Below are 72,089 nucleotides of genomic sequence, written 5' to 3'. Positions count from 1 at the left end.
CATTCATAGCACAGCTGTGCTCTACCCATAAGTATAGGATCATTGCCATAAACTCCAAGGCTAACGATTGCTCCCAATCATCCAGGACACTGAATACCAGTCCTGGTCATTGATGTAATAACGCAGTGCATTCTGGGAGTTGTAGTTTTGCCTCATTGGTATCAATTGGGCAAATGCTCTGTAATACAGTGATTTGGAGAAGGGAAACCTCCGCTCAATTATGATGTCCCAGAGGAGAGGACATCGAGTTATCTTATATGGGATTTAGACATGTAGGGGCAAATAGGTGAATGTTTATCGATTTCGAGCACTAATAAGTACATAGTTCTTTTAGGAAACCTCTGGTATCAAATGATGTCATCCCCGCCACTTCAAATCTCATGGAGACCCATGTCCACGTCGAAATGGCCTAACACTCTTTTTAAAGTAAACCTCTCATTTAGAGGTGAGCGGTAATCGAACAGCTATGAAAGCGTGTGATCGCTTATGAACACTTGTGATCATGTGTGCTAAACAGAAGTGCAATAGGAGTCTTCCCATAAACATCTGCTTGTCAGCAAAATCAAAAACAGTCAGGTTATTTTGAGGGGAATGGTATTGTGAAGGTTGTGCAGAAGTGATTCTGGATTGGCTGTCAAATTTTGGAGGTAGAGTCCTCCCTCTGGTTATCTTGGCATCAGGTTCAGCGAACATGGGTCCATATTTATACTTTTTGACGCAAAACTGCGCAGATGCAGTTTTGCGTCAACATTTTTAACGCCGGCTAAGGCCATTTCTTAGCGCCGCTCGTGTCCCAGATTTATACTTTGACGCACGGCGGCGCAAACCACTGGTGTGAGTCATTTTGTTTTACTCAAACCAGTGCGTCACGTCGTAAAGAAAAATGACGTTAATGTGGCGAAAATGACTTTGATCCAGTTTATGACGTCGCAAACTGGATAGGCGCCATTTTTTGACGCAATTGCATCAAAAAGAGGCGCAAACACTGCAAAATGTGCAAAGGAGAGCCAAAATGGATCCCAGAAGCTTTGAGAGACCCCAGGAAGATGACAACCGACCTGGAACCAGCCAGGAGGACCCACACAAGACCCAGGAGAGGGAGAAGAAGAAAAGGAGGTGTTGGCTCAGTGCAGAGGAACAGTAAATACCGGTGAAAGAGGTGACGGAATACCAGCATCAACTTTTTGTTTGGGAGGAGAGAGGCAATTTGGCAACAAATTGTTGACAAGGTAAACAGTGTGGCAGAAGTACGGAGAACAGTCATTGAGTGCAAGAAACGCTGGCATGACTGCAAGCGCAGGACCATGGAAAAGGTTGCCAGGAACAGGAAGGCAGCACTGCAGACTGGAGGTGGGAGTCAAGCACCGCAGGAGGCCCTGGGCCACATGGAGGAGATGGTGGCAGCCGTCATCCCAGAGGAGATCGTCACAGGGATTCAAGGACAGGACAGCACAGACTACCAGGAGCCAACACAGATGCAGGGTAAGTGGCATGGGAAACTAAAATGGCTATTTGTAAACTGTAAGCAGGGGCGGGGGACCTACCTCCTACACAATGCATGGAAGTCATGGGATTCAGGGAGTGGAATGGGTAATGGGGCACGGCACGGGGGCATGGGCTGTTCAGAGGAAACCTGGGGCACAGTACTAGACTACACCAACAACATTTGCATTGGGGTATGCTGCCATGCCAAGGATGATGGAAAGGTAAAGCCAGTCCAGGAGGGTGGGGTACAATGTAAAACTGGCCTGCTGTCACATGACAGCTGGTATTCTCAGTAAATGAACTAGGGCTCAATTAACAGTCTAAGGCCATATGTGCCAGTGGAATTTAACTATGACAACAGTTGCCACTACCACCTCTGCTGTGTGTGCAGGTCAAGTAGCTAATGGCAGTTACGTGCCCATGGATCAAACACACCCAAATTAGAGGGTTCAGGATGACAATGTTATCAATCCCCTGTAATCAATAAAAATGTGCTAAACCAGTCAAATGTGAATGTCCATAGTCGCTACAAACATCAGCCATTGTCATAAACATTATGAGGTACACAGCACTAATGTCATACCCATGCTGCACATTTCAGGGTCCACCCTGTGCCTGGGTCACAATAGCTCCAAAGACACCATGCACCATCCCAAATGTCATACTGCTCAGACAACAGCATTAAGGGGGGTGACATATGTCCCCGGCTAGTGAAATTCACCCTCACAATCAGAAGAGGAAATGGAACACTGCTAGGACCATCAGTGCAATCAATGTAGCACACATTCCCCAACATCAACATTACACACTACCAAGGCTGACATCAGTAGTGTGCCATGCCAATGCTATACATAGTATATGCTAGGTCTCAGCAACATATAGCTGGATATGAAATATCAGAGACTGGGGCAGTTCCACATTGTTAAGTGTGGTGCAAGTGCCATCAGAACACCCACAGCCAGTGCAAGGCCACAACATGAGAATGGAAGTAGACAGAGGGTTGAGTAGGACAAGAAGGTGGCAACATACAATTTGGGCAGAACCTACACCTAGAGGATGTGATGCAGACAATTCCCCAAACTTCCCACACTACATGTGACATGCAGGTGGGGCATAGGCCTGGGAGAATGCTAATATTAAAGACAGGAACAATGAACAGGAACCAATATCACAATGTACAACTAATAGGAAGTCAGGCACGTCACATTACAAATTCCACAACACAGACACACTAATTGTACTATATCTCATTGCAGATAACGATGGCTCTCCTATGGATATGCCTGTCCTGGACTTCCCTCATGACGTGGATGACGAGCTGACAAACATCAGCCAGCAGACCCTCCAAGATGTCCTTGGAACCCTCCAGACCCCACCTTCAGTTGCAAGGAGGAGCACAGAACTAGCAGCCATCACAGAGTACCCACCCACCACTCCAATTGTACAACCTGCCAGCTCCAACCCAGCTGAGGACTCTGCCGACATTGGCACCATCTTTGAGAGGACTGTAGTTGGAGTACAGCGGGAGCTGGCCAAGGAGGTGCGGGTGGGGATGCAAAATATGGCAGCCAGCCTAGAGGGGATGCGTTCGTGCATGATGTCAACTGCAGAACAGGCAGCAGCCATGCAAGGGCGAACATAAATTTTGCAAGAACTTCAAAAAAGTGTAAAGGAAATCAGCACAGCAGTCAGAGAGTTGACACAACACCTCCAATACCAAACCATTCAACGTGTGCATGAATGCAATATTGACCCCCTCAGGGCCAACCTGGCTGCCTACCACAGTGATGTAGCTGCTATCTTTAAGAACCAGCAGCTCCTCCTTGCTGCAGTACTGCCCTTAATAGCCCCACAGTTGGCAGCTACCAGGATTTCTGACCCTACGTCTTCAAACACTGAAGTGTGTGTGGCCCCTTCAAACCCACCACCACCAAGGGCAGAGGAGACAACACACACATCAGAAGATGAAGACCTGGAACAGATCACCTTTACCCGTAAGAGTACCCGGTAGCACTAGTCCCTGACACATGGCCACTTATAACAAAGGTCCTGTGCTTTGTAACATGCCAGTCTTGCAACAGCTGCTCAGAAGCACTGTTCTCCAGCCCACTGTTTACAGTGTCACTATGCCCTGTGATTGTCTCTCACTACCTCATTGGCAATTCATGTCCCTCTGCACTGTATGACACTTTACCCCAGCATGTCCAATGACATGCCCTTTTGCACGAGTATAGGATCACAATGGAAGGTGTCACACTAATGAACTCACAATCCAGGACTATGTAAATATAGCACTACAGAACTTTAAAATAAATAGCACTTACACAACCACTTTGTCTTTGTGTAATGTGACACATCAAACGTGAGGGAGATTAGTGATGTTTGCCTAATGTCAATGCCCATAGAATGTCAATACAACTGCCCTGAAAGAATGTGGGCTGATAACTATGCACTGTGGTCTGGATTGTACCATCATCTGCCCTTCTTGGGGGTTAATTCTGAGGTAAATAGAAACTATACAGTATAATGCTGTGTTGGACAGAATGAGTCTTCTTCAAGGGATGTCTAAGCAGAAAATTATTGTCTTCAAATTTTTCTTCCAGACAATCTTTACGTATGTGACATGTGACTCAAATTTTTCCTCACACACACCATACAGCAGGAATGGATGTATATGAGTGTACGCACAAATAAGTAACCTGGCTGTACAATGTAACAAATGATAGGTGTGAGTTATGTATACTATACTTCATGAGATTATACCACCACTCACCTTATCAGGATTCACATGAACATGAGGCTGCAGGCAGACGTAACACAGTGTCCTCAATACCAAATCTGGTCTCAAAGTATGTCAAATTGAAAACATACATCCAAACTTAACAACACATTGGGAACCATAGTAACCTTGAGTGGTGGGTGCAATGGATGGCAGATGCATAGAGAAGTTTCTTTGGTGTAGCTGCCAATGTGACAGCTCAATTGGGATTTAAATGCAGGATGGAAATACAAATGGAAATACAAATGCAAATACTAAATTGACACTGTTCACCCATGCCAAGGCCCTGATCCCCAAGCATATGACACATACTGTAAAAGAGTACCCAAATATTTATTTAACAGTAAAAAAGGATAATAAAACTAGGGGAAACACTTTAACTAACCTAACCTATCCTAACTACACATTACCCACAACTGGCCCTAACTACCCTAAGCTAAACTTACTTATCACATTTAACTAAACACTCAAAACATCAACCCCCCACCCCCCTTATATGACGGGGCACATGGAGGACAACATATACTAACCTAAACACATACTATCTTATACTTAACAAATATATATATATATATATATATAAATATATATATATATATATATATGATTTTTTTGTGTGTATTTTTTTGTTTTTTCTCTTTAATACACAAAAACACCAACATCATCCCCCACCAACCCACCACATAAAAATAACCATGTAAAAATATCATACCCTCCACCCCCCAACCCACTACTACTAACTAAACTAACAGCCTCTTCTAACCTAACACTAAGCTCCCTAAACCCACTAATTAAAAGAACCAGGAAAAAGAGGGAGGGAATCATGGGTAAGGGTATCATATTCACAAGTTCGCACTCCGCAGATAGCACACACTCTCTTATTTATTTGTGACACCTCCTGCTGCAGCTTGTCCAGTCTGCGCGACATCCGTTGCATGTCACGTTGCATAGCACGAAAATCACTGGTGTCAATGACTGCAGCAGGGGTGGTCTGAGTGCCAGTTGTCGAGGGTTGTCCAGTTGGTGGTGCCATGCTTGGAGGGGGAAGTGTAGGTGCTACTGTCAGTGGTCCAGGAGCTGAGGAAGTTGATGGTCCTGTAATGGTGGCTGGCATCCTTGGTGCCACCTGGGTCGTAGTGGTGGTGCTGGTGGTGGCGTCTGTTGTGGACACAGAAGGGCCCCCTTGGGCAAATGCCCTCCACACCCCTGAGGCTCTTTCATGGCTATAACGCTGTGCCATGTGGTGGAACCCAGACTCCACATCCAGAATGTGGCGGTACCGCATCGCCCTCCGCTGAAATTCACGGATCTGGCTGGCATCCATATTGGCTGCTGTTAAAAAAGATAAAGCCAAACATTAGGTACATCATTGTGTGATACAGCTACTGATGAGAATCAGACAATACATCTAATGTAGCTGAAACAGGCCATATCACCGTACAGATCACAGATTCTCCCTGAGGAAGCCTACACATGTCCTATCTAACAGCACAGCAATGCTCTAAAAGATGTGTACCAACTTAAATGATCTAAGCATCATTGTTCAGCCATTAGTCATGTAACAAATGCTGCAAGTCCTCCACATGTGACAGGCCAACTAATGACTATCTTCTGGATGACAATCAAGAGCCACAAGATGTGTGATTTGTAAATGGAATTGACAGGATGGTATGCAGTTGCTAATCAAGAGTGGGTATCCTAGGTTGGGACAAATGATTTACAGATTTACATGTCTGTGTACTACACTTGGATCATCACACCTAGGTACACATATTTCATAACCCTAAGCCTGTGCCTCGGGGTGGGGGAATGGACAAGCAACACATACTTTCAAACATCAAGGACACCCAGGAAGCTTTGGACAGCTGTACATAGGTTTAGTCAGTCCACCACAGGTAAGGAGGGTGTCCAACTAGGATGGGCACAAACCTTGGACAATCCCATCCACATTTATGTTTGTAATTGCAGACAATTGTCAACATAATTTGATACCACCTATACCTGTCCTACAACAAGCAGATAGATGCAAGCACACATCTGGGCATGAGCTGCATGCACACCTGTGACATTGTACTCAAGTGCCACATACACATAGCACAACATGTGGAGCTAGATGCTGCAAGGAAAGGAAGTCAAACGTACAGTTGAACATGTGGGTAATACTTTGGCATCCCTATTCTGAGAGATTCAGGGTATGACTTGCTGACTAAATCATGAAAATGGCCCTCTGCTAAATTTTCTCTACAAGAAATGTAACAACAAATGTCACCCTATTCACATGGCCATGCCTACATGGCTGCACTACAATCCCAAAATATGACTATACGCTACTGATTGTCCAACTCAAATATGGAAAAAAAGTGAACCTCCATTCAAGTTACATATCAGATCATGTGCCAGCACATCATACCTTGCTATGTCTCCAACACACAGGAGTCAATCACACAACAGCTGCAAACACAATACAGAACAGAAATATCAACACTTACTGGATATGTCTGGGTCCGCAAATCGAGCCACTTCGCCAGTTGTGTAAGGGGCAGGTCCACCTGTAAAGCATGGAAGGGTGAAATGTGCTCAATGTCTGTGCACTGTACAACACTTTCAAGTAAAATTACTGTGTCCGACATTATATCTGAAAGTCCAGCCTCTCAGGCATGATGATACTCCAACATACATAGCACTGCAAACATGTATAGACCCTGTCACTCCAGTGAGTGATACACACACATCTGCACACATGCAGTGGCCCTAACTATCATGTGGTGACAAAAATGATCCATCAATTGGTTGCAGACTCATTTATGGAGTGTACTCCTTTCATCAATTGAAGTAATGAGAGACATGCAAAGCCACATTCATGGAGCACTGCAATACCAGTCACTCAGGTATTGTGGCTTGTGCAACAAGGGACAGTCAGTTACTGTGTGATGCCCATGTGGGTTGATTGAAGGTCATGATTTATTATGCTTTCTATGGTCCCTTACATGTAGGGCCTGTGTTGTGTGTAGGTTACATATGCTACATATACAGTGTACCCTGAGCCACATATGCCCCCTATGACACCATAATGGCAGGGATCTTGTGCGTTACTTGGTGACAATCTGAGGCAAAACACGGATTGGCCCTTTTTCAAATTTTAATACAACAAAGAAATATATGCTGACAGTGTATATTGTGGTCATCCATGACAGAATGCATGGGCACAGGTGTAGTCATTGCACCTGAAATGTGTCACTCATTGCCCTTTGTACCCATATTGTGTTTTGGAAATCACAGTTAGCCACATTCATCATCTTACATTTGCCAAGTTGGGAGATCAGCGGGTATACAGCAAACTGACACTGTCACATTATTGAAACATGGTTTAGCAAATATACTACTGTGTCAATCATGATGATGTATGTTTCAATTTGTATGTACCTTCGGAATGGCAGCAGTCACAGGAATGCTGGTCTTCTGATCTTAGCATACACCCATGTCTGTGATAGCCTCCATACTGGGAAGTTAGCTATTGTACATATGCTGCACTAGGTCAGCAGGGGTGTACCAAGGTGGTCCAGCAGGTCTTGCTCTCTGGCAACAAGTTCAGCCCAGCGGTTCTTCAGTTGGTGGCCGTTGACCACCGGAGCCTCCTCGCCTCTGTGTGATACCCCTGTATCACCCTGCCACCTACTTCTATAATCAAGGGGAGGAAGTGGCATACCAGCCAAATGAATGCCCCCAGCTCCTCCTCACCCATTCTCCCCAGACATGGCCTACCCAACATGACAGACATAATAAGAAAAATAAAGGGTACAGAGGAAAATAAAGGGAAAGCAGGGAGGAAAATGAAAGAAAAGTAACCCTCAAACAGCCCAACTATCCCCAAACTAACAGTACCCACAACAGACTCCAAACAGTACAAAGACAAAATTAGACACCATATATGACAAATAAACACTTACAATGAACAACTGAGACAATTACAAATAAAAAAGATGACAAATAGGATGGCACACAGGAGACAAAAGCACAATTGGGACAGACAAAACTCTAAGCACAGCCACACAGTCTAGAAAAATCACAGACTGCAAAGTGAAAGTGAAAGTACACCCACTGCACCAATTCTGTAAACAGGATAGCCTATTACATCACTTCCTGCCTCAAATGCGGTGCGTTTTTATTATGATGCGTCAACATTTTATGACGCTTACAGTCTGTGCGTCAATTTGTTTTTACGCAAATGCTTAAAAATTACCCCGCATCCATAGTTAAAAATATTTAGCATTGGTAACCAATTTCATGGGGTACAGTGTAGGAATTACCGCTCGGGCCAATGGATGTACCATGGCTGTGAGCGTCATTTGTCTACGCATATGTGGCGATTTTTGACGCATATGCATCTTTTTTGATGCGTTTGCGTCAAAATTTATGTCTTTTACTGGGTTTGTGTCATTTCTCACATTTGTATAGTAAATGACATCTGTAACTGTACAGAGATAGGCTGTTTGTACCTGCATTGTGCATTCCAGTGTTTGGGCACATGTGGCAGATCACACTACTGTGGACCATGATACTCCAGTTGTTGAACCGGATGAGCACTCTTCACTGACTCAATAGATACCCAAACTTTTGGAATACAAATTAGTATTACGCAGTTTGAGCAGGTTGTGCGTCAATAGAGGATAGCAAGGCTACGCAACTTAATACATTAACTCATTGCCTGTGTGTCAATGTCTGTGAATTGGCTATTTCAATTTTAGTTGGGCCTCTGTGTGAACATCACAAGACGTGCTTTCATTAATGTGCTTGTATGCATGTGTTGTAAATGTGGATAACTATCAGATGCTATTCAGTGTGGAAATGAGTCAGGATATGTGTTTGTCATACACGTAGCAACTAATGCTGTGTGAACTTCCCTGACTTTTGGGACAAAACATCCCCCATGACAAACTATGCACAGGATAGATAGAGGACGGGTGATAATGGCAATGTTACAAGAGTAACCTATCACATGTACTGGAATGTTGGATACCACTTCCTGGTCACTTGTTTGTATACCACCCATCAGTCAGGCATTTGCAAATGCCATGTGGGTACGGTGTTTGTGAAACAGAGTCCCAAAACCAATCCAAAAATGTAATGTCACTCCACAGTTGGAGTCATATAAATGACCTATGTTTCTCTTGTGGCAGTGGAGGACCAGCAGACCAAGCTGCATGTGTTCACATATTTCCAGTGGTTAATTGCACAAAGGTGTCCTTTTCAAGTGTGTGGCCATGTGTACCCTGTGTCATTATTGGCCTCCATCTTGTCACAGTTACATGCAGGTCTAGTCATGAGTCTGTGGAGCCATTCCCTGCAGTAACAGAGTATTCTTCAAAGCAGAATTGACCGAAAGCCAAAGAGGAATCGACAACACATGGGGATAGTCCAGCTATGGCACTGCAGAAGTTTTATGAGACTGACACCAGGGCAACCTTGGTGTGCTCACAAAGTTAATGGATCAGTAATTTAAAACCAGCAGGTTTCATCACAACATTTGTACACAGGGTGGCCTCTAAAATTCCCACTGCAACCGGGAACATCAGTGCCTCTGTGCTGATTAATCTCACAGCTAGTCCCACGCAAGCACCATCATTGGGTTGCAGCCAATGTGAATCTGTGTGTGGACCATCAGGGCACAAACATGCTTTGTCCTTTCATGCACATTAGCAAACATTGTTTGTTGTGCTGGAGGCACCATACCCAATCCATGCATACAGCCATGGAACACTGTCACTGTTTGTCACTCATGCATACATGAAACCCAGACAGGGGATAGGGCCGGGATTAGGCTATTTGAAGACATGTCCCAGACCATGATACGATAAGTAAACTGATTACACTATACAATCTATTTGAGGATTCATCATAAACCTACCAGACACAATACCCCAGGAGGAAAGTGAGGGTATGGAAAGCAACTATGAGACAAATGTTGCCACAGGGAACCTTTATGGTAACACAAATGCAGGAACCAATCAGGCTAACAGGATGGAGGCTCTATCAGGAACTAACATAAACAAGGCAAATACACAGTGAGCAGACTCTGACTGAGAAAAGCTGGAACAACACTGTGGAAAATGAAAACTGTATTTGTGCTGTGGGCTTCAACGTTACACAATCACCCAAAGCCTGTGTTACACAAGTGATTTATACGGCAATGCACAATAAGGATATACATAAAATGGCAGCTTCTAAGCCGTTCCAGGCAGCAGCAAGGGCAGTGCAGGTTCAAATGGCTGGTCTGCATGGAAGTGCTCACAGGTGTGTGCAGCTTCAGTCTTTCAGAAGTCCTGTAGGTGAGAATCAAGTTGAAAGGGCCAACAGTACCTTTCACATGGGAAGCAATTGGGCCAATGGATGTACCATGGCTGTGAGCGTCATTTGTCTACGCATATGTGGCGATTTTTGACGCATATGCATCTTTTTTGATGCGTTTGCGTCAAAATTTATGTCTTTTACTGGGTTTGTGTCATTTCTCACATTTGTATAGTAAATGACATCTGTAACTGTACAGAGATAGGCTGTTTGTACCTGCATTGTGCATTCCAGTGTTTGGGCACATGTGGCAGATCACACTACTGTGGACCATGATACTCCAGTTGTTGAACCGGATGAGCACTCTTCACTGACTCAATAGATACCCAAACTTTTGGAATACAAATTAGTATTACCCAGTTTGAGCAGGTTGTGCGTCAATAGAGGATAGCAAGGCTACGCAACTTAATACATTAACTCATTGCCTGTGTGTCAATGTCTGTGAATTGGCTATTTCAATTTTAGTTGGGCCTCTGTGTGAACATCACAAGACGTGCTTTCATTAATGTGCTTGTATGCATGTGTTGTAAATGTGGATAACTATCAGATGCTATTCAGTGTGGAAATGAGTCAGGATATGTGTTTGTCATACACGTAGCAACTAATGCTGTGTGAACTTCCCTGACTTTTGGGACAAAACATCCCCCATGACAAACTATGCACAGGATAGATAGAGGACGGGTGATAATGAATCAAGTTGAAAGGGCCAACAGTACCTTTCACATGGGAAGCAATTGACAGGGGATTACAGCTCCTACAGACTACCAGGCAGTGGTACTTATAACCTGGAATGGCATGCACAGGGCATGTCTTGTGAGCAATGCTTGTCATATCTGGGGCACTCATGCTATCCATTTGCAGCTTACATGGACTTCTTGTCACACATACTCCTTGCACCGATAGCTGATGTCACACTTACTGCTGTCAAGAGTCTGGTCATACATTCCTGTTACCAATGCAATAGCACATCCACTGCCTCATATATGAAGCAGTTTTTTACCTTATGATTGATGATGTCTTAGTTGTGTGTCATATGCTGCAATGAACCATGTTGCCAACATGGATGTGTGCCATAGCTGTGCTACTCTGATATTGCCCTTCAAATGTGAAAAGGACAGGGTATATGTCATTTACACTGTGTGTGAAGTTGGGTGTACATTCATACCCATCAAATGTGATGTGGCTTTTTCAGTATCCTAATCTGTATATCTGCAATGCTCCATGAGGCCAAACTCTGATTATGATTCCTAGGGATCATGTGATGCATAAATAATTAACCAGACCATGATTTAGTGATTCGATTAGGTGTTTAATGACATATGGTAAGACAGTGGTGATGGTGACTAGAGTTAAAAGAAGTTTTGTACAATGTGTTGTCTCCGATGCAATCCTGCTGCAGTGTTTGGATGGTCCCCCTCATGTTGATGGACAACATCCTCCTCTTCAGGCATTTGTGGGTCTGGTTCATAGAGGGGAATGCTCCTCCTCCAACAAATGTTGTGCAGGATGGCACAGGTCAAAATGATCTTCAACACCATTTCAGGTGAGTATAGGAGGCTGCCTCCGGTGATGTCGAGGCACCTGAATCTTGACTTCAGAATGCCAAAGGTCCTCTCTACTATGGTGCGTGTCCTCTGATGTGCCTCATTATAGGCACGCTCTGCTGCAGTGCTTGGGTTTGCAAATGGGGTCATGATCCATGGCTGGATTCCATACCCCTGATCAGCTGAAAGAGAAAATGAGTGAAAATTTTGGATGGAGATTGCACCATGATTATCACTTTGCATGGCAGTTGTTATCTTGTGTTGTCTGTGACTCATCTGTGTTTGTGTTATTGTGTGGAATCCTAGGCTTCTAGGATGTACCATCAGCATTGGGATGCTTCATTATCTGAACTGGTGTTTGGCTGATTGACCGGATGTCAGCTGTATTTTTGTAGACTTGCAGTACATTGTGTGCTCCCATGCATTATGTCATGTGAAAGAGGTGTCCATGTGTCTCAACTGGGGGTGACATGATTCTTCCATACACAGAATCAATTTCACAGTGGTGGTAACACGGTTGCATCTATATGGCCTGGAGATCCCATCCAATTTAACATATGAAATATAATTTTTTAAACATCAGTGAGGCCCTTTGATTTGGCTAGGTGACAATGTACAACACATCTCCATAAGTTGGCAGCACGGACGTGTTGATAATTGACAATGCACAAATAACCCATGTGTGACAAGTTCTATGCAAACCTATTTATCTGCCCTCACCGAGTTGGCTCATGTTAAAAAAAATGTGTACCTATACTACTGAACCTGGTCAAGTAAGCTGGCTAACTTGGTTGTGGGGTTGAAGGTTTAAGTGTCAGAAGGTCCATATGCCTGTACATCTGCTGTGCATATGTGTAATTGTCTCACTCCGTATATGTAGCAATGTGCACTTTGCAATATTGTCACATCAATATGTTCTTAGCACAATCCACTTACTTATTGGTAGTGGGCAATGTCAGCCCAGGAGTGATGTGAGATGTTGGTACAGCCTCAATGATTCCATGTCCCATTCATTGGAGTCATCATTATCATGCTATGTGTGTCATAGTATTAGACCTGTAGCGAAACACATTGCATACCCCTTACACAGTACATCTTGTTTGGAAGGGTGTGTGATTGAGTGTTATTGATGTGATATTGTAAGATTCATCTTCCAAGTTGTACTAGCAGTTAAGGCCATGTCATTGTCACTGTGTGGTTTTAAATTGTTCCCTTGTGTCTGTGGACTGGCATCTGTTGTTATTTGCATCTGTCATTTGTCCATAGTTGTATACCATTGGGTCAGGATATCAAACATGACTAGCAGTGTCACAACCTCAGTGTCTTCCTGGCCATGTGTCAATGTAGTGGTGTATGTGTTGTGTGTCCTACAGGGTTGCTGTGCTGTGTGCATATAACTGGGTTTCTGTACTTACCAACAAGTAGGCCATTTCCACATCGTCCATCCTGGAAGTGTTGATTGATGGTGCAGTGGCGGAAGATGAATGAATCATGCACACTCCCAGGATACTTTGCCACAATGTTGGTGATCAAACCCCGGTGATCGACAATGGCCTGCACATTGATGGAGTGTGTGTGCTTCCTGTTGCGGTATAGATGCTCGGTTGCAGCAAGTGGCACAATCCGTACATGTGTGCAGTCAATGGCACCAAGCACGTGTGGGAAGCCGTTGATTTGGTAGAAGCCCTGTTTGGTCTCCTGCTGTTTCTGCTGTGTGTTGGGGAAGCTGATGTGGCGGGTGTGAGGGAGATGATGGCATCCAATACCTTGGGTAGGAAGGCAGAGAATGAGGGCTGTGAGATCCCGGCAACCAGGGCACTAGTGGTTTGAAACAAGCCACTTGCCAACATGTGGAGGACAGCTAGCAGCTTGGTCTCTGGTGGAATGATGTGGGGGTGTCTGCAAGCTGAGTGCCAACTGAGGCTCAATGTGGCGCAAGTCTGCACTTCTGGATGATGTCATGTTCCCTGAGGCCCAGAAGGGTTTTTCTGGTCCTGAATATCCTCTCCTGCCTTCTGTGTTGCCTTTGGGGTCCCTGCTGTTGTGGTGGAAGCTGCTTCTGTTGGTCCTGTGCCCTGCGTCTTCGTGCATGCCGGATGAATAGCACCTCCATGTCTTCCTTTTTGAGCTTTGATGTTGCTTCTGTGTGTTTTCCTCAAGTAGTGGTATGTTTGCCCCATTTTAAAGCCTGCCCTGACCCAGGCGTTATTTTTTGACGCACATTGGGCTGTGCGCCATTTTCCGACTCCGCCTCCCAGCCGTGCAGCATTTTTGCACTGTAGGATAAATATGGCGCACGGGTGTTTAAGTCATTTTTTTGACGGGAACGCCTACCTTGCATGTCATTAACGCAAGGCGGTTTCACGCATCCAGAAAATGTCGCACACAGTGGAATTTTGGCGTTCGCGGGTGTCAAAGTATAAATATGGCATAAGGTTTGCACTGAATTTGTGTCAAAATTTTTGACGCAAATTCGTCACAGACAGAGTATAAATATGGGCCATGGTCTTTAGACCCAAGAGATACTGAAACACACAAAAGAATTCTGAGGTTTAAATTCCTAATCCCTCCTACATCCTTGGTATTTAAGAAAGAAATACACTTTCCACTTACTGACGTCACATCCCTAGGAAAATGCTTAGACCAAAAAGTCAGCATCTTGTATCATTGCTGTTCCCATGGTATCCTACTGACAGCAATTCCTCATTTCACTCTTCTTATTTCTGCATGACCCTACCTTGAGCATCCTGCCCCCAGTGGTACCCATTGTACATTCTCCTTCAGTTCTAACAGATATCATTCTACTAGGAATTTCTGAAGTTCGCAGCACAATAGCACCATCCACATTTCTACCATAATGTTTATTCCCCTTGGCAGATAAGAGATGTCTGTAAATAGGATTGTCATCTCTGTTCTACCTTTTCACACTCCTCTCTGTGAGTCTCTCCTAGTTTTTGACATTTGTTTTTCTGCGTCGCGTGGCTGCTTTACCAGTAAGACCTACCAGGTCAATCAATCAATCAATCAGGAATTTGTAAAGCACACTACTCACCTGTGAGGGTCTCAAGGCACTGAGGAGGGGGGGAATTAAGAAGGGGGGTGGGGTGCTGCTACTGCTCAAACTTCCAGGTCTTGAGAAGTTTCCTGAAGGTAAGGAGGACTTTGGTCTGGCGCAGGTGGGTGGGAAGAGTGTTCCACGTTTTGGCGGCGAGGTGCAAGAATGATCTACGGACGTGTGGGACGGTTGCAAGGACGAGGTCAGGGGAGCGGAGATGTCGGGTCGGGGTGTAGAAAGAGAGCCGTCTGTTGAGGTATTCTGGTCCGGTGTTGTGCAGTGCTTTGTGAGTGTGGAGTTTGAAGGTGATTCTCTTGTTGACTGGGAGCCAGTGCAGGTTTCTCAGGTGGTCTCTGATGTGGCAGTGGCAGGGGATGTCCAGGATGAGGTGTGTAGAGGCGTTCTCGATGCGTTGCAGCATCTTCTGGAGTTTGGCTGTGGTACCTGCGTAGAGGACATTGCCGAAGTCCAGTTTGCTGCTTACGAGGGCTTGGGTGACTGTTCTTCTGGTTTCAGTGGGTATCCATTTGTAGATCTTTCAGAACATGTGGAGAGTGTTGAAGCAGGAGGAGGAGATGCATTGACCTGCTTTGTCATGGATAATGAGGAGTCCAAGAGGAATCCTAGGTTCCGTGCGTGGTCGGTGGGAGTCAGAACGGCTCAGAGAGTGGCAGGCCACCAGGAGTCATCCCATGCAGAAGGGGTGGAGCCGAAGATGAGGACTTCCGTCTTGACGGAATTGAGTTTGAGGCAGCTGCTCTTCATCCATTTGGCAATGGCCTTCATTCCTTCGTGGAGGTTGGTCTTTGCGGAGTCCTTGGTGAGGGAGAGGATCAGCTGGGTGTCGTCAGCGTATGAGATGATGTTGAGGTTGTGTGTGGGATCGGGCGATGTTAGCGAGCAGGGCCATGAAGACGTTGAAGAGGGTTGGGCTGAGGGACCAACCCTGGGGTACGCCGCAGATGATTTTGGTGGCCTCCAAGTGGAAAGGGCGGAGGCAGACTCTCTGGGTTCTGCCGGTGAGATAGGAGTTGACCCAGTCCAGGTCTCTGTCGCAGATTCCTGCATTGCTGAGGCGTGAGCATAGGGTGTGGTGGCAGACACTGCTGTACGCAGCCGAGAGGTCCAGGAGGATGAGGGCCGCAGTCTCGCCATTGTCCAGTATGGTTCTGATGTCATCGGTGGTGACAATGAGGGCGGTATCGGTACTGTGGTTGCTGCGGAATCCAGATTGGGAAGGGTCAAGGGTGCAGTTCTCCTTGAGGAAGCGGGTTAGTTGTCTGTTAACAGCCTTCTCGATTACTTTTGACGGGAAAGGGAGCAGGGAGATACGCCGGAAGTTCTTGAGGTCCTTAGGGTCCACCTTGGGTTTTTTGAGGAGGGCGTTGATCTCGGTGTGTTTCCAGCTCCCTGGGAATGTGTTCATGTTTCCAATGGTGCTGTTGTCATTGACGGGGGTCCAGGAGAGTAGGAGGTTGGTCGGAGGTGAATCTGTGGTGTTGGTGGTTGCCGGGGGGGTCTGGGTGCTGAACCTATTGTGGATGTCTGCAATCTTGCGGTGGAAGTAGGAGGCTAGGGAGTCGCAGAGGTCTTGGGATGGCTGGATGTCGTTAGCGTTGGAGCTGGGATTTGAGAGTTCCTTCACAACACTAAAGAGCTCCTTGTGGTTGTGTGCATTGATGTTGATTCGGTCTTTGAAGGCGGTTCTCTTTTCGGCTCGGATGAGTTGGTGGTGTCTGCGGATGGCGTTTTTGAAGGCTTTGTGGTTGTACAGAGTCTGATCTTGGCACCACTTTCTTTCGTGTCTTCAGCATGTTTGCTTTGATTTGGGGAGGTCGGCGGTAAACCAGAAGGCCTTTCTGTTGGTGCGTGTGTTGGAGGGATTCTTGATTGGGGCGAGAGTATTGGCAGAGGTGTCAACCCATTGCCTGAAGTTGCAGGCAGCTGCACCAGTGTTGGTGGTGTCAATGGGTGGGTTCCGGGAGAGGGTCGTGATAAGTTGGTCTTCGTGACCTTGTTCCAACTGCGGTGGGGGATCCGTTGTGGGTGGTGGTGTGTTGTGGGTTTCTTGAAGGAGAAGTGGATGCAGCAGTGATCTGTCCAGTGGAAATAGGGCTAAGTGTGTGTCCTGCGGAATGGGTCGGTGTCTTGACGAGCTGTTTGAGGCAGCAGTTGGAGAGGTTGTCTAGCAGGGTGGCGGTGTTGATGTTCTCAAGGTGGAAGTTTAAGTTCCCGAGGAGTATGTAGCCGGTGGATGCGTGAGCGTGCGTGCTGATGAAGTCTGTGATGGAGTCGCTGATCTGCTGTCGGGGGCCAGTTGGGCCTGTAGAATAGGGTCCCTTGGAGGGTGGTGGTTGGGTCAGTGTGGATCTGGAAGTGCAGGTGTTCGGCGGTGCTGAGGGTGTCTTCGGTGCTGGTCGTGATCCTGAGGGTGTTCTTGTGCATGATGGCGATGCCTCCTCCTGGTTTGTTGGAGCGGTCCCTGCGGGTGATCTTGTAGCCATCCGGGGTGGCTATGGCAATGTCAGGCACTGAGGAGGGGTTCATCCATGTCTCAGTCAGGAAGATGACGTCTGGGGAGGCTGAGTTGAGTAGATTCCATAGCTCTACTGCGTGCTTGTGGATGGAGCGGGTGATGAGGAGGATACATCTGAGATGGTTGCGTCCTGCCATGGTGGGTGGGTCGTTGGCATGGAGGCCGGTGAAGGTACAGTTCCAGCAAGAGAAGGGTCCGCTGGTGGTCTGCGGGGAGGCTTGAAGGCAGGCAGGAGAGCGGCCGGTGTTGAGGGCACGAGGGTGGTGTCGTTGTAGTGAAGACGTGCGTGGCGGCGGTGGGGGGGACTGGAGCCAAAGATTCTGGCACTGGGTGCGGTCCAGGCATGGACGGGTGCGGACGGGCTTGCCTTTGGGGCGCCTTCGGCTGCCAGCGGCACAGCCGCACAACAGCCACCATTAAACAGGGAGGTAGGAGGGAGGAGAGGACAGCTGGGTGGTGGAAACGGCTTGAAAAGGGGGTGGGGCCACAAAAAGGGGGAGGGGCCATGGGGGCATCAGCGGCAGGGGCGAGAGGGAGGGGGAGAGCAAAAGTGAGAGAGGGAGAGCGGAGTGAGAGAAAAACGAAGAGAGTAACGCAAAGCAAAAGGAGCACAAAGGGCCAGAAGTGAAGAAGAGCAGAGAGCAAGCAGAGAAAGGAGGAGAAAAGGAGGAGAGAGGCAGAAGGTACCCTAGTAGGAAAGCAGAGCTCTCCCACTAGACACTAGGGATGAGGCGCGGGCAGAAGCCTGCGGGTGGAGGAGGGCCTCAAACTCCTTACAGGGGTCAAGAGTTCAGAGGAGCCAGGGAAAGGGCTCTACTTGCAAGGTGGAGCCACGGGAGGCAGAACAGTGCACTGACCAGGTCAGGTCAGGCTGCCCTTAATCCAACAAAACAGTTATCATAGTTACCAACTTAGTTTTCCAACTATCAAAATTCCATTTCAAAGGCTCAATTACAAGTAGACTCATCCAAGGATGGATTAAAACTTGTAATGAATCACTGTTAACTTTGTGACAGTCAATAAAGTGTGGCATTTCTTTATTGCCCTGGGAACTTACAATACTATTACTGTACGGTCTTTGTTGGCTTTTTCCCTACCCACGTCTTGTAACCATTTTTCTGTAAGTGATATCAGGTTTCCTTGTGATTACGTGTTTCCCCCTATAGACTGTTAGAATGGTCTCTACGAATGCAAAGGGGTGGGGTTCTCCTTCCTTTCTGTTCATGAATTGTTTGAGTGACTCCATTACTTTATTACAGGTTATGATTTCACATGCAAGGTCTACTAAGTCGGTCACCTGTCCTCCATTGTAGAGGTCCGCAAGAGTTTCTACACCCGCCTCTTTCCTGCCAGGATTTGAGTTTGCATGCCCATTCAGTGTCCCTAAGCCCTGAAAGCCCATTGTTCATGTGGATGCCTCATACAGGATTTTAACTTTTGCTCTCTTGACACATTGTTGGTCCAGCTGTATGGAGCCAACTTCATTAGTCCCATATGGTGACCCGATTTTATTTTGATATCTATGAGCTTTCTCACCATCCCTCTTTTCTGGAGTCCAGCCATGGTCATTTCTGAGTCTTGCAACTGCTGCATAACATGCCCTTTAGCAATCCACAGTAGTTGAGCTGCCAAGTAGTGCAGAATTTGAGATGCTCAATCCCCCTTCCATTTTCAGAAGCATGAGTTTTGATAGTGCTACCCTGCATATTCCTTCCCACCGTGTAAACTCAATAGGCAGTCTTTTCAGCTTCCTAAACAGTAACAATGCCAGGAGTCCCAGCAGATTCAGAAAGAAATAAAGAATCTTGGGATGTACTGCCATTTTGGCTGCGGCTATCCTATCCATCATTGTTTCTGGGAGGGAAGTCCAAAAAAACATCAGTCTTCGTACTGACAAAATATCCCTTAAGTTGCCTTCCCAGAGCATGAGTCATGTTTCAGTAAACTTGTAGGTCCAACTATTTAATGTTTGTGAGAAATTGGGTTGTTGGTTGAGGGGAGCGTAAGCCCTTTTCAAACAACAGATGCACGCCTTGTGACAGGCTTAAGCCTCTGGTAGCTTGGCACAGAAGCAGTCAGGATTAACTTAGAGGCAATACGTAAAGTATTTAAGCAGCACTTAAACATTAATAACGTGAAAATACAACTCAAGAAAAATCATGCACTAATTCAGAAAAATAGAGCTAAATAGACCAAAATTGAATAAGATATTTGACAATAAAAATCTAATCAGTAGAGCAGGAAATAGGCAATTTCAAAGATATAAGGAAGTATAGCACCTAAAAGCACAAAACACCACTTGCGGTTATCTGGTCATGCGAGACCGGGTGAAAGTCACAAGTTCAAGCCGACTGTGATAGAGTGTGGAATGGAGACAGGGACCAGGCTAGTCCAGCTGAAAAAGTTACCTTCTACAGTCAAGCGCAAAGAGTTCCATTCATGGTAGAGGAGGCTGCAAGGAGCAGGAGGAGCACCATGGATGATTGTCGTGTAGCACAAACAGCTGGCCAAGCGTTAGCACTGGTCATCGCTGTAGTGTGAAGTTCCTGTCTGGCGTTGCAGATGGTTGTTGCTGGTGGTTACCATGGACTGTCAATGCTGTAGCGAGAAGTGCCCGTCTCACCTTGCTGGTTGTCACTGGGGGTCACTGTAGCATGAAGAGTCAGGTTCACCTGAGCTTAGCATTGGCATTTGCTGTGGGTAGCAAGGTCTTGGTGCAAACTGACCCATTTACGAATGCAAAGAGCCCAAAACTCCAGGGCTTCTCCTTTTTTTCAAGGGGGAGCTCAACTGATGCCACACCAAAATCCAGAAGGCACCTTTTGGGGATCAGCAATTCACTTCAGCAGAGCCTAGCAGGGCTCAGGCATGTCCTGTTGTAGGTACTGGCAGGGCCATTTGCAGTAGGTCAGCTGAGCAGTTGCAAAGGGGCTCTGGAACTTGTGTCCATGTAGCTCAGAACAGGAGGTCAGTCAGCTGAACCTTGGAGTTACTCCAGCCTGGGATAGACGGTGCAGGTCCAGGCTCTTTTCTTAGACAGCAGGCCAGGACTCAAGCAGCGGGATAGTCCTCTGGAAGAAGGGCAGTCTTTCTTCTGTAGTATCCACATGTCCAGGAGTGGACTGAAGAGTGGGTATGAGGGTCATATTTTACTACAACATGCACTTTGAAGTGGGAGAAGCTTCTGGGGGTTTCCCCCTACAGAGGTGTCTGTAAATCCCTGACTCCCTGTCCTTGTCCTAGTCTGTCTGTGGCACAATAGACTAGTGTGAAGTTGTTTGTGTGCAAGCTGGGCCAGTGTCTTTCAAGAGTGAGTGTAGTAGGTGAAAGCTCTGCACCCTCATCCTGCTAGAGATGGAAATCCTTCCAGCACTTAGTTTCCCTTTATAATACTGTCTGGGGCACAATAGGCTAGAGTGAAGTCCTTTGTGTGTGATCTGGGCCAGTGTCTTTGAAGTGCACATGTAGTAGGTGACTGTTTGCCTCATCAAATCAGGATGCTACCACCACCCACACCCTTTAAATGTGATACTTCCTGGGAGGAATACACAATGGCAACTGCCAACTACACCTAGTTATGATACCCAGGAATGGGTTGCAGCAGCCAATTGGCTGACGCAAGAAAATTGTGACATTTTAAACAGGCATTTTCAGAATTGTGACTTAAAATATGACTCTTACCTTCAAATAAGGTTTTACATTGCATTACCTCAGAAATCAAACATGCCATTCTGACCTGCCCCGACATAACAGTTATAACTTAGTAAGTTTAATAAGGTAACCCAGTGTTATCCCTTTGGGAGAGGTAGGCCTTGCAATAGTGAAACATGAATTTGAGAGTTTTCTACTACCAGGACATGTAAAACCTAAAAGTACATGCCCAGCTTGCTCTGCGGGCTGTTTAGGGTCTACCCTAGAGGTGACCTTTATGTATTGTAAAGGAACTTTTAGGTCTGACAAAAGGTTTATTTATTGTGGCTGGTCCAAATGGCAGTTTAAATCTGCACACGGATCCTGCCATGGCAGGCCTGAATCGGTATGAAAGGGATACTTAACTGGGTGTCACAATAAGGACTGCAGGCCCACTATAGCATTTAATTTACCAGCCCTGGATACCTGTAGTAACACTTTTACTATGGACTTATAAATAAATGAAAAATGCCAATTGAGTGTCAGCTAATTTCACCATGTTTAAATGAGATCGCACAAGCAGGTTAGCATTGGTTAGCAGTGGTAAAGCATGCAGAGTCCTAAGGCAAACAAAATGAATTCAGCAAAACAGAAAGTGTAAAGGCAGAAGGTTTGTGAGAAGACTACCCTAAGGCAGAAAGGTCTTACATAGATCATCTGCTCCCATCTGATGTGTACCAGGAGCATCAATATTCTCTCGTCTGTATACCCTAATCATCTTTGGGATGTGCATGTTTTGGCCCATTTGACCTTCTGGCCCGAGACTCTCTCATGGTGCTCCAATTCATTCATCAGGGTCTCTCCTTCATTGTTAAATGCCTGAGGTATACCATCATATTATCAGCATGTAGGGAGTTGCTGTTATGCATCACCCATAAGCTGTACCTCCTGACATATCGCCTATCATTTGAGTGGCATTGGCATATGTTTGGACGTGCAAGGGCTAGTGCTCCTATATCTATGCGAACAGGCACATGGAAAGGTTGAAGAAGAGAGGGGAAAATGTGAAGCTCTGGGGTCTTCAAATTATACTCTGGAAGATGAAAATGCTGTTGCATGCCAGGCACAAAAATTAAACCTCAACTCAGTAAACAGGCTCTGTAGGACACCTCAATTTTTTCTCATTTTGTTGGACCCTATATTTTTGTTGCTTTAGATCTCTATGCACTTCACCCCTGCTAACCTATAGTAAAGGGCCTGTGCTCCCCGTTTAACCATAGTTAAAAGGGCTTATTCCTGACTAGTACATTTAACTTGCTTGTAGGTCCATAGTATATGGTGTAAAACGTTTACCCAGAAGTTAAATGCCACATGTGGACTGCAGCACCGTTGTGCCATTCGCTACAGCAACAGCTCAAAAATGTCTACAGGCAGCTTGACTGCTACAGTGTAAAACCTGCAGTGCGACCTGTTAAAATATTCATTTCTGACTTCCCTTTTAAACATTAGTAATTCACCCCATGTACGTCTTGTAGGATGTAAGGTAGGGTGGATGGTATTTAAAAGTGAGACATATAGAAATATAATGTTAGCATGTGACAAGGCCCAAAAATATATTTTTATAGTGGCAGGCTTAGCTGTCCTATGTGGAAAGCCATAGTACAGATTAAAATACTAATCCCTGGAATGGGACCAGCTACAAAAAATATTTTTTTAAATATTTACTAAAAAATCTAATGCAATGCTAAATTTGAAATTTATATAAATATTAGGGAGAGGTAACTTTTAAAAAAGTACCCTTTTCCTGCCTGAAGCTCCTGGAGGTTCATTTGCATCACCTCCATAACTTCTTCAAGCCTGTGCTCAGCCTTCAATAGGTGTAAAAGGTGTGAAATGCGTCCCAGGGCCAAACAACAGGCTGGCTTTAATGAGCAGAGATGACTTCTCTGAAAACAACAGAAAACATAGGGGAGACGTATGGGCCTCCTTTTGATAGCACAGTGTCAAATCCTTCTTGACAGATCTGCTGAGCTGCATGTAACACTTGGGATGCTCTTGAACGGGAGAAAAAAGGATGGCAAGACAATTCATGTGGATCCCCTGTTTAGTTTCTGAAGAAGTCTACTTTTATCCTACCAGATGTCTGTCTCTGGAGTTATTGTGGGTAGGGTGTTGTGAGTGGAGACACGGGAATTTAGCGTTACCTGTGGCAGCACAGATTACCATAGTACACTCTGCCTTCCCACCTGCAGTCTCAAAGTGCAAGTTTGGTATGTCAGAGACTTTCTCCATCTTCAAACTGCTCTGACATATGGAAGTTTGGGCCTGTTGTAGTAAGGCAAACAGGAACTACTGCAAGAAAAGGGAGGTCAGGGTCTGGGATTCTTTCCTTCTTTGGTCAGAGAGGAACTAGGAGTGTGTAGTGTGGCCTGACCCACCGGCTTATGACTGACTGCTACAAACCTGGACCCTCACACAGGCTTCATCAGAATACCCCTTGGCCTGCAGATGAACAAAAGAGGACTGGACCTGCTGTATGTGGCCTGAGAGGACCCTGGAAGGACTGGACTTGTCCCCCACTTGTGACCAGGACAAAGAAATGGACTGCAAGGGTCAGTTGGCTGACCGTCTGAGGCACAAACTGCAAGAGGCCATTTACCTAAGGTGCCCAGCTGACTAGTGGCAACTTAACTTACTGTACTTTGCTGTTGGCCTCTGATACCCTGAGAGTCTCTAAGTGCTCTTCCCCAAGGCCCTGGGGGCCTTAGAAGTATAGTCCTGTGGTTGGTTGGAACTTAAAAGACAAAGGGCCTGGTTTAGACTTTGGCAGATGAGATTTACTTTGTCAGGGCAATGGAGTGAAGTACTTTGTTGCCCTGACTGAGTACCTGCCTGCTAAATTTATAAATATCCACTGGCCTAGTGGACATCTCTTACATTGGCAGGAACCACCGTTACAGTGGTTCCTGTCAATCCCTTGAAAGTATGATAGGTGGCTCTGTCAACATGACGGAGAAGTGCGGCAAACTTTAAATATTCTTGTTATTTTCAAAAACATGTCCCAAACTGGGATTTTGATTTTCAAAATAAAAAAACAATGATCCACTCGCCATGGTAGCTTTCTCCTATGGAGTTTTCTCCATTTTGCAGTTTTCACTGCTCTTTACATCAATGTTTCACCTGGTGGTGATGAGCAGGAAAAATGTGCCATTTGTGCACCCACCCTTGTAGGGTAGGTGGACAAATGGCTAAACCTCCAATGGCCCTTACTCTGCCTGGCCACCGGATGTGTGTTGGTGGCTAAGACAAAGTCGCAGTAGAGGTCTGCCTTGATTTAAATGAGATGAGTGGATCTTCAATTTGGCAGAGAGGGAACTCTGTTGCTTTTGTGATGGAGTACTCTCCCTGTCAAACTCTACATCCTAAATCAGGCCCTAAGTCACACAGTAAAATATTTGACCAGGACGAATGTGGTGGTGTATCTGACACAATTTCCATGGCAGTCGACCTTAAACTGTGCCTAGGTCTCAGTCTACTGTGATCATTGGAACTTTGGGCCTCATTACGAGTCTGGCAGTCAACAGACCGCCAGACTTGTGGTGGTGGTTATGACCGCCGCTGGTTTGGCAGTCCGATCGCCAAATTAACAGTTTGGCGGTCGGACTACCAAACGACCGCCATCTCCGCCGGGAACAATATTCCAGATGGGCTGACGGCGGTGCAGGTTGGAATCACTGAACTCAGCGCCGCCCTGCTGATTACTACCTGATTCTCCGCCATTCTTTTCATGGCAGTTTCACCGCCATGAAAAGGCTAGCGGGGAACATGTGCAGGGGGCCGCAGAGGGGCCCTGCACTCCCATGGCATGGGCAGTACAAGAGTCCTCCTGCCCAGCACCCTTGTAATGTGCTGGTGTCCCCTGATGGCAGCAGCATTGTCGCTGGCTCAATTACGAGCCTGCGACAATGCTGCCGCCACTTTCCCGCTGGGCTGACGGGTGGAAACCCAGAGGGAAAGTCGTAATGGGGCTGGCTGGGGGGTTGCCAGTAAGACGACAACCTCCCGTCGGAAGTTCGGCAGGCGGGTCTTCTCGTCCGCCAAACTCGTAATCAGCCCCTTTGTGGTATTTGGTGCTACTTTCACTTAGAACTTTAAAAAATCATATTTCCAGTTCCCGTTATTGTAATTTTGTCATTTTTATGCCAAGTTGCTATTTTTTGAATTCTGCTGGGGACTTTTATTAGTTTGCATTTCTACTTTATTCCTGTTTTGGTATTACATAAAACTTCACACATTGCCCTAAGTTAAGTCTGTTAAGATCTGTGGCATGGGTTGAGCTCAGGTTAATTCAGTGAGTTTGAGGGTTCACACTGAGAGTTTTTGATTATTCACTGAATTGGACAGTGGCCCACCCCAAATAAAAATCCAATTTCTTTCAGGTCTAACAAAAAGACAGGCAATGATCATCTGACTACGGGATAACTAAAGACATGCATTTTACAGGTGCAGTGATACAGCTGAATAATTGAATGGGAATCAGAGGGTTGTATAATTCCAGGTGAGGTTACATTTCGGCTTGAAACACAAAAGTAAGAGAAGCCGAAATGAGTTGCGATCTGCATGGAAATGTATTTTAGGCCGCCTGTGTCAAAGCCGACAGACAGACAGAGAGAGAGCTTGTTCTGTTTGTATTTATGAGCCTGGTCCACGTCCACAAGATGTATAAATACTGTCTTTTTTGGCGCCAGGTTATTTAAATTCTAGCTCTTTTTTATTCCTCTTCTGTTGAGGCTTGGATTGAATTCCAGACACAATCAACAAACTTAGCTCAATCTGTTTAGCATTTGATTTAAATTAGACAGCTTGTTCTGTTTGTGTTTATGAGCCTGGTTAATTGTTCATAACTTAGCAAAACGTTGACCTTTGTACTCTGAGGCAGTGGTAACCCCTTGTTGGTATTCTTTGTGTTGGATATTATGCTGTGTTATTATGCCACTAGGTAGATATAGTTAGGACCTAGTTTCTATAGAAAGACCTTTTTTTGTTTTGCCTATAACTTTGACGCTGCTTGATGAATCTTCACAAAATTTTCCAAACTTATACTTTGCTAAGTCCAGCTTCTGTCTTGAAAGTTTCAGGGTGATCTGCCAAAAGGGGACTGAGAAAAAGGGGGAAATTCCAAAGTGCATTTTCTCCATTCATTTTCCACAGGACCTTTAGACACACCTACAGCGCGAACCACTGAACGGAATTTCACCAAATGAGGCACAAAGCTAGATTCTGTTGCTCAGATCATGCTTTTTGTGATTTGGAACTAATCTGTTTGGTAGTTTCAGATAAATTTAGGGCCAAAAATAGAGATATATAGGAACTGTCCCCGTGCTGATATCCGATTGGCTGGCAACACTTTAACAAGGAAGTGTTGACAGCCATCTTGGGACTCGGCTTCAGCTGAGTCCCAGAAAAAAAAGCAAAACAAAAAGAAATCAGGGCAGAGTCACCCTGACCCCTTAGCCCTGGTGCTGGGGTCCCTGAGGGAAGCATTTTTAAAATTATTTTACAATCGGATCAGTTGATCCGCCGTACGTTTTAAAAAAAATGAAGTGCAGTCTTCTTCGCTTTGCTATCATAATGCCACTGGGTGGGCCAAGTCTGGGGGGCATTTGCTCAAAAATGCAGGGGGGGGGGCTCCTGAATCCCTCCTGCTGCCCTGCGGGCCACCACCCCTCAGGCGATAAATGTGAATAATGCGGGGGGACTGTGGCCCCCATGCACCCCGGGGACCATCCCTTCCCAGGGCAAATATTTAAAAAATGAAAGGGGGTCTTCTTTATGACCTCTGTGCCCCCCGGGACCACCACCCCCGGGGCTATTCTTGTTGGAGGGAGGCCACGCAGCCCACCCCCGCTGCCCGGGGGACCTCCACACCCTGGGGCAACACTGTATTCTTAGTGGGGTGTCTGTGCGGCCCCACTGCTGGCCCCGGGGCCACCACCCCTAGCAGGTCCCGTTGTGAAACAGCAGAGCTTTCATCTCTGTCCCATGCACGCGTGCAAGGGACAGAGATGAAATGCTTCAGCAAGCACTGAGCTGCTGTCAAAACAGCTCCGTGCTTGCTGAAGCTATGGCACGGGAGAGGAAGCCTTAAGGCTTCCCCTGCAGTGCGAGGTAGTCCGTAAAGGCTTTTCATAAAAATTATAATAAATAAATAAATAGGGACAGCGGGGAGCCCTTCAGGGCTCCCTCGCAGTCCCAGAAAGCCCACAAAGGGCTGACAAAAAAAACAAACCTGTAGCTTGAGACCTTCACACTGAACTTTGGTGTATCAAGTCCAACTGGACTCATTACCATTTTTTTTTTTTTAATAAAAAAAAATATATATATAAATAAATACATTTTTTATTTTAAATTGCACACATATATCTCATTCTAAGTATATCAGACATCAAAGCCTGAAAAACTCTCTCTCGCTCTCTCTCACTCACTTTCTTTCTCTCTGCTTCTCTTTCAATCAATTCTTCCACTCACAAACCCACTCAGCCACTTATGCACCCACTCACAGCCCCACTCAGACACTCACACCCCCACTCACAGACCGACTTAGACACTCATGCACACACTCACAGACCCGCACACACATTGATGCACTCACTGAAACACTGATGTACGCACTTTCACACTCAAAGAGACAATCTGACAAGCACTCTCACCCCCGATACACCCTCTCACACCTATTGTCACACCCAGAGAGGCTGTGGACAACTCCTGCCTTGCACGGCCAAAGGGCAATGCTCAGTATTGGGTTGGGTGGTTAGGGAGGTAGGCCGCAGGATCTGGCTGCAGGCCTGTTCTTGTGGGCAACCTCCGGTGCACATGAGTGAAGGCTGTACACGGTGTAAGGTTGGGTGCTTATAGACGGTTGGCCACAGACCCTGTGGCCGACTGATGGTGTGCACGGCCTTTGGCGGTGGTCGGATTAGCATATAGTAATGAAAAATTACTATACGTTAAAAAAAATAGAAATTCACTGTAAAAAACAAAGATTACAGAGATTTTATAGTTAGTAAATAGATTTTTTTTTAAAACACAGAAATTCACGAAAACAACAAAGGTTACAGGGACATTATAGATAGGCTCACATTTTAAACGTACATAACCTTAGAAATTTGCCAGTGATAGTTAAAGGTATCTCAACTAACTATAACTCATGCTCTAAGGTAACTATAACTAGCGCCCTTGCCATGCACTGGTCATTACCCACAAATTATGGCACTTATGGCATCTTTGATTATATCAATGCAATATTTGCAGTAAAAAGTTTGATGAAAAAAATGAAAAAATTTTGCATGATGGGGGTGTGAGCTATAGTTACCTTAGGGCACAAGTTATAGTTAGTTGAGATAACTCTAACTATAACTGGCAAAATTCTAAAGTTTTGTATGTTTAAAATGTGAGCCTCACTATAATGTCCCTGTGAGCTTTGTTTTTTTCAGTAAATAAATATATATATATATATATATACATATATATATATATATTGAAATAAGTAAAAACAATTTATCAATTTACATAATTACCGTTTAATGTAAAATGATTTATCAATAAATAAATAATAATTATTCAATTATTAATTAATTAACTTCCCACCTTGTACACCATACAAACATAGCAGCCTGCACCTAAAATATAGCTAAAACAATAAAACTATTCCATACCTTACAAATACATTAAGTAATAAATAAATAATGAATTGTTAATTGATTATTACTTAGTTAACTTCCAGACCTAGCCCCCGCAAACCTAGCATTTTGCAACTAAAACAAAATGAAAATAAATAAGTATTTCACAATTTACATATTTAAAATTCAACTAAATAATTTATTTACAAATAATAATTAATAGTTAATTAATTACTACTTTATTCAGTTCCCCCAAAGCCCCTACAGGCCTAGCATCTCTCAACTAAAATATGAGTCAAATAAATCAATATTCCATATTTTACATAATTAAAAATCAATGAAATAGTTTTTTAGCAATGAATAATGAATTGTTAATTATAACTTCATTAACTCTCCTTTACCACCTACAAACCTAGGAGTCCACAACTAAATTATAAGTAAAATAAAAAGCATTTCATAAATGGCACTTTTAAAATGCATTTAATTAACAATTAATAGCTAATTATTAATTAATTATTACTTAATTAACTTCCCTCCCTATTACCCTGCTGTCTGCAAATAACAAAACTTAGGGCCTCATTACGAGTTTGGCAGTCGCACAGTGCGCATTTCGGTGGTGCTGGGCAGTGTGGCCCCCTGCACTGCCCATGCCATGGTCATAGGCAGTGCAGGCCCTCCACTTGGCTCCGGCACTGGCTTTTTACCAGCCTTTCCATGGCGGGGTCCCTGCCTTGGAAAGGTTGGTGAAAATCTGAGTTGTAATCAGCCTGGCAGGCCTGAGTTCAGCACCGCTGTGGCTAAGTACAACTCAGACCGCCGTCAACCTGTCGGGAACCATTTTCCTGGTGGGGACAGCGGTACGCCGGCTGGTCCACCCGCCAGAGTTATAATGTGGCGGTCGGACCGCCTGGACTGCGACACTCCAACCGTCACAACAAATGTGGCAGTCCAAGGACCGTCACAACAAGTGTGGCGGTCTGAGGACCGCCACACTCGTGATGAGGCACTAAATCAGTATTACAAGAATTAACTTATAAGTGTCAATCATATTGGTTAATAAAATGTATTTAATTCTTAATTAATTATTGCCTGATTAGCTTCCCACCCTATCCCCCTACAAACCCCAACAACATGCCACAACACTTGAAATCACTATTAAAAGTTACAACAAATTCTAAATCACTTAAAAAATTCATAAGCCTTTTTTTTATAACCAGTAACATTTATAAAACAATAGTAACACATAAAATCAATATATCAACTAAAACACATTAAAGTAATTAGAAACGATAACTTTTAACCACTGTAGTGAAAATGACATTCAAAACATCAATATTATTGTAAAACAATATTACTTAACTTAAAAAACATTCTTGTCAACGATATTTGTGTATCACAATATTTGTGTGCCATGATATTTCATTTCCAATATTTCTGTCTCCTGAAATGTTTAAATTAATATTTTGTCCAACCACTTTGAAGACTTAAAGTTTCCCTAGCATCAGTGTTTAGAGTTATGGGTTGTGCTTTGCACAGTGGGAGTGGATAGTAGAACTTACAGCCCTTGGCCTGATACATTGTTAATTGTGACTATGTTGAATTATCTTTCCTCCATCTTGGGTGACGTTATATGGTACTACAGGGCTATTGTCCAGCATTGGAGTTTTAGTGTACCCATGTTCCTTACATCTAGAATGATCCTTACCTGAGCTTGGGCTAAGTCTGGTCTTTTGGCCTGTTCTTTTTCTTTGAGCCTAGGGCTGTTATGTCACTTTATTGCTTTGAGGGGCTCCACTTCGTTTGTTTTTGTCCCTACCAGACTGGTTTTACACTGAGAAGAGAATCACAACTGTTCCACATTTCACTTTGATGATGTTCCCATCATTGACGGTCTTAGCTCCACGTCCATAAAGACGCCATGTCCTGTAGTTCCTTCTTGTGTGTATTGTAACTCTCCTCAGCTCTTCTCAACTAATGCTCAATGTCGAATCCAGTCAATTGAAGGAGATAAGGCTTTTGTCTCATGTGTACCTTTGAGAAGAGTGCCAATTGTGGTTAATGCAATACATCTCCATGTTCACATTGCTGTCCACGTCAGCTCTCCTGTGAGAGATTGACCCTGTGTTCTTTCTCTTCTCAAACCATCTGAAGATCATCATCAGTTCCAATAGTTGTTGGGGTTCTGAATTTGAATTTGGAGGTTTGTGCAGATATTGCCAATATTGTATTTATGACACTGGAAAACCAAAGTACATATACGGGACACTGCCTCTCATCTGGTGTAGATGTGCTTGCGTTGAATAATATGGTAGGACAGGTTGTGTTGGACTGATGCATAGCGGGGTGGCATATACAGTGTGGCCAGATGCAGTGGGCTGAGGGTAGCCAGGTGCTAGAAGCTGTGAGAGTTGTTTGTTTTGTTGAATATAATGTGGTGTTGTGCTGAGATATAATGTAGTGGTGTAGTGGTGTAGGTGTGGTGCTTTTGGAGTGAGACAGTGTAGTGTAGGACTAAAGTGAGAAGATATGATTAGGTGTTGAAGTGTTTTCAGGTGGTGTGATTTCTGATTGATTGAGTGAACCTTTGCTGATGTGTAATCTTTTTTGGTTCAAGATGTTCTGTTAAATCATGTGACATGTGTGAGGCAGGTGTGTCTAGTGTTGAGACATGTTGTGGTATGACATGGTTGGGTGTGATTACACGTGAAAATACTGTTGTTCTGGGAGAAGGTGTGTGCTGTGGAAGCGGTGTTTGTTGTGATGTAGTGGCATAATTCTGATTGTGGTGTCAGGTATCATACATGTGGGTGTGTTTTGTTGAACTGTGGTGCTGTGTTGTATGGTGTGATACTGAGTGAGGTCTTGGTATGCTGCTGTGCAGTGACCTAAGACGTAGATAAGTTGCCATGTGGTAGCTTGTGATCAAGGAGAAATTAGTAGTGTGTTTAATGGCTAGAAATGGACTGGGTGTCCAATCCTGTTATCAGTAGTGCAACAAAGGCCCCAGTAGCCCCCACAGTGTGGGAGCCCTGCGCTCCAGGGGGCTCCCTCAGCACAGTACCCTGTCCTAAGAGCAGGGGGCTCCGTGTACTGTGCAGGGGGCCCTTGAACTTTTGTTACGCCACTGACTGTTATGCTATGTTGTAATATGCAGTTTTGTAAACTCCAGTGTTCCATTGTTGCTTGGCTTTTTAGGGTCTCATTACAAGGATGGCCCGCCAGCCCCATGGAGAGGGCCTGCTGTGGAGCTAGCGGTCTCCCCCCACGGCTGGTTGCAAGGTTTCCACTGGGTTGACCTACGGAAACCTCAGAAATCATGGAGCCAAGGCCAAGGCTGTCACAAAGAGTGTGCTCCCAGCACCGTCAGAATACACAGTCTGCTATAGCAGGCAGTGTGCATTCTGAGGGTGCTGGGCAGTGGGGCCCTTGCACTGCCCAGGACCTGGTCGTGGGCAGTGGAGGGGACCCCTGTGGCTCTTACCACTGGCTTTCCACCTGTCTTTTCATGACAAGACTGGCAGAAACTGGACTTGTGATCAGCACAGCCGTGCTGAACTCAGCAGGTCATGGCTGACCAAGACTCCGACTGCCGCCACCCCACTGGGAACCACATTCCTGGTGGTAGTCCAACTGCCAGGGTCGTCATTTGGCAGTCCAACCGACAGAACTTCAGCGGTCCGACCACCACCGTGAGTCTGGAGGTCTAATGACCGCCAGACACGCGTAATCAGGCCCTTAGTGATTCTGATATACAGGCTTGTGAATTGGGTGATGAGTGTACCCTTTGGGGAGTTACTGTTCGAACAAGACATCTGGCCTTCCTTGGCCAGATGTGGATGTTGGTGAATCAGCCTGGAGATGTGAAATGGGTGAAACGTTTTCTCACAGCTGTGCTCCTCAGAGAGTGTGTTTTCTGACCTGTTGTTGACATTGGTTTAGGTACGCTATGTGCCAAGAGCTGTCTCTGCAAGATGTTTTCCAACAAAGGATTGGAACTTGAGCCCTCCACATACTCAAATTCCCATAATAGCTTTTTCTATCAGTTTAGGTTCCTGGATATTGTACATTGTCACAAAAGGACGTTTGTGATTTGAAGTACTAAGATGTTTTTTGCTAGAGAAAGAGAGGACCTTCAGTGTCTGTATTTTGTTCTACTAAGGACTAGCTTCACTCAAGCTTTCATGCACCAAAATGTCACTTAGGTGTGCAAAAAAGGCACTTACTATCAAACCACATCAGATTCAGAAAATCAGGATTAATGAACACAAATTGTTCCTACGAAGTTGGAAGGACTAGAGAATGGTGGATTTCTGCAGCAATAGGTTTAATTTAACAGGGTGGATCGTATGTGCTCCTAGAGCATCTGCTCCAATCGTGGAATTAAACCAAAGGAGTAAATTTAAAATACTGAAAATATTATTTTCTGTTTGTGAACAAACAGGGAAATCCGAAGGGGAGACTCACTGGCAGATACTGCAATGTTTTGATCATTATAGCTCATATATAATTAAGAAGAGGGATCTACTCAATTCCATCGGGGACTGGAATGCGATGATCTCTAAAACTGATACCTGACTCCTGTGCCTGACAGGAGCACAAAGTTTTTTTTCTATATCTCACAACGTACCCGTATCCATAATGTATATTATTTGGGAATTTCCTTAGACACCAACTGAACCCCATTGTCCGAAACTATTGTCTCTGGATATCCCTCTCTGGCAACCACTTCTTTGAAAAACTCAATTACAACCGCCGCCGTGACATGTGGTACCAATTTCACTTCAGGCCACTTAAAGTGACAGTCCACTAACACCAAAACAAACCGAGCTTCGTCAGGCAAAAACAAAAATGGACCAGAAAAATCAAAATCCAATTTTTGCCAAGGAGATTCAGGCCACTGCACAGGACGCAATGGGGCTGGCACTGTCCTCAACATCTTGTCAGCACTCACACATACTCCACACTCCCTGACAGTCCTCTCCGCCATCTTATCCATACCTGGCCACCAAAAAGAAGTACGTATCAGCCTTTTCATGGATGACATCCCGGGATGCCCCTCATGTGCCATCTTCAAAATGGTAGCTCGCATACCCTCTGGTGGGACACATTTCCCTCCTTTAAACACAAGTTCATTTTCGATTCCTAATTCATCTTTTACCCTAAAGAAAGGCATCATCTCTCCTCGAATGTATTCTTTCCTTGGCCAACCCATCCTCAAAAATCGTTTCACTTCTTGTAAAATTACATCTCCCTGATCTTTATCGGGCCAATCCCTTTCTTCGATAGCTTTAAATTCTTCAGAGATAAACTCCGACACCACAGAAACAATATCAGAGTCACCATAACCGCACTCCCCTGATCATCAGAATCATTCTGAGGGAGACGTGATAAACAATCAGCAACTACATTTCTCTTTCCTGGCACATATTCTACTTGGAAGGAATACTCCTGCAACTTCGAGACTAATTTTGCAATACGGGCCGTCGCATTACACCCTCCACCCGCGGACAGGATACCCAGCAAGGGTTTGTGATCTGTTTGAAAAATAAAACGTGAACCCCAAATGTAATTCCGGAAATGCTTGATTGCCTAGACACAAGCCAATAGTTCATTCTCAATCACTGCGTACCTTCTTTCCCTATTGGTTAAAGTGCGTGAGGCAAAAGTAACATTCCACCTATCTTTGCCATTTTCCTGGGACAGCACACCACCCACACCATACATGCTAGTATCCACCATTACTACACACTGAGCTTGAACATTAAATGGTTTCAGCATAGGTGCACCAGCAATCTCTTTCTTGATAGCCACAAAAGCATTCTCCTGCCTCTCTGACCAAACATACTCCACATTTTTCCTCGTCAGTTCCCTTAAGGGTTCCATTTTAGTAGCAAAGTGTTCAATAAATTTGCTGTAATATTCACACAGTCCTGTAAAAGATAATAGTTTTTCTCGACAGTCAGGGGCAGGTGCATTGATAATGGCTTTGACCAGAGACTGTTTAGGAACAACTCCCTCACCGTGTGTCCCAGATAATCAACAGACTTAGCAAAAAAATGACACTTTTTTAATTTCAACGTCAAACCACTCATGCTGAACACTTCACACACTCTAACTAAGTGCCCCTTGTGTTCCTCTTCATCTTTAGAATAGATTAACACGTCATCCTGGAAACACTTTACAAACTTGTCCATGCCCTTGAATAAATGAAACATGGCTCTCTGGAATACTGATGCCGCAGAGGCCAACCCAAAAGGCATTTGTCTGAATTGGAACAACCCCTGAGGAGTAATAAAAGCTGTAAGATGCCTAGAGTCTTCAGTGAGTTCAAATCTGATGGTATGCTGACCTCAAATCTAGTGTGGAAAAAATGTTTGCTCCGTCAAGCAAACTAACCACTTCATTTATGTTCGGTAACAGATGACAATTGACTACATTATTGGCATTCAACGCTCTCAGATTCACACATAACCTCAATGAATTATCCGATTTCCTTGCCAAGACAATAGGTGAAACCCACTCAGATGACTCAGTCTCCTCAATAATTCCATCTTTAACCATTTCCATCAACATATCTATCAATTCTGCACGCACCCCAATAGGAACTTTTGTTAACTTTTGCACTACAGGTTTGGCATTTTCCTTCAATTTAATCCTGTGACTATAATCTTTCAGCTTGCCCAAAGTATCAGAAAACACATGTGGGAACCTAGAGACAACTAACTTGCCCTTGTTTCCTTGCTCGACCAACGTCACAGGTTCACGAGCCCTGGGATTCAAAATTATTCCCAACTCTGCTTGATCTCTCCACCCTAACACATTTACTCCTCTCTCAGCCACATACATTTTGATTTGTGCAGAACGGTCCTTAAAATAAATCATAGTGTTTACACATCCAATGATATTAATAGCAGTACCCTCGAATCCTTCTGCAACAATGTCAGAGCATGCTAAATTTGACATTGCCCACACCTCACAAAATTTCTGAATGAAATAATCCCACGTGATGATAGTCCAAGGGGATCCAGAATCCACCATAATTTCCAATTCACAACCTTCAATAAGAACTTTACACTTAGGTTGTTTTACAACATTCCCTTCATTGTTCCCAGAGTCATTCATGATAGACAACACCACACCTCTCTCTCTCTCCTCACAGACACACGCAATTTTGTTCTTGCTGTCACTATCAGCTTTCTTAACTTCTTTACAAACTCTCGCAAAGTGCCCTACTCTTCTACACTTTTTACATTCTTTTCCAATTGCCGGGCACTGCGGAAAATTTGCTAAATGATTAGAACTGCCACAACGATAACATAAGAGTCTGTTAATTTTAACATTTTTGTCATCTTTTCTGTTCCACGTAGTCTTCTTTGTAATAGTATCGCTGGTAGATCCACCACCAACAACCGCTCCCACCACATCCATGTCCGACAACTTATTCTTCTCAGTCTCTTGCACCGACTTCATCCATTTCTCAGACTGTTCCAACACTTTAGCGGTATTTATTACATCTTGTAACTTCAGATCACCCATGACCCATAACTGCTCTTGGATTCTCCTGCTCCTGACATGAACAATAATCTGGTCTCTAATCATTTCATCAGTAATGGGCCCAAAATTACAATGCATGGAAAGACGACGTAAATCTGTCAAAAACTCATCAAGCGTCTCATCCAACTGTTGACTTCTAGTATAGAACCTGAACCCATTTAATGCTATACTTGTAGTAGGTTTGAACCTATTTAGTGCATTCTGAAATACATCTATTTCATCATCCTGAAGGACCCCTGGTGGAAGTGTCCTGAAAATAAACTGTCCTTCCGAGCCCAAACAGTGTACCAAAATATTTTTCTTCCTTTCCTGAGACATCTCTTCTTCATCAATGGCCTTCAAATAAGTTAAAAATTCTTCCTTCCATCTTGACCACGGTATGGGCGGGTCTCCTTTCAGTTGCAGAAATTTTACTGGTGGCTCAAACTGCATCCTGTCTTTATTGTTATGTCACACTCTATAGATATTTAGTTTATTACCTCTTCTTCTGTGTTAGAAGAAAGAAGAGTCAGAATAAACAATAAAAACTTTGATTAGACAGAACACATCTTCATCAATTTCATTTTTTGAATAACTGGAAATATGAAGAAACACACAGGACCGGAGAGTACAACAAATGTGGTGGTTTGTTCAGTTTCACTTGTGTACTTGTATGTTTTCCTTTTGAAGCGAAAGCACAGCGATAACTATCGGTAATGTTCCAGAGAATCCTCAGTGCGAAGGTGAGGCAAGAGAGGACACTCATGGAGGAAAAAAAACAACACGTCAGCACGCGGACAATGTAAATAAGAGGGCATGAGTGAGAGAGCGATTGAGCGTTTTTCAAATGCGCTCACACAACAGCAGACAGCAATGATAGCGAAGCAGCGGCGTTACTAAGCAACATTCAGCCCGAGCGTGATCCTCTTAACGCAAGGTGAAACAATGAACAATGTAATTGCAGGTTTAAATGGTGAAATTTTTTTACCGACATTCAGGCGCCTTCAAAGTAGAACTTCGCCGGCATATCCAGCGGGAGGAAATCCTTCCGGAAACAAAGTAATCAGTACAACTCAACCGGACGCAGTCTTTTAGAACACAAGGAGTTGTCCTTCAGAATAGGTGTGTCCCACCCTCGTCGCCAAATTTTGTAAGAACTCCGGTCCACGAGAAACAGGATTCATTAATAAAGGAAGGTTTATTCAGCTCTTCGCATCACGTCCAAATTCCTCTTCAACGCCCAACGAATGCCTACTTCCCCCAACATTCTTACATTACATCCCTTGCATTCTAACCCCCAAAGTTCCTTAAAGAAACACATTCCCACAATACAACAGTTACCTGAGTGATTGCTATTGGTGGAGACTTTTCGCAAGCATCCCACCTTGCCTGCATTTTCCTCATTGAGACACCCAGAGTGCAACGTGTATGCCCAGACATGGATCGCTTGCTAGATGTACCTCAGGACTAAAGCTATACCTTGCTGATGAGGCTTAAATTAGTCAAAACTCTTCTGGGGTCACTTGTGTTCCATTTCAGAGGGGACCTGGCCTGGTTTGCTCCAATTGGAGAAGGACCAGTAAATGGCGAGAAGTGAATTTGTGGTGGGGGTGTACTCATTGGCAAACAGATAAAGCTTGTGAGCCACCAACAAAGATCAATCTAAAGAGAGTACGTGTGTTTGTGTAAATATCAATTTATATATTTATAAATATGTTTGTTTAAGATGTTTAAATCTGATTGAATACGAGTGTATAGCTATATCTAGATATATGTATATATTGATATATACACTCATGTATACAAAATCAAATTTACAACATTTTCAATGTTTGAAAGTTAGTTGGATAACATAATATAGTGTTGAAAGGTGCAGTTTGTTGTTTCTGTGTCACCTCCTGGCACATTTAACAACTCAGCTCATGGGACCCAAGCAGGGGCTCCCTCTAGAGATGACAGTGGGACCTATAGTAATTTGCATATGAGTGCTCTCTATCTGAAGTAGCACAGTGAGCAAAAAGCAGTGGACTGGAATACACACCAAGGTTATTGTTGCAGGGTGAGACTTTTGGTGGACAATCCACACATCACCTTTGTATATTCCCCGGTGCAATACTCAACGTGGTACGCCCAAATGTGTGTCCCATGCTCACTGTTCGACAGGACTCAAGCAGACCATGTATAATCAGTCAACTGATTTTCCATTGGTGTTTCAAAGAGGGATCATATTGGAACCATATTTTCAGATACATTTGCCAGACCTGCACTATTATCAGATTCATTGACATTTATTTCCCATGTGACAAAAATTAAGATGTTCATGGCAATGCAATTAGTTCACTTCTGAAAAAAATATACAGTATTGTTTATGAAGTGTTAGGTCCACCTTCCCCCTTTTTCTAAGAGTGAAACAAAATTAAATATATCATAGTCAACCATGTGTTATGTATCTCTGCCCTTTTAAAGGATACAGCTGGAAACAATCTAATTTCAGAAGTTATTGGGCCAGATGGCGGTCACTGCCGTTAACAATGGCGGGTGTTTCCCATTAAGCATAAATGCACCAGTGGCATGTACAGTACAAGTTATAAAAACAGTGTCAAAACAGTTATTTTTATACAGAAAAACCAATACAACTGTAAGTCAAGAAAGAATTTAAGAAATCACATAACATGCTCAGTTTACGCCATCGTACAAGGTTTGTTGGAAAAAAATTATTTGTTTTAACCAAGCCATTAATGTTACGCTGATGCACCAACTGCAAGTATGTATCTACCCTGAGGTAACTGTAACGTGCTCCCCACCATGCACAGTTTTCTCATCAATAATGTAGATTTTCCTAGTTTTATGATGGAAAGTCTTAATTTTATTAAAGACACAGAGGCGAGTATTATGTGTTTCTTTTCTTACTTTAATTGAATAGCAGCAGTCAAGAAACATACTACAAATCCCATGAGGCGAAGGAAAAAGAGCCAATGGGAACAAAAACGTAGTCATAACATGGCAACCAATCAGAAAGCATTAGGGTATTATGACATAACTTGACTGCGAACAGCCCTCTTTTCTTGCGTGATAAGTTAATCAGAACTTAATAAAGAAAAATTGGAAAACAGAATAAGAATAGCCATGATAAAGGACAATAAGTCAGAACAAAAGTTCAAAAATACAGGGAGCCGAGAATGATCCGGGAATACAGGATCAGCAGGCATTCCAGCTCTTGAAGAAGACGGGCAGCTTTGAAGACTGGAATTCCAGGCAATAGATGATGCTTTAAGTGGGAAGTTGAGTGGTGGACGTTGACGCTAAAAAAGTGAGGGAGAAAAACAATGATTAAACAATGTGGTGAGATAATACTCGCCTCCGTGTCATTAATAAAATTAAGACTTTCCGTCATAAAACTAGGAAAATCTACAGTTTATGTCAAGACCAGAGGCTCCTATTATGCGAGTTCAAAGCATATTAATTACATTCAATGAAACATTATCAACAGGTTTGCAATAAAAAAAACTTAAATACATTATCATTAGACCAGTCTTTAGATCTAAGAATATCCTCTAAACGGGAACCTGCCCAGAAAGCTTTGGAAGAGATAGCTCCTCTGGAAGAGTGAGCCCCAAACATGGAGGTATCAATACACGCCAAGGACATAATCCATTTAACCCAACACGCCAGAGTAGTGGCCAAAACAGGATTATAGGGTTTTCTAAAAGAAATAAGAAGTTGGGAATACAGAGGGCATTCTTAATTCTGCAATCATTTGTTCATAGACTATTAAGCATTGTCCAACACATAACTTAGGGTGGTCTGGAAAATAAGGATAGAAAACCGAAGTTAAATTGGTCTTACACTACCCCAGATGGAGTAAACTGGTGATTAGAAATGTCTAAAGCTTTAACATCAGAAAGGCACTTGATAGAAATAAGACATAACAGCATTGTTAACTTAGCAGATAACATTTTCAAGGAAAGCATGATATTCTCAGGCCATGACAAAGGAATTTTAAAACTAAATTAACATCCCATAGTTGTCTATATTTGGGCATTGGAGGATTGGATAACTTTACTCCCTTCAAAAGATGGCAAACAAGAGGATGTTCTCCAACTGGTTTTCCATTCACGCAGGCATGGTTGGATGAGATAGATGATCTATATAAGTTAATGGTACGAAAAGCTTTGCCTTAGCTGGCTTCGGCAGATAGGAAATTGGCGATAAAGATCACACCTGCTGAAAAGGAATCAATGTGTTTTCCCAAACACCAGCTGTGCCATAAAGACCAGGCTGATTTGTAATCTTTATTGGTCCCTGGAGCCCAGGATTGTGTGATGTATTGTGAAGCTTCTGACGAAATGAGAGGGAGAGACTGGGAATTCCTGAGATTTTCCATGCTGACAGAGTCAGGAGATTGTCCAAAGTGAGGGTGTGGGGACGGTAAAGCGGATCTAACAAGAGTTTCTGGAAAGAAGAAAGAAGGAAAGGAAAGTCCACTGAAAGTTGCAAGAGGGTTGGAAACCAAATTTGGGATTGCCAATATGGGGCTATGAGTACCAAAGTGGCTTGTTGTCGTCTGAGTTGTGGAAGCACCCTGCTGATCATGAGGAAAGGGCGAAAGGGAACGGACCAATCCTGTAAAAAGGCATCGAATGCCAAGGCCAACGGATCTGGTCGCAAACTGTAGAATTGAGGAAGCTGAGCATTGAGGCGGGATGCTAACAAGTCGATTACTAAAGGGCCTCATTTGTTCTGAATTTTTTGAAAAATTGAGGGATGAAGTTTCCAATCGCTCGAAACTCAAAGATGGCACAAATGCCAATCTGCTATTGAGTTGAGTGCTCCTGGAAGATACTCTGCATGAACCGAAATATGGTTTGAAAGGCAAAATTCCCAACAGCCCTTAGCTAGTTCTGCTAAGGGTTTGGATTTTGTGCCCCCGAGGTGATTTATATAACGGACTGCCGAAATATTGTCCTTCCTGAGAAGGATAGCACAATGAACTTTGTTCTTTGCGAGGCTTCTGATTGCTAAGGAGCCAGCAAGCTTTTCTAAACAATTGATATGCAATTTGGACTCCTCTAAAGACCATGTACCTTAGTCGAAATTGGCCCACATCGGGCCCCCCAGCCTGTACGGCTTGCATCTGATTCTAACACTAGATCTGGGGCTGATGCAAAGATAGTACTCCCGTTCAAGGCGTCTAAATGGTCTATCCACCATTGAAGTTCTGTGTGCAAATCGAGATCAAGCGGGATAGTGTCTGAATATGATAGGCCTTTTCTTAAATGTTGAATTTTCATTCTCTGGAGAGCCCGATAATGCAGGGGGCCTGGAAATATCGCTTGAATAGAGGAGGAAAGAAGACCAACTATTCGAGCCAGCGATCTTAGAGATGTTAATGAGCTGCGTAAAATCTGAAGAATATCTTAATTTTATTAATCTTATTTTTGCAGAAGGGAGAAGGAGGATGGCCGAAACTGAATTTATTTGGAAGCCTAAGAATTCTATAAGCTGGGTCGGGATCAGAAAGGATTTTTCTTAGTTGATGATAAAACCTAGGTCGGATAGGAGAGAACATGTCAGTGATAAGTGAGACATAAGAGAATGAGGAGACTGGCTCATTATGAGGATGTCATCTAAATAAATGATGAGTCTGACACCTTGAGCTCTGAGAAAAGCTACCACCGGTCTCGTGAGCTTGGTGAAACACCATGGAGCCGACGATAGACCAAAGGGTAGAGAGGTAAAATAAAGTGTTGGTCTATCCACTGAAATTAGAGAAATTTCCTGAAATCTGGATGAGTTGGAACAACTAGATATGCATCTTGTAGGTGCAAACGAACCATCCAATCGTGTTGGAGGAGCGTATCTCTGAGGTGAAGGATGGTTTCCATTTTGAAATGTCGATAGACCACAAAATGATTGAAGTACTTGAGACTGATTACTGGCCGTATCTTTTTGTTTTTCTTTTGGACCAAGAAAATGGAGCTGGTAAAACCTGACGGATCGGATTGGGTAAGAGAAATGGCCTGTTTTTGCATGAGAGATTGTACTTCTGAAGAAATGAGATCGGACATTTCTGTGGAAAAACTTGGAAGGGGAGGTAACTGTGTTTGAACAGGGTTTGAATAAAGTTCAATAATATAACCTTGAACCCTGTTCAGAACCCAAGGGTCTGATGTGATTGATGACCATTTTGGAAAAAAGTAACGAAGACGACCCCCTACAGGAATAGACCCAAAAGGCATGCTTACCTGATTGATTGGAAGATCTGGATTTCCTGTAACCTCTGGAATGGAAACATCTACCTCTCTGCGGGTAGACTTTCGGCCTATATTCCTGGTAGGATGCATTGTAATAGCCTCGGGAACCTTGGTTGGAATAACCACAGCCGGCAAAGCGGCTCCTGCCTCTGCCAGCCCTGGCAAAAACACGTTGTGTAAACATTTTCTTTAAGGATTGTTGAATCTTATCCAATGATGTGAACATGGCCACATATTTACTCAGTTCTTTGATGAATGTTTCTCCAAAGAGTAAACCTTCAGTTTTGATATGAGGATGTACAGTTGCCAAATTGACCAATTTTGGATCAAGTTTCAATAAAAGGCCTTTCCTCCTTTCATGAGTAAGCGCGGAGTGAGCATTTCCGCGAAGACAGAAAGTGCGCTGAACCCATAAAGAGAGTTCTTCAGGATCGATAAAGGTACCATCAATTCTGGCCGCCTCTGCCAGATCAAATATGCGTGTCAGGGGACCGAGAACATCTAAAAGTTTTTCTTGGCAAGATGACCATGCCTTGTCCACCCCTTTTCGTGGATCTTTACCAAGTTTTATAAAAAATGTTAGAAGAGGTTGGTCAATAGAAGGGGTAATTGAGGTTTTTTGAGAAAGGGAAGGGCGAGGGCATTCGGACTTTAACTTGGCCCTTGTCTGTTTGTCTAAAGGGCAATTCAATTTGGCAGATACGTATTCGGCCATGTGGTCCGCAGGTACCCACTCAGTAGAGTTGGGGTGAAGAATGTGGCATGGGTCAAACATTGGTAAACCTTCAGAATCCATAAGTGTCATGGGTTTAGAAGTGTCAAAGGAGGATAATCTGGTTTTTTTTGAAGGAGGGGGAGATAAAGAACTTCTGCCATCCTTGTCAGATAAGTTAATATCTGAATCCATGTCAGGCATTTCGTCATCCGTACCAGGGATGGAAATAATGATTATAGGAGGTATAGTATTTTAGATTTATGTTTTAAAGACGATTTGACATTGTCCAAATTTTTATTCTCCTTAGTGGGAGCCTTGTGAGGAACCGCGTCCTCTGCCATGTGTGAGGAAACCTCACTCACCTTTAGTGCCACTTTTTGTAATTTCTTAGGATGTTTAATGGGTGAAAGGCGCTGACTGCTTTCCCCTGCAGACTGTGCCGAAATGGTCTTGGTAAACATGTTAGAAATTGATGACTCAAAATTTTTTGATAATTTTTTAATAGAACAGGAAACTGCCTGTTGCACAGAGGATTTAATAAAAGCATTAAGTTCTTGTCCAATAGCATTAATGTCATCAGGGGCATCCTACCCTAAAGGAGAGCTGTCAATCCCCATACTGTAATTATAAATTGAACATTCACTGAAAACCTCCGAAAAGCAGCAAAAAAGGGGTTGAAACTGGAGAGGGAGCTGAAAAAACGAGAAGGAAGGAAGGAGGGAATCCCGGAACCTGGAGCTGTCGCTCGAGCAGGGAGGTGGAGGCGACAAGCACAGGTAAGGAAAAACACTATAAATGAAAATGTATCCGGTGCAGGAATGAATGCAAGCTGCTAGCGCTTCCTCAGACGCAGTAAATATGTCGACCGCAGTCTGAGAAAATGAGAGAAAACAGTTGAAGAGGGAGCGCGAGGAGCAGCGCGAGGGATATGCGTGTGGCAACATGCCGACTAGGGAAGGAAAAATGGCAGAAACACTCCACAGCTTAAAAAGCAATTACAAGCAAGACAGTAATCGAAAATGTAGTAAATACAGTGAAAAAATGAGTAAATATTAAATAAAGAAAATATGAAGGTACTTAACTTAACTGCCAGCAGCAAGAAAAGAGGGCTGTTCGCAGTCAAGTGATGTCATAATACCCTATATGCATTCTGATTGGTTGCCATGTTACGACTACATTTTTGTTCCCATTGGCTCTTTTTCCTTCGCCTCATGGGCTTTGTAGTATGTTTCTTGACTGCTGCTATTCAATTAAAGTAAGAAAAGAAATGCATAATAGGAGCCTCCGGTCTTGACATAAAATTTTATTGCAAATGTTGCAGTGATAATATCAATGATGCCATAGAAGATGTCATCAATGATGTAATATGTGGGGTAATTTGCTGTACATGGCAAGGGTGCGAGGTGTAGTTAGTTACCTTAGGTCACAAGTTATACTTGCTTGAAATAACTACAAGCAATAACAGCTGAATTTCTATGGTTTTGTGCATGTAAATTCAGAACCTAAACCATAGCGTCCCTGTAACCTTTGTTTTTTTCAAATTTTCAATGAATTTCTATGGCTTTTTTAAAGCAGTGCATGCATCCAGCCCCACGCCATGCATGGCGTATGGCCAACCCGCTGTAGGCATCTAACCCTGTGGCACGCAGGCCTTTCTTTGGCCATTTGCTGTGGGGGTAAGCCACAGGACCTGGTGCCATGGACAGCCTTTGGCCATGTGCAGCAGGGGTTGGCTGCGAGGCCTGGTCTGAGGTCAGGGCCTGTGGTCAACCCGCTCTAGGCAGCCTAGGGGGGTTGCGGTTACATTTCAGTGAAATGAGCATCAGTGCCAGAATGCATCCTGATTTGCTTATTTATCCAAGAAGAGGCCATAGTTTTTCACTAAATGTCTACCCAACTGAAGTAGTTTCTATTGACTAATTAGTACGTGCATCATCATTGGGTAAATGTATAGTGCATATTCCACACTACTGCTGCGTAAAGGAGCCCGAGTTAATGTCTCCAGTGACCTTGTGTGTCCCTGTAATTTTGGCAATGTGATTGTTCCTCAAGCGTTTTCATACAAAAATCTGCAACAACATGAATCCTCATGTAGAGAAGATGATGAGACTACAAAGAGTTGAATCTCCACCAAACAAGGGTACTTCCTCTTAATTATGTGTAGTAAGTGTTTCTTTGTTTGGTGGAGACATCCTCATGTTACTCTGCATAGAGAACGCATCTTCAAAATTGCTGAGGGAGCCTCTTGGTAAGCTGTCCATCAGCGACGAGGAAAAAGGTGGGAAGAAGTTGCACACCACTAACATATATGTGCTGGGGCCAAACGTGTGGGCTTTTAAGTCATTTTGCATACTCGTAGGGATTAAAATGGAGAACAATGAGCTCTGGTCTCAACTGGAGATGATGACGAGAAGGAACCCACTCGTTACAGTCCCTACATAAGATATTGTGCTTGAAAGAGCAACTATGCAAACACCTCATTCACAAATTTCAGATAGGGACCATAGCGGGAGCCTCAAGGCCGCTGCAGTCCTTGCTGGCTTCCCGCCTCCAGCGGGAGCTGCCATTGCTACTGCATACAGGGAGTAGCTAAAAATGCTGCTTCCTGCCTGCAGGAGCAATCCTTTCATCTGCATTCTTGCCAGCTGGACACCAGGCAGGAGAACAGATGAAAAGCCCCCTCCCGCCACGTGAAAGCATACTGCTATCTCCCAAGGGTGGGCTCCTCTGGAGATAGGGAGCTGGCCCTTGGGGTTGACGGTCCTCTGGGCCATTAATGGCTCCAGGAGGGGGGTTGCGTAGCCATCCCCTTTCAGTTTGTATGGGCGGGCCCCGGGGAGGTGGTGGTCCCAGGGCCGAATATGGCCTGGGAGGGGGGACCCCCTGGTCCCCCCTCCATTTTTTGACAAGTTGTGTGTCCCAGGGAGGTTGCTGTAACCAGGTCAATTTGCCAATAAAGAGGGGGGTGTCCACTCAACTCTCCTCTATTATTTATAAACCTAGCAACGGGGAGGTGGTGATCCCCTGGCACTTAGCGGCCTACGGGGGGATACATGGTCCCCTTCCTTTTATTTTAGTCTATTGAAGCCCCAGGGAAGTAGGGCCCGAGTGCCCAAAGTGCCTATAGGGAGAGGGGGCGCATGCAACCCCCCCCCCCCAATTTTAATAATTTCATATGCCTCCGGGACCTGGCCCACCCAGAGGCTGAAACCTGCGTTTTGTTTTTTTCATTTGTCACTGGATCTACTGTGGTTTTGTTCGTAAAATGAAAAAAATGCTTTTTTTTACCCTGGTGGGGTCCCTGGAGGACCCCCATCACCAGGGCTAGGGGGTCAGGGTAATTCCACCCTGTCCCCTTTTCTTTTTCTTTTACTTTATTTCTAGGACTCAGCGGAGTACGAGTCCCAAAATGGCTCCCAACACTTCCTGGTTAAACTGTTAGCAGCCAATCAGATATCAGCACGGGGACTGTTGGATCCACAGTGGAATCACATATCTTTCTTTTCATTTTAATATCACAGAACTACTGAACAGATTTACACCTAATATCAAAAGTGGCTCTTTATGGAGCAAGAACTACCTTTCTTCCAAATTTGGTGTAATTCCATCCAGTGGTTCAGGCTGTAGTAGTGTTGAAAATCCTTATGGGAAATTGCATGGAGAAAAAGCGTTTTTGCCCCCCCCCTGCTTTTTCTCGGCCCCCACTCAATAAATCAAACAGCACCAAAGTTATTTGGAAAGCAAAACTTGCTTTCTTATGGAAACTAGGTTGTAACTATAACTACCTTCTGGGGACGGCCAGTAAGTAATAGATACATAGAAATTTACTGAAAAAACCTGAGGTGACAGGGATATTATAGTAAGGTTCATGTTTTACCCACACAAAACCATAGATATTCAGCAGTTACCGTTCTGTTTATAGTTATACTTATGTTAAGAAATTATAACTCGTAGCCTAAAGTTACTTTCGGGCATAAATTATAGTTTCTTCAGATAAGTATAATTATAAGCATATCTCTGCTGAATTTCTGTGGTTTTGTGTGGGTAAAATATGAACATAACTATAACGTCCCTGTAACCTTTGCTTTTTTCAGTGAATTTCTATGTTTTTTTTAATATAAAGGGAGTTAGCCTTGGGCCTGTATGCAACCCCCACACATGCACCCAACCCAACACTGCACACAGCATTCAGCCATGCGCGGCAGGAGTATGGTATTTGAGTGGGTGAGGTTTTTGTTTTCCATTTGGGTTCAGATCCGTGGCTACCCGCGGATCTGTGGAGTATCCACATCCCTAGATATCTATATTTCTTTTTCCTCTAATAACTCAAAAACTACCAAACAGATTTACACTAAATCACAAAAGGAGATCGTTCTTGACCAATATCTAGCTTTCTGCCAAATTTGGTGTAATTCCATTCAGTGGTTTGGGCTGTAGTCGTGTTCAAAACCCCAATGGGAAATTGCATGAGGAAAACACATTTTGGGACCTCCCCTTTTTATGGGTCCCCGCTTGACGAACCACCCTAAAACTGTCCACACAGCAGCTGATGTAATTAGGGTACATGTTTTTGAAATGTTGTCAAGATTCATCAAACGGTGCCAAAGTACTTGACAAACATAAATTTCTTTGTCTTTGGGACCTAGGGGCCAGATGTACCAACTGTTTTACGCGTCGCAAACAGCGATTTTCGCTGTTTGCGACGCGCAAAACCCACATCGCGATGCCCTATCCCCATTTTGTGAGTCGGTAACCTGGTTACCGACTTGCAAAACGGGACTGCGAGTCGCAAATAGGAAGGGGTGTTCCCCTTCCTATTTGCGAGTCGCAGCGTGATGCAGGATTGCTTTGTGACCGCGAACGCAGTCGGAAAGCACTCGCAGTTACCACCAGTGTCACACTGGTGGTAACCCATTTGCAAAAGGGAAGGGGTCCCATGGGACCCCTTCACCTTTGTGAATGGCATTGAAAACATTTTTTCAGAGCAGGCAGTGGTCCTGTGGACCACTGCCTCCTCTGAAAAAATGAAAGTGACACATTTCATTTTTTCATTTTGTAATGCATCTCGTTTTCCTTAAAGCAAAACAGGCTGCATTACAACAAAAAAAACTGCTTTATTTAAAAGCAGTCACAGACAAGGTGGTCTGCTGTCTCCAGCAGGCCACCGTCCCTGTGAGTGCTGCGAGTCGCAACGGGGTCGCAAATTGCGACCCACCTCATTAATATTAATGAGGTGGGCCTTTGTGACCCCCTTGCAACTCGCTGAGTCAGGGACACCATCCTGCATCCTGCATTGCAAATTGCGAGTTGCTCAGACTCGCAATTTGCGAGTCGCAATGCAGGATTTTCCTACATCTGGCCCTAGGTCCTAAATGTAACTACCTGCTGGCTAGTCCCAGTAGGTATATGTGTGTGTGTGTGTGTGTGTATATCTATATCTATATCTATCTATATATGCTACAGCGCTTGTGATGCAAAGTCCAGCATCAGGTGCAACACACAGTCGGGTGATGCATCGGGTCAGAAAAGCTGCAAGGCTTCTATGCAGAGTCTTGCCTTGTCTTCAAGGCTGCTATCGACAAGGAAAGAGAGAGCATATGTCGATGATGTATTGCATAGTGGCTGTTATAATGAGGATGCAAAGGCAATCCGGGTCTTTGTGACGGGTCCAATCCACAGAGCACAGCAGCAAGCAATGCATTAGTTCTACTCGGGTTTGCACCACTCTGCAGAGGAGATGGGTCCGTTCAACTGAATCCACAGGATGGCAGAGCACCTAAAGTACACTTCCAAGGGGCCAGGACTGGGATACCATTACTTGGCAAGGCAGACTCACAGATGGCTGAGTCCAAGTGTGGGTGCAAGGTTGTAGGAAGATTGTTATTTACCAGAGGGTTTAGCTCAAAAGGCCAGCAAACTAGCCTTTGGAGTCACTCTGGTTTCTGGGTTCAAGAGATACAGGTCCAGTCCTTCTCACCCAAGTACGAGGGCAGTAGGCAGCAGGTCAGCACAGCAGTTCTTCAGAGTATTAGTCCAGCAGAGTCACAGTCCTTGTAGCAGCACATAAGTCCTTCTTCATTGCAACATATCCACAGGTCTAGAAGTGAAATGAAGAGTTGGTGTCTGAGGTCCAGTATTTCCACCCAGTTGTGCCTTTGAAGTAGGGAGAAACTTCTAAGGCATGCCTTTGAAGTGCACATTGCCCTTCCTTCCCAGAACTGGCTTCAGACTAACTAAAGGGGGTATGCAGTCCTTTGTGTGGAGAGAGGGCACATCCTATTCAAGTGTAAGTGGTGCTGGACCCAGCGCCTTCCTCCTATCCTGCAAATGATGGCCAATCAAGTCAGTGGGCTCCCTATAGTGTGTGGCTGTCTGGTAAGAATACACAAAGCCCAACTGTCACCAACACCCAGTCATGTGATCCACAGACAAGCTGCAGGCACCCAATGGGTAACACAAGAATATACCAACTTTCTAAACATGGCATTTTCAGAATTGCAATTTATAATCTGACTTCACCATAAATTAAGGATTTAAATTAGGATTCATGGGGCTCCAAACATGAGCTGCTTTCCTATTCTCATTTGGAAATTACAATTATAGAATGTAATAAGGTATCTCCAATGTTATACTTATGGGAGAGGTAAGTCTTGTAGTAGTGAACACTTTTAGGAGTTTTTCACCCCCAGGACATGGAAAACTTACAGGTATATGTCCTGCCTTTTAAATACACTGCACTCTGCCTTCTGGGCTGTCCAGGGCTACCTTCTGAGTGACTTATATGTATTAAAAAGGAAGGTTTGGGCCTGGCAAAAGAGTTTATTTTGCCAGGTCGAAATGGCAGTTTAAACTGCACCCACAGCTCTGAGACATGTTTAAAGTAATACTTAAGTGGGTGACTCAATCAGTGATGCTGGTCGCCTAGTAGCATTTACTTTACAGGCCCTTGGCACAGGTAGTGCCACTAACGTAGGGACTTACAATTAAATTAAATATGCCACTTCAGTATAAGTCAATCTAACCTGGTTTAAGGCAAAAGCAGAAGCACTTTAGCTCTGGTTAGCAATGGTCAAGTGCACAGAATAATAAGGCCAGCAAAAATGAAATCAGGTCTGAAGGCAAAAGGTAAGGGGGAAAACCATGTGAAGGATACTAGGTCTAACAGACACAATCCTGTTCTCCAACTGCTCTGGTGCACTTGTGGCTGCCAAGCATCACCACAGGCACCCTTGCATTACAATCAGGATTGTTTTTGTGCAGGATGAAACACCTAGAAAGAAGAAAAAAAGTGGCAAAATCTCCATGTTTCTCCTCGTTATGCCTACCATTTGAAGGCATACCATTTTGACGTATTCCTAGGTTAACTAATGTTAACTTATCTGGGAATTTCTTCCCAGGTCAAAGTAACTCAAGGTGGCGACATACACTGCTTTGCGTTACTCCAAATGCACTATGCCATGTACAAACATGCAGTGTAGCTCTCCGTGGCATAGTAAATCTCAAATAAGGGATTGCACTGCCCTTGCGTCACCTCACATAAAGCAAGGGCAACAAAAGCCCTTGAGAAATTAGGGCAATTATCACACAGACAGGGGATCCAGGAAGAAGCATCTTTTATCGACACATCCAATCCACAGCAGCAGGGTTGTCTCTAAGAAAATGGATACCCTTCATCTTGAAATGGTGACACAAGACCTACATTTAGAGAACAGTAATGGTAGCTTTAGCATCATCTAACAAAAATATGGATCTCCAAACCCAAGCCCCTAAGTGTAGCGATAAAGGAGCTTGTTCCAACATATTCAGAGACCTTACTATAGAGCTGAGGACATCAAGAAGGTGCTCTTAGCATCACTTTAAGATGCAATCAATACCTTTACTTATGTCTCTTCCAGTGTTAAAATATCAACTACAAGAATATCATGCTACAAAAATATGCTAGATAAAATATTGAGGACCATTGATATTGAAGGTGGTCCAAACCGCTCGCACCTTGATGTGTCCGGGGTGTAATCTCCCTTAAAAAATTACTGTGACAAGTATATGACTGCAGTAGCCATATAGGGTGCCCACACAACATACCCAGCCAATGCGGGGTACTTACCTTTGAGTCTGGCGACAGGGGGTTGTGTTTTCTCCATGGTCCATTGGCAGAAGGTGTTGTCCGGTCATGTCCAGTCGAAAACGAAAGCAGAAACATGGGAAAAGGTATGTTTTGGGCAACTTCCCCCAATCCACCCACTCAGGTGTGGCCTTCGGACTGCCACAGTGGGCTTGGTGGTAAGGCACATCCAAATCTGCTGAGCTGGAAAGGTGGCTGGAGCCCCACCGCCAGCCCCAATTTCCAATCCCTCTGTTGAGGTGGCTGGAGAATCCTGGGGGAGGGGCAGAGGGAGGCGAAGGCTGTGGGACTCAGACGGTGTGTCGCCTATGGTCCCACCAACATCTAAATTGGACGGGCGGACCGCCAAGGCAGCAGACCTGTTTTCCATCAGAAAACAGGCAACAGGACCGTTTCCACGAAGATCTAAATGTGAAAAGATGGGTGGATGCAGGTTTTGTGGAAGAACCCTATGAAGGCTAGAATAACTGATTAGGCCTCTAAAATCTGAAACAGAATAAATTAAGAGTTGTGAAAAATCACCTTCAGCAACTCAAGCTAGAACAGGTAATGCCTATTATGATGCCTTTTCTCTTCTGTTGTTATTGGTCTTACATACTCCTTATTACCCTGCTAAGATATTCTCCATGCTTAGCTAGTCCACTTTCCAAAATCATACATAAAAGTATTTTTGGTAAAATTGGGCATAGTCAATTATGTACTACTAATGCAATTGCACCAATAGATTCTCATTAAGCAATAGAATGATTTAATTGAAAATAGAAACCTGAAAATGTATACAGTTAGCGATTACCTTGCATATTCAAATAATATTATTACTTCAGAATAAATATTCCACAACACCAGTACCTGTAAATTATAATCAAACACTCAATTGTAGTTTCACTAAAAAAGTATATTCATTACTAATAAAGAACATTGATATTCATTACCGAGAAAGAACAAAGAGTGTGATTTCATACTTAGGCAAGCAAAAGAAAATTACTATTTTCAAAAGGCACAGTGACAGTTTGGTGACATTCCAGGATGACACCTGGAAAAAGTGGAAAAGGCAGTGAGCTCCCACAAATTCTCATGTGTGTGTGTATATCCATAAACGTTTTGCTGGTAATTGTGCGGACAACTTCCCATGCTGAAATAGTTGTGTCTACTGTTGACAAAACCATTAGTAAATCTGCCTTCTACTTAGGATACGAGCAGGAAGACCCCAATAACTCATAGGCCTTGGTAGGAAAGTGTTCTTCTTCAAGTGAAAATGTGTTGTCTATAGACCTGGGCAGAGTGAATAGAGTCCAGCTTCATGGAATTCTGTGGAGTTGAAAAAAAACTCAGTGGAATTCCGCAAAGTTGGAGTTCCGTGCCCCACGGAGTCCTCCTGAATGCACCCATCTCGGAAGCACTAAGCAGGGTCGGGCCTGGTCAGCCACATTCAGGAGGGCCGTGGGCAGTGAAAGCTGCCGTTTCAGGCCTCTTGTGCACCAGACTGCCTTGTGTGCAGTGCACATAGGGCAGGCTGGTGCACAAGAGGCCTGCATTCAGGCCAGGACCGGAGGCAGCAAAAGCTGCCAGGCCGGTTGTGCACGGCCTGCCCCGTGTTCAGTGCACAGGGGACAGGCTAGTGCACAAGAGGCCTGAAACGGCAGATTTGACTGCCTACGGCCCTTGTCTGAATTCAGTGTGCACAAACAAAGCAAAGAGAAAGAGATGAGGACTTACCTTGGTCTTCTCCGGGGTCCTCCCCTCCTCCTCATCCTATGGCGACGAGTCCTCTCCTGTGGCTGCTTTCTGAGTTCCGGTGCGTGCTGCAGCCCAGTTATGGGCTGTACAGCGCAAGTGCAGACTGTCTACGCTTGTGCTGTGCAGCCCATACTGGGCTGCAGCGCACACCGGGTGAGCTACGCTCTGCTGGCGGGGCTAGTGGAGTTTTTTTTATAACTGTGTGCTCCAAGCGGAGCGCGGAGTTCCAAACACTCTGTTAGCTTTGCCAGCGGGGCGGAGCTCCCTGCGCACCACTAGTTGTCTATTGAAAAGCTAAAACGTTCTCATCGTAAATGCCCTGAGGCATTACATATATGGATTCAGAAAAATGCTCTATTTTTGTGATTTGGGCTAAGAATGTTCTTTCCGTGAGTTTGCAAACACATTTCATTAAGTGAAGGCTGTTTTATACTGCAGCGCGAGCTGGCTTCTCCCAGCACGTGCATTGGTGGTGTTGCTCTGTATGATTGATATTGCATCGGTGTCTGTGAAAGGATAGCATGTGGTCCTTATTAGTACATCTGGCTTTAATTTCTTTCTATAGTTTAGAGTTAGAGTCCTGTACACGTCTCTGGGGCCCTCAGGAACATATGTAATGGCTCATAAACTTACAATTAGTGAAAGAAATAAAGCAATAAATAATCTGTCTTTATCCTTGAAACACTTTAATCATTGCTCGTTTTTTTACATTTTGAAACCCACTGCATTCATGATTTCAGACAGGGGACACAATGCCTTCCCCTGCCCCCCGTTGTTGGTTAGGCCTCTTTGTTACTGACCTGCAGTTTTCTCCGCTGGTTGCCATATGAAAGTGAAAAGTGGAAAATCATCAAAAACAATGCAAACCAGCTCAAAGTGTTCATTTGGGATTAATTTCCAGTGCAATATGCAAGAAAGATTAGGGGATCGGAGCTCTGTTTTCATATATCAATGCTGTAGTTAAATGAGAATTTGGGCCAGATGTAGAAAAATCCAATTTTGCGACTTGCAAATTGCGAGTCTGACCGACTCACAATTTGCAAGTCGCAAAACTGGATGCAGAATGGTGTCTCAGACACCTTCTGCGACTCGCTATGGGGTCGCAAAGACCCACCTCATCAATATTCATGAGGTGGGTTGCATTTTGCGACCCCATAGCGAGTCCCTGCACTCACAGGGATGGTGGCCTGCTGTAGTCAGCAGACCTCCATGTCTGTGACTGCTTTATAAATAAAGCAGTTTTTTTTTTCATTTTGCAGCCCGTTTTCCTTAAAGGAAAACGAGTTGCAAAATGAAAACTAAACCGAAACCATTTGGTTTCGTTTTTTTCAGAGCAGGCAGTGGTCCATAGAACCACTGCCTGCTCTGAAAAAATATTTTTTTTGACATTCACAAAGGGGAAGGGGTTCCATGGGGACCCCTTCCCTCTTGCGAATGAGTTACCACTTACCAGCATTCGCGGTCACAAAGCAACTCTCAATTGCGATGCGGTCGCAAATAGGAAGGGAACACCCCTTCCTATTTGCGAGTCGCATTCCCAAATTGCGAGTCGGGAATGAGCATCGCGTTCGGCCGTTTGCATGCCGCAAACTGCGATTTTTGCAGTTTGCGACATGCAAACGGCTTAATACATCTGGCCCTTTGTCTTTTATATGTGCCCATGCATCGCTTGATGGTGGACGTGCCCCCCACATTCCCACAAATTATGTGTTACTGATTGTAGGTTTGACATGCTGACACTCTTCACTTTACATAACACTCAATTTTCTGCCAACACAGAAAAAAGTTCAAATTCAGTATGTATTCAATTTTGGTATATATGAAGTAGATTTGTCAAAATAGCTTATCGTATTCTGTTATTCTTTATTCACAGAGTAACACCTTTCAATTATTTTCCATTAGACAGCCAACAAGTGCTTCGCCCCTGCGGCTTGGTGGTCTGGGGCTCTTTCAAGGCCATCCATAATCGGTGTGTGGATTGCTCTGTCCTGCTGCAGTCGGGTGCAGCAGATAGCGGGGACCGCCCTCTGCTTACAACCCCACTTCTGACACGGACCATAGTGCCTAACAGATCCACTTACAGACTCCAGATTTATTACGAATATCTAAAATACAATTCACCTGAAGTAATACCAGATGAGAGTTCTGGGCCATAAGCTGGCACATTTATACCCACTAGAAACAGAACAATATTGATGTATAACTAAGCACGTGCCCACTCCTTTTGGACCATGCCACTGACACACACCTAATCGCTTAAACTTGAATTATATGGTTTGGAACAAAGTCGACCTCTCACTTGGACCAACAATAGGCGCAGATTTTGTTGCCTCCATAAAGGTATGGACCTTGTACTCAGAGCCCATATATAGAAATATATTCAGCTACCCAGCTCTAGTACACACTCCTATATCCTTTTTTTGTAAAGATCTACATAAAATCAAGACCAAATAAGACCAAGACTTGAAAAAGCCCACAGCCGGCTTGGGACATGTGGCAAAACACGTGTTGGCTGTTGTCCTATGGAAAAGGAATGAAAGGTGTAAATCTGTGAACAGAACAAGAAAGAATACAAACTACTTTTGGAAGCTGCTTATTACATACCAAAACTGAATAGCTACTGAATATATTACCTTTTCTGTTATTAAGTAAAATTAAGAATTATGTACAGTGAAGATGCCAGCATCTACAACCCTAAGATTCCATTGCACAACAGCACTGGAAGGAAACTTGTCTGAAGTAACACAAAGTCCCACTTTGAGCTGTTTTGCATTACTTTGCATCATGGGGACATCACATGGGGGGTACATGGGCATTCCCATGCTACAACCCATGTGTTTTTTATGGAAACCCTATCTACTTAGCGCTGGGACTCTTCATCTGAAGTAGCTAGGCGCTCTGCAAGTCACGCTATTATCATTTCTTATTACACAGGGCTTTGAGGTAGGTACTGTTCTAACTTGGCATGCATTCTGTTTTGTACAACACACACCCAAAGTAGGAAAAGTTTAAAAGTAAGTTTAGGTATAGTATTTTGTAGTGGAATACAAAACCTATGCTAGACCTTTGCACACCTTTGCACTGGAGTGTAATGGTGTTTGCTTGGAGCCAGGCAGTCAGAATGTGCCCTAGGGCTGGGCAAGAGAACAGCAGTGCCATATCTTTATATGTTTAGTGCTGTTGTGCACTTTCTGTCTTTAATGCAACACAACACAGCAGCTTTAGTTGTTGAGCTGCACTGGGTGAAAAAGTAGTAAATGTGCCCTCAGCATTTTACTTATAACCCAAAAGCACTCATTGAAACTCATTTTGAGTAAAGGAGCAAGCTCCTTGTCTAATATTTTATTACATAAACATACCTTGATAAAGCCAGTCTAAGTTATTAATTCGGATTTTATCATTTTACTAATGATAGACGAAAGTAAAGTTTCATTGGCAAAGGTTTTTGAGTGTGGCAAACTCCAAAATGTCATAAAACTGTAAATGGTCTGATGTTTGCTAACTTTGCTTTATAAGAGTGTCTGTCACAAAGGTGTCTTTTTGCATGAGAATTATTTTGAAAAAAGGATGCTTACCAACTTTGAGAAGTTGCGAAAGAGAGCGAAGTTTAAAAGTCAAGTATGCCAATTATGCACACTCCTACCGTGGTACATGCTTGGTCGTCAGATCTTGGTTTTATAATGTTATCAATGCTAAACCAAAGCATAAACCTGCAGAAACACTCCAACAACCCCTCTGTTTCTAGGCATACTGGACTGACTACCAATTGCAATGTTTCTTTCATTTCGGAGACTCAGGATTGCATGAAACTCGTAGAACACTTTCCATATCCCTCTACACAGCCTTACCATGACATACAGGGCCAGTGGAATTATCCAGCAGTGGAGCACCAAATTATGTGGCACGGTTGACTAATTTATGTGGCAAGAAAAAACACAAATTATGCCGCTTTATGCAGCAGATATTGTGATAGTATTACATAATTATGTTGTCATTTTTACACGTTAGCACTGTCCGGGCAAAGGTTTCACTTCATTAGTACCAGTTCCATATCCAAATACAGCAATAAGCAAGGGAAAGGTGACCAATCAACCTTAGCAAAGAACCTTCCACTGGGCAGCAGCACGTTTTGTGGCATTTTAGTAACTTTTGATCTATTTGAGTTGGAAAGTATTTTTTTGGTTAAAATCTGCAGATTGTATACAGCAGATTATGGATTGTATGGTACATGTGGCAAATTTATGTGGAAAACGCTGCAGCGCAGAATTAAATAATTCTAGTGGCCCTGACCATTTGTCAAGTCTGACATGTTGAACAGGTCGTGTTAAAATGCCACATCCCTAAACCCCCCAGAATGTAACAAAGAGCGAAACCTCATTTAGATGGACTTCCTACACTTGAAACAGCAATGACCCTGTCAGTCTGCAGGATGGAATACAAACATGACCCTGCTCCCTAAGCTGCCAATTGATTAACCTGTACGTTATTGCGTTTTGAATTGGTTTTTTCTCATAATAAATATGGGCTTGAGCACTGGCTTTGGGACCGCTGGTTTTTCATCCGGAACAGCAGAACATCCTTTTTGAAATTGTATTCTGACGCGTATATTAGGAGAAAGCTATTTTTGTAGTACATAAGGAGCTGGCTTCAAAAGGCACTAAAAAGGTACAGCTTTGTGCCTCGTGATTACTTCGACACCGACGCTTTGGAATTGTCAGCATGTGGTATTTTATTGCTTCATCTTGATTTCATGTATTTCTGTTGTTACTTTTGGACTCTTGTCTGACAGTCTGGATCCCTCAGGTCCTTAACTCAAGACAAAAAAAACTTCAGATCATGAACGAAACAGCACACACTCATCACTGACTCATTAGGTCTGGCGCGAGACAGCTTTAGCTGCCTGTTGCAAGAGCGCATGTCATCAATTCTTCAAAACAATGCACAACAAGCATTTGCAATGCAACGGGTCCCGCGTTTGCTCGAGTTAGAGCTATTCACGTTTTAAACTCCTAACCGGACTTTTCTTGCCACATAAACTGAGAAGTAAAACAGTTTTACAAAAGCGAGCCGACGACCACCATCAAGCGTGACGGAGACACACAAAAGGAAACAGAAGTTTGCTCGCAGTGAAATGTATTGGCAAAAGTGCAATTATCCGTGTAACCAGCAAAAGTGCAATTAGCCATGTAACAAGGTCGACGTCATGCAAAGCGCTCAACTACTGCCCAGCGAGATTGTGCTGCCTGCGAAATAAAGAGAAAAAGTAGTCCAGAAACCATACGGAAAACATGGAGCCTCGTATGTTTTCAGTAGTTTGCCGGTGCACTCAAGGAGGGCTAAACACCAGATAAGGCATGACGTATGCATGCCTTCCACTAATGAAATTAAGCAAATTGTAAAAGGCAAGCCCACAAACCAACCAAATTCATGGGCGTGGTTAAAAGCCCACAGAGAGATTACACCAGGGACAGAGCTCTTTGTGCTTGACCCTAAAAACGTGTAACAGGTGAGTGCTATTGGGTCAGCCCACTTAGGACATTAGTACACAGGACTGGATGACTTGTGAGTGAAGCCTACAGTATTTAGTAGGTGTTTACACCTTGTCTGTGACTTTGTTTACGTGTTTATAGTTGTTATTTACAGTGCTTACAGCTGTTACAGAGGATCCTACTGATATGTTTTGACTGACATAACCAGTGTCCTTAACTTGTTCTTTTTTCCCTTCTTCTTGACCAGCCGACATTGTAAATTTCTTCACTGTTTTCTTGTGCTAAGCACCACAACTTCCTTGGCTTTGGCCAGCCACACAGTGACTGGTGATAGCGCATAGCGTGGCGCGCACAAAGAAAACCAAACCCCCAGCCCAGAGCAGGCTGGTTTGAGTGAACAGCCAGGGCTGCTGGAATATTGCATGCTAAAGGGGCGGGGCAGCACAGAGGCAGGAAACACTTGTGTTCGCGCTTTTCTATGTATTAATTTTGGGGATTATGATGTAGCGCTATTGGAAAAATCGAATTCCCATGGTTGTACCCAGGGAATTTTAAAGTTTCAAGCCAAGAACATGTATTAAATGTTAACGTTTTACAGAAGGCAACAATCATGTGGGCATCAATTAAGCATCAAAATGACTATGCTTGAATATTCAATTCAAAGAAAATCAAAACCTTAAATTCACAGGACCAGCACGGGGTCACTGCAAAGAAAAAAGAACAAAGGAGAGTTTCTTGGGAGAGACCTATAAGATCTCCTTCTGTGCTCTACTCTGCTCTGTTCTACATCTTGGTCCTGAGTCTATGTCTGAAGTGCTCAGTTCAGCTCTGCACTACATGAAAAGACACAACTCCAACACTTTACACACCTACACGTGATTCAGAAGATTTCCAAACCAGGTTAAAGCAAGATGATGAAATTACCTACACTGCAGCATCTTATGCTTTTTCACTTACAAGCTTCTCTCTGCCTCCTTTGAAATGACACTATCTGTATGAGGATACATGTGCCAAGCTGTACTCTGCAAGTGGAGGTGGGGCCGCAGCGGTTATAGCACATTCTTCTTTCCCGCCATGTGGGATGCATGTGGGACGTGCCCCCAGCTCTGCCCGGGCCAATAGCAGGTCCGTCTGCACCTGTCAGATCCAGGAGGGCTCTGCTTCCCTTTTCTTTGGTGACGCCACCATATTACACTCTTCTGCTTTATAGTTTTATACAATGTTTTGGGTGTACTAGGGAAAAAAAAGCTCTACTTACCCTGGGTAAGGACCGTCTGATGTCTAACACCATCACTAGTTGAAATTACAGTCATTAAATTGTTGTTGTTGCTGAACAGTTATATAACGCCAAGGGGACTACTGGGGCCCATACTTACAGTACAACTTGCGGCAAAGCTTCTTTGGATATTTCACAACTGTGGGTGTGACTAGCCTTAATATTTGTTATTTATTATTTATAAGGTGTCACATATAGGGTAACCATCAATTACCCTTAGAGGTCGACATGGACCTTTGGACTCAGATAGGAGTGTGATAACGTCCCTGCAAACAACATTAATCAACATTAATCAATATTAAAACAAATTAGCATCAACATTTAATATTTGATTCATTAATTTCCACACACTATGACCAATTTGGCAATGAATTACTTCACCAGTGTAGGAAAGTTCAAACATTTATTGCCCTAGATTAACAACGCTAAGTTCACGTAAATCATACGAAGAACCAAGTGATACAAATACAGAAACAACACCTGTTGAGCGAAACGTCTGAATCTCAATCTAGCTAGAGCAGAGGTCTTCAAACTGGGGGGCGGGCCCCCCTTGGGGGGCCTCAAGTGATCCCAGGGGGGCGCCAAACTCTGGCCAAAAGAAATATTATACAGATAACATGCCTTTGTCTTAAGCAGAAGCATGTTATTGCAGTTTTTAAAAGGTAACAGTACTTAACTGCAATGTTTAAATAAGTTTAGACATATTTAAAATTGCCATCTTTCTAAAATAATTGTGAAAAAGTCTGAGGGCGGGGCCCAGTGATATTTATTTTTCAACTGGGGGGGCGCAGCATTAAAAAGTTTGAAGACCACTGAGCTAGAGCATTAATCATCAAACATTCAAGAATAATAATACTGAATAACAACAAAAGAATGTGATGGATAGAAACAGAATACATTTAGTTAGCACAGATGAATTATTTACAATCTAATTTACAATTTAACATCCTTAACCATTACACTAATTGGCCACACATGTTGGGACATAAATGCAAAAGGAAAAGAAGACACAATTTAATTTGGAAAACATCTGACTAAGGCGCTAGCCAAAAAATGTTTTTGGATTTCTAAAAGAGAGAAAACATAAAAACCTGCAAAAAGACGTATGCACATTTGGTTATACCTCTCCTCAATGGATCAGCAATCAGCCAAGTCTTCAGTAGAGCATCTTCGGTCTTCAATCGAGCATGACAAGAACAGGGATACAGTTCAGTAATGTTTGGCCTTATTGTATCTGAACCGTCAATGGTAAAAAGCTAAGGACACAACACATCATTTCACTATCAGAGTAAAAGAAGAACACTAACTTACATCATCTAAACATTGCTATATTAAAGCCCTAGAAAACAACTAACTAAAACTCTATTGGATAGACTATGGGGTGGTTTAGTTCATAGCCAATAAACGTTATTCCACATTTCAAAAGTATCTTTCTTCATTTTCTGCCTTAATGATTGGATCATCTTCTCATGCTCCTAGTAACCAGTTTCCGCAGCAATATACAATTGTTGCAGGTTATACATGAGCACTGAAGACCATTGTTCCCTCGGCACATATTATCTCATCTCAGGAAGGACAAATGCAACAAGCAAAAGAGCAGAACATTTTCTACAATATGTGAGATACACAGGATGTCAACTAATTAAACTTTTAACATTGAAGGCGTTTCTGAAAGGTCAGCAAACAAGTGAACAATGAACACTGAGGCCCTCATTTAGACTTTGGGGGTCTTTTGCAAAGACCGCCATTGAAGCGGGCACCAAAAGGCCGCCAGTGTTGGCTGTCCAAAGACAGCCGTATTACATGTCACCAACGGATTTCTGCCCATAAATAGGGGGAAATCCGACACCGTCGTCCTAACCGATGTCAGGTGAAAGGTGTTCCAACACCAGCACCACCACGCCGGAAGTACTCCGCCGCCCATATTACGAACAGTAATATGGCACATCGGTCCTTGCCCGGTGGTCTGTCATTGCCGGTGGAATAGCCGTCATCCACTCCCTCCTGGACGACCCCCTCAACGTGGGCTGCTGTGCGGCCCAAACAGGTAGGTGGGCCGACCGGAAGGATGTGTGTGTGTGTGTGTGGTAGGTGCATGTGTGTGTTGTGTGCGTGTGTGTGTGTGTGTAGGAATAGGTGTGCGTGCATGTGTGTGACTGTATGTGGAGGGTGAGTGTGTGACAGTGTGCGTGGTGGTGTGTGTGAATGTATGCAGCGGGGTGTGTGTATGCATGTGAGCGAGTAGGGGTGCATGTCTGTGTTCGGTTGGGTGGGGGTGTTTGGATGTATTTATGCAGTTGGATGGGGTGTGTGTCTGCAAGTGTGTGGATGTGTGGTGGTGTGTGCCTGCAAGTGTGTGGACGTGTGGGGGGTGTGAATGGAAGGGTGTGGATGCGTGTGCCGGTGACAGGAATGGGGATTCCTGTCACCGGGTGCGTTACCGCCAGGGTTTTTGGTGGTGGGGCAACCGCCGCCAAAAGCCTGGCAGTTTGCTGCCTCTTAATACGATCGTCGGTCTTAAGCATGCCGGGAGCCCGGAGGAGCTCACCGCCAGCCACGCCGGTCCGACCGCACTGGCAGGGACTTGGGGCGTTGTGACGGTTTCAGCAAACCGCCAAACTCATAATGGGGAGGTCTTTACTGCCAGGGTCCGCAGCAGTAAGACCTCCACCACAAGTGTAGTGGTCTTAAGACTGCCACACTCGTAATGCGGGCCTGAGTTTCTTGAAACTGCTCAAAAACACAGGCCTTTAGAAATGCTAAACTTAGGTTTTTCACTGATGCTAACATATGAACATTTAATAAAAGATTTAATTAACATTTCGAACCCAATAATTATTGATTGAATTGCTTTAATGTTAATTTTTAATGAATAACAAAACATTTCTACATTAAACATTGTTATTTTCTAATAACTAGTATTGTTTATGGTGTCCGCCACCTTCACACATATTATTTTTTTTAACATATATTTTTAAACAGACCTTTAAATACGCATTTTAATCTGTTAATTAGGTTCTTTAATTCTTCAAAGTTTTATCAATTACCTTGCTCTCTAATACTACCACATGAAATGCTTGGGGTAAGACGTAAGGATAGTGGAAAAAGGGATTAATCCCTCTGTTAGTGACGCACCACTGCTGTGCAAGAAAATAACACAAACCCTAAGCCAAGTATTGATCCTCATTGTGTACTGCCCCAGACAAGAAGTCAAAGGAGATAAAGCTGTGACTTGTGGCAGAGGGGAACTAGTTCTGAGCACTGTATCAACCCAGATGTCACGCAAATGAAGTATCTCAGCTAGAGGTGATAAGTCTAACAAGGATAGCTTTCATAAACATAGTATGCTGGAAAAATTGGAGGTTCAGCAGATATCTTTTATGGACTCCATCTAATAAGGAGGTATCAATATCAACTCAAGAGGTATGGGTGCCCCACAAGTCAAGATCTGTTAACCAGGTCACTTCTGCAAATGGAATACTTTTGGTCTCAAATACTGCTATTTCTGCTCTTGCAGTTCCTGTTCAAGGTATAATGACTGAATGTCATCCACCTTCAACACTTATAGCGAATAGAGGTATGCTTCAACTCCCCTCGAAACTACACCTTATACTATAGTATTGTCACTTGGTCAGGGTCAAGGGGAAAGGCATGATCAAATGGTTAACAAATTACTCATTGGTTCAAGAGACAAGTAAGGGACAGAATCACACTCCACAAGGAAATCAAAATGATTCGTAGAGTAGCATGGATTGGAAATGGCCCAAACACAGATGATGATGATGTGGGTGTTGATTCACCTAAATGCCAAGGATAGAAGAAGTGACATCACGTACACTTTGACCTCAAGGGCATAATAGGAAATTACATAATATAATCACTGACCCTGATTTCTCCAGGAAGGCATTTCCAATGACTTAGAATCACAACAATTGAGGATTTGCATTCAATAGTATCTAAAGGTAACGCAAAGTTGCACTGATTTGCATGATTTTATATCAAGGGAGCATTCTTTGGATGGTGCACGGGAGTTCCCATGCAACCAGCCATGTGTTTTGATGCCAGTTCTTAGCTATAAACACAAACATTGGTAGAGACTAACCTTTCTTGAAACCCTTCCAGTACAAAATCTATGCTTCAAATAAATGCCCACACCTTGCCCTCTGTCAGAAGGGTATGCGCTGGCTGCCAAAAGTGCACTGTGATGGAGGCAGTCTCTATGGGGTTTTTCTACATGACAAGGGCTGATTTTGTTTCACCCATTACAGCAAGGGTTATGGGGCAGGGCTGCGTTTTAACACCAGCTTCTCTGGTACCACTTCATAATAAATATGCCATGCTGGCCCAGCTTGAGAATGTGGATTGACAAGCAATCCACTGTGTAATAGACCGACCATCTGTTATGAAGAAAGCTGACTATACCCCTACGGTGGCTGGTTGTCTATGTGGTTCCCAGGATTCTTCAGCACTATAAATACCACAATCACACCTAACACTGCTAATATTGTGACGCAGGATGGTATGGCCTTGAAAAAGTGCAGGCAGGCTCTTACTGGTTTCATTAATTAGGCTCGGGAAAATTGCCAGCTGGAATGTGGCTTTGAGTTCCAAAATATTTAATTCACAGTGGTTGGAACTCATTGGTGGCAATGATAATGTTCTATTACAGGAGACTTGGACTTCAAACCATGATGTCAATACTAATGACATTGTCAACTCCTTGAGTAGGGAAATTGAAGGGTAGTGCACCAAATATGGAGAGTCCTTCTATTTATGTGGTTGGGAGATTTTACCGCTCGATGCTGTGAGCGACCTGGAATAGTCACTTGCAGTATAATAAATTCCCTGCGAAAACCAGAAACACATCACTCACAACCCATAGGGGTAAGCTCTCAACTTGCTCATCGTTAAATACATCCCTCTGCTTGCTCCTGATTCATTTAAATTTAAAGCCAAATTATACGTGGATGGGCCATTATAGTTTTATCGATTTTATTTTGTTTTCCAGATATTTATTCAATCTTTTATTTTTCTTAGGCAGTCTTAGATAATGCCTTAAGGGATCACAATTTACTCTCTATCTCTTTTTTTAGCAGTCAACCTCATATGGAGAGTCCAATTGACTCTGTAACTTTATTTGCTACAAAAAATAAGAAGTATGGCAGGATTGAGAATGTGTTGATGAATATAAATTTCTCCAAAATATTTTCACTAACAACAATGCAGAGTTGTTTACATGCTTCGATGAAGATGGGGGGTGCCAGTAGAGATCTCAAAGTGTTTTAATTTATTTGGCCACTCTATCTTGGAATTGTTGACCACCTCTATTCCTTCCTGTAAATCGAAAACTTATAGGTGGTTTGACATTCTGGCCCTCATTAAGACCCTGGTGGTCTCTAGACCGCCAGGGTTACGGTCGCGGACAGACTGCTGCTAAAGCGGCCGCAACATTACGACTGTGGCAATACTGCCATGGTCTGACCACCGGCACTGCCACTTTTCGGCCGTACGACGGCCTGGCAGTTCTGGCAGTCCTAATCTGCCAGGGCAGCCCTGCTTGCTTGGAGATTACAACCCCTCTCTCTGAAACCGCCATGTCAAGGCTGGCAGAGATGTGGTGCCGGGGGCCCAAGGGGGCCCCATTGTGCAAATCACTGTCTGCTTGTGTTGGTGCACCCGACGCACAACAGCATTGCCGCCGGCTCTACTATGAGCCGGCGTCAATGTTTTTGCACGTTTCCCGCTGGGCCAGTCGGCGGAAACTGTGTTTCCACCTGCTGACCCAGCGGGAAACTAATAATAGGGCTGGCGGGAAGGAGACTGCACTGGCTGTCTCCTGACCGCAGGAGTTTGCCGGGCAGCCTTTTCCGTCCACCAAACTTGTAATTAGGGCCTCTATGTCCAAAAACATGCTGATTTGGTAAAAGCTATTAATGATGCTGATCTGGCATGGAAATGCCGGGGAGCTTATAAAAAAATTATTGCCAGTAGGAAAAATGAGACCTGCGAGTCTTTAATAGTGATAAGTTCTTTAAAACACTCCTGGGCTTTTTGGCAGGTGATTAACAACTTGTTTTTCTGTAATTTCACGGAGATCAGGATTGAGACTGTGATCTCACTTGATTTTTGGGTCGATCATTTTACAGCTTTTTATGTTAATACTGCTACCTTAAATAATTTACCGGTTTTGGGTAAGGAAAGGTAGAGGTGGCAACTGGTTGCTTTGAGGATTGAGTTACAACAAGTCATAGCTGCTATATATAGATGTCCAGCAGTCAAAGTTCCAGACTTGATGGAGTCCCTATTAAAGAGAACATGGCCACCTCTTATAACAAATGTGTTGAATGTTTTTTGCAACATCAGTCCTCCAAATTCGTGGTTGTATCCTATATCTCCCCCACCCCCACCCACTCCCTCAGCGCCTTGAGACCTTCACGGGTGAGTAGTGCGCTTACAAATTCCTTGTTTTATTGATAACATGACCCATATTTAAAAAGGAAAACAGATGCCAACCAAAATGTTATCGCCCTATTTTATTGCTCAATTCAACTGCGAAAACCATGGGCAGAATATTATTACAATGTCTACAAGCTAGGTCTCATAAAAATGATGTTATTTCAGATTTGCATCTTGGATTTCGTGCAGGAGTAGGAACAGTGGAGCAGTGCCTTAACCTTTATGTCTTAATTAATACATTCTGTGCAAATAAGTCAAGGAACGTTTGCCTTGCTTTTATGGATCTTAGATTGGCTTTTTATCATGTTAACCATTCAAAGCTGTGGGGCATTGTGCCTGGCTTAGGGGTGATGTTAGTATTATTAATGTTTATAAGGCAATTGCATAGTGTGGTAACTGTGTGTGAGGTATGGCTTAGAGGGCAAAACAACTGCACCATTCACTTTGTCAAGTGGAGTGTAACAGGGTTGTATTCTGGCACTGGTTTTTATTTTCATTGCATATAAATGGACTGAAAAGGCAGCTAGTTGAATTCGAATGTGGATGTCATGAGAGATGGGCCTGACCAGTTCCCACATCACTTCACAGGGAAGATGTGGTGTTGATTGCTAGGGAGCCTCTGGGTCTACAGAGATTGCTTGATGAGTTTGCTTGTTTTATGACAGACCTTGAATTAACAGTAAATCAATGTAAGACACCTATTAGGGTCTTTGGACCAAAAGGAATAGATATAAATCTTTTGTGGTAAATTCGACTAAAATTCTGCACGTCCCGACTTTTCTCTATTTGGGGGTACTGTTCTACGACACTTGTACCTTGAAGTCGTCAGGATGTACTATGGCAGTAAAGTCTGCCAGAATGGTGGAGGCACTCTTTAAGTTCATAAGGAACCTAGGCTTTAAACCCCTTAGAGAACTACTTGAGGCAGATTTTAACAGAAACTTATGGCTCTGGATTCTGGGGAATTAAGTACTACCCAATTATTTAGAAATTGAAAATGGGTGTCTTAAAAGGTTTTTAACAGTCTCCACAGCACTGCTATCCATATCTGTCATGCAGAACGTGGCCTTATCTATGTTTGTGACCATATTAAACTTCGCCTGTTTCTCTTGTGGCTGTGCATTTAGACTAAGCCCAAAACATGTTTTAACCGCATGGTGCTGCTGGACTGCATGAATTTAGATAAGGCACCGAGGCCATATTTATACTTTTTTGTGCCGCCTTTGCGTCATTTTTTGACGTAAAAGCGGCGCAAACTTACAAAATATAATTGTATTTTGTAAGTTTGCGCCGCTTTTGCGTCACAAAGTGATGCAAATGTGGCGCAAAAAAAGTACAAATATGGCCTAAATCTTCCCTGGCTGGCTTATATAGAAGATCTCAGGCTTAGCTTGGATCTTCCAGAATTCTATACTAAGCCAGAGGCCCTTTACCCTCATTGAAACAAACATTGAAGGTGTGTGTTGGGCTTCGAGCATCTGTGACAGGGATTGCACCAAGGGTGTCAAAAGTACAGTATCACAGTATAGTTTAAAAAAAATGTATTTTGGCGTGGAACTGTATCTCATCTAGGTTGTTAATAATTACCGGAGAACCTTATTTACCAGATGAGATTAAGTACATTGCACTTTATGGCTGCATTCCCAGAACCTGTTTCATATGTCTCAAGTTTGTCAAAGTGTCCATGTGATGCCTTTCGGAGCCGTCCACAATGCACTTTATGTTATTTTGCAAGTTCTACATTGATTTCAGGAGATGGGAGGGAGACTAATCTTAGGTTCAAGCTGTGCTCTATCCACAGTCAATGCTCTCCATCTATATTTGTTTGGTGATAGTCAAGTATCTCCAGCATACAATTAATAGGAGAAAACACTTGGGGTACCTGTTGTTAATCAGTTAGCTCACCCTGATGCACTTTAACATTAAAAGATGTTCTATGATGATTTTAACATGCTTTATATTTAATACTTTCTCTTTACCTTTATTTGTGTATTACTGTTTTATCTCTATTTAATATTGTGGATTGTACATACTATGTATTTATTTCTTGTCTATTTCTTTTATGGCCTAATAATGGCCAATTAAACAATTGAATTGAACTCTTAACACTTCACTACACCTATACACAGTTCTCATAAGATTGTCCAATCAGATTAAAGCAAGATGATACAATTACATACTCAGAAGTGTTCCAAGGTTTATTCACTAACAAGCTTCTTTATGCGTCCTTCGAAATTACACTATGTGTAACAGGACGAGATACATGTACCAAACTGTACTCAGCCGGTGCCTTTTTGAGTACACAATTCACTGGAACATTCCACGGTTATCACAAAGAAAAGGAAACACTTTTCATATGGGAAGGAAGGCCAAGGGTTCTCCTTCTGACAATTAGATCTTCAGCTCGCCTAGAAATAAAATGTTACAAGGAAAAGATGGCAACCATTGTTAGCCATTTAAAAATGCAGGCCTACTATGCTACAGTCAATCTAAACGTGATTAAACATGAACTCTCTTCTACAAACAGCAATTGCATGTCTATGTGTTAATGTTATGTCAATGCAAATCATCTTAATAAAACACTTCCTCAATCTCAAGCATTATGGGGCTTTTTTATATGGGACTTGCATTGTAATGTTTGAACATAATGCTTGATTCAAGAAGTTTGGTCTCATAAGCATGAAAGGTCCACACTCCCATAACCACCCAACATCTCCCCCACCCTTGTGGAGCCCTTCTTAAGATAGGCACAACCGTATGATTGGCCTAAAGTCATTAGTGCATCAGTAACTAATATTGATTGGAGCCCTACACACTTGTGTGTGTTGACCAGGAAGTTGTGATCTATTTTTATACTGTTGTAACCTGGTTGACTGCCCTTGTGTCCTGCCCACATGTCATCGTTGATGTGGTTCCTTTCAGTGTGGCAGTCCTTGTATCCCATGGCTCCTATTGCAAGCATTTTTAAAGCATCCCAAGGTTCTATGTTAAGAGGCTGCTTTGTCACAGTGTGTTCATCTCTTTCCAAAATGGCTGCCTTAAGCCCACTCCAGTTCCCGAGGAAGCCCATGAGTGGTGTGCTGCAAATCTGCAAGGAAAAATGAGACTGTTACTAAAACACCTCCAACAGTCCAGAAGATCTGGCCCCAATGCACAGCTCTGCAACCAACACCTCCACACCCTCACTTAGGAAAGATGCGTTTTGGTTGAACTCATGTTATTGCTGAAGGAGAAACCCTTGAATACATCTCATCACCTCCATCTGTGAGTTGTTACCTATCATTCTCCTCCCCATAGCCTCCAGCCAATTAGCTTCACACGCCGTGGTCACCAGCCCGCCAGTTGCAATTTGGTGGCTGCTGTATTGCATCTGTTGCCTGAGCCACTTTCACTCTAGCTTGATGAAGCATGGGGCAGGCGCTTTGGGCAAGGTGATTTTGATGTGAAGTTATCACCAAAACCATCAGCCTGCCACTAGCCTTCAGAGCCAGTCCACGCAGCAACAGCATTTTGGTTTCTGCTCACGCCTTGTGGGAGACATTAAATCATTAGGTTCACAGCTTGTGTGCGCACCAAATGTCATGCATGGGGCGGGCTGTGACCAAGCCAGTCAGAAGAAACTAAATTGCCTTCTTTTCTGGTTGGAGTGGACCATTACTGTAACAGCCCTGCTGTTTCGAGTCACTGAAAGTAACACCACTGGTCCAGGGCTCCCATAAACACACTGTCACCCACAAGCATGCATACAACATACATTTAAAAGTGTTTTTACTTACCTTAGCTGCCAGATAGTGTCATATTCCAATTAACTGTACTCCATTTTTATTACACTAATAGTGACTTATATTATTCACTATTTGTGTAAGAAGAAAAATTGTCAAAAACCAGAACCATTAGGACAAGCTGAACCTGTGTTCCAGGCACTGAATTTTGCCACCTCTGAGGCCAGGGGTCGCAAAGGAAGTGCCAGGGGTCGCAAGGGTCAAGCCAGGGGTCACAATTGCAACCCCTGGCAACACCTTAATGACGTCCATGCTGTCCCCTTCTCTGGGCCACTACTGGTTCTTTGTGATGGGGAGGATGAGGTATATATAATAGGACCCCAGTTGTACCTAAGAGCCTCGGTACACAATAGTTATATCTAGTGATGGAGTTATAGAAGATACCAGCTAAGGCACGTGCCTAGTAGCTCTTCAGGAATACTTTTTTGCGGTTCTCACTGTGTTAGGGCTACCTGACAGTGCTTAATTTGAGCCGGTGGTTTCCGGTGCGGGGCACTGGCACTTTTTTTTTAGGGCTGGCACTTCTGTATCAGGTATTTACAACAAGGTAAATACACATATGGGATAGACGGAGGAAGAGAAAAACGAAAAAGCGTCACAAAGGGAGAAAGCTGCCAGAGTGAGCTGAAGGTACAGGGAGTGGCTGTAAATTGATTAAAGAGGCCTGAGGTGGCTTTAGGATTTCGCTGCCTCAGTATTCTGTGCTCCCACATTTAAATGCAGCAGCTGCATGTTTCAGAGGAGAGCTTTCGGACCGGTACGCTTGTTATTTACAAATTAAGCACTGCTACCTGATAACTCAGTATCACATCGTTTCTCACTTAGGTCATTTACCAAATCATTGCGTTTTCAGAGTTGAAGTGTTAGTTCAAACCACTTAGTACAAAGTGGAGTAATGATTTCCTAAAGAGCAGCCAAGTACTGGGAAGCAATTTATTCATTTTTGGCTAATTCACACGTGCAGAATTTATATCAACAAATATTACAGTGAGGATGTGTGACTAACTGTGGAATGTTTCTGAAACACTCATGCTAGATATACAGATAATTTCTAAATAAGGCTTGGCATTTTTTACATTATAACAAAGGGGAATATTTTTTTTTTTTTTTTTTTTTTTGAGTGCAAGGGAATTTATAACGGTTATGGTGTAAAGTGTATTCATTTACATTTTTTTTATCATTGTAACAATGTTACTTTTCATGTTTTTTTTTTTTTTTTTTAAATATTTTTATTAAATTTTCAATAAAATCAAACATTTCGATGCATCCATTTAGCAGCAGTGATAGGATGTTTACAGTTACAATAGTTTGCTGGGCGCTTATTTATTAGATTTAACAAACAACCAATAACTTTCGTACACCGCTAGATCCGCGCTTTTATGTCTGTACTTACAGGCATTGCTAGTTCGCGCGTTTGATACTATCTTTCGTGCGGAGGTTTCGATGCCTGCAAGAGTTCTAGTTCAGGGCGAACCCTAAGATGGACGGGAGAGAGCGGGGGGCGGGGGAAGGGGCAACTTAACTTCTGAAGACCCTGAGTTTACTAGTTGGGGACGATGGGCTGTGTGTATTAATTGGCTAGTGTGTATTTGGGGGTGCAGTGTATTTATATCTGTGCTTAGGCACCATTGGCAGGTGTGTGCGCTACTCATGATTACTGTGGTATTGCAAC

The sequence above is a fragment of the Pleurodeles waltl genome, chromosome 10, assembly GCF_031143425.1.
Source record: "Pleurodeles waltl isolate 20211129_DDA chromosome 10, aPleWal1.hap1.20221129, whole genome shotgun sequence".
Classification (NCBI taxonomy): domain Eukaryota; kingdom Metazoa; phylum Chordata; class Amphibia; order Caudata; family Salamandridae; genus Pleurodeles; species Pleurodeles waltl.
The sequence above is the reverse complement of the archived record's forward strand: the minus strand, read 5'-3'. Positions refer to the sequence as shown.